Source organism: Amblyomma mixtum, chromosome 4 (genome assembly GCF_055824585.1).
Source record: "Amblyomma mixtum isolate Tamu chromosome 4, ASM5582458v1, whole genome shotgun sequence".
NCBI classification, from domain to species: Eukaryota; Metazoa; Arthropoda; class Arachnida; order Ixodida; family Ixodidae; genus Amblyomma; species Amblyomma mixtum.
The window spans coordinates 147,392,852-147,464,377 of record NC_143015.1 but is presented as its reverse complement, the minus strand read 5'-3'; the positions used below and the strand labels follow the sequence as shown (position 1 = coordinate 147,464,377).

Genomic DNA, 71,526 nt, shown 5'->3' with positions numbered 1-71,526 from the left:
GGCTCTAATCAGCGACAAATCTTCGACTAAACATTAATTAAATGTGCCATCTCGAGACCGCCTCAAATCGCTATAAAACTGCTCGAAGCGGAACTGGATAGTGCGTTGGTCATGTGCCGAAGCTGGGCCTGTAGTATCTGAGCGTTAATATTCGCAGAAAGAAAAAAAAAATACTGTTTGCCTCTTCAGGTTGGAAACTTCGAGCTGATAAGAACTATCGAACGCGTGTTTACGCAAGTTTTTATGCAAACAGGAATACAAAGCTCTAACCTCATGAGGAATGATTTACGAAAGCCGCGGCTGGTAAGCAGCTCAGATCGGACGAAAGAAGAGACAGATGAAGCTCAGGGAGTAATATGTGTCTTTAGGATGGCAAATTCTTTCCGATATTGGTATTCGTGGAGGAGTGATTCTGCGCGAAGGAAAGCCTTCGAAACCTAAGCACGAAGGCTCTTGTTCCGTTATTTTAAGCAGGGAATTTCGCGGTGGCAATGAACGATTTTTGTTTTTGTTTTTCGACTGTGCATCTTTACATGCGGCATATGAGATTCATTGATTAATATAAAAGAAAGTGTCCAAGGAAGAAGAGCTGTACTTTGCTCGCAATAGGCTATCTCCTGCCTGGGCAACACCGGGGGTAGTAGAGCGTTGCGCTTGTAGTCGGAGGGACTTGCAGTCCTGGCGGTTTTGGACACCTGCATTTTACGGAGAGAAAATCGAAAAGATAATAAAATTTTCTAGTTTTCTGAAGACGCTGTGCTCATATAAGGTGGCACCCACAGAAAGAAAGAAAGCCGAAGGCTTAAAAAAAGAAAGAGAAATGCTAGTACGACTCTGGGGTGTGTAACTGAGACGGTTATGCATGGGAACACAGCACCGAAAGGGGCCCATGTATGTTGAAAAGGGCCGAGTAGTGTTGGCGCTCGTCGAAAGAAAAACAGGTGTGTGATTTATTTCAGTAACAAAAACACAATTATGGGGATAAAAATATTGATTCTTTAAGCATTCAGAGGCACTGAAAGCGTAAATCTGAGCTCCGTAGAGTGGTAAATAGCATAAAATGGTGTCGGAGAGCGCTAAATCGCGACGCTGTCGAGCTGTAATATTTGTATTTCGCTGGTTTTCTATCTAGGTTGGGAAACAAAATACATATGAATGGTGTGATGTTGACAACACTTCAGTCATCTGTTTTCAAGGTGATGAACCACTTACTTACACGAACTCTGTACCTTAATTCTTGATTTAAAAAGGCAAGTAATTAGAGCTAATTTGTTTTTCATACCATGGCTAGAGAAAAACAGCGAAAGTACCTTACTTACTGTAATGACAGGCGTGACTTTCACCCCTAGCGTTATAACCGAATATTCGCTTTCAAATCGATTGCTACATGCAGATAAAGCACACTATGCCGTATTTACTGGCATATTGGTTGATATGTCGCATAGGTCGGCCCGAACATCGGGAAACGGGGAAAAAACAGAAACACGGAAGCTCCTAGTCACAAATATCGAAATGCACATTTCGGAGCAGCGACCGAGCAGTCAGAAACTCCTTGCCGGAGACGGCGAACATGCGTACTGGGAGCGGATTCGAAAGGAATTTGTTGAGATAGTTTTGCCCGTACAATTTACCTATCTTTCTGTATACTGGAGCATCGTTCCTCATGTTACATTCCTATTCTTTCCTTTTGTTTCGAAAGTAACACTACGCGAGTCGCCGAGCCATTTCGTGGACCTGAGGCAAGACCACACTGCGCATGCGCGAGGAGCACAGCTGGAGCGCCGCCGCCGTCGCTGTGCGAGTGACTCAGAAGTGTCGCCGCCGCGCTCGCCAGTTGCGCTTGCGCAGTAGCGGCGCATAGCTAGCGTGCCGGGGCCGCCGCCGCTGCCGTGCGCTCGCCATCGCCTCTCTCTCTCTCCTCGTTGCTGTCGCAATCCTCCAGGTTTAACCAGAGCTAAACCACTGCCAATTTTTCTCTTGAAGCGCGTACAAAGTCAACACTCATGTTTAAATCGTGTTTGTTTCGTCGTTCCATGGCCACAGATTAGACCGTCACGTTATAATCGTTCTTGGATTACATTCGGATAGTACAGTACACACGTACACGCACTCACGCAGGCATACAGACATTAGCTTACACTCACGCGCACACAATCGAACCCACATACACACACGCGCACAAGAGAGCCTCAGGGCACTAATTTGCACAGCTTGTCGACCTTGGATTTCTTTAAATATGGGCCAGAAACAACATTTCACAAGAAGCGTTTGGCTTATCGTAGTTGCATACTTCTCGTTTGCCTTCCCAAATGTAAATGAAAGTGGAATTTTGTTGGGACTACTTCCACCTTCTTTTAATTGCGAGCTGTCGAGAACGACTGGCGGAAACTGCTTGTATCGTTGATAAAGTTTTGGGGCAAGTGCTCTGTAGCAGCTGAGCTAATGATTTTTGGATTTCAATACCGCTCAGCTTTTACTTTAACTATACGTTGTTGTTTGAAATAACTTTGCTTATGTTAACTTCTCATCTTTTGTATATTTGCGAGACGACCGCACAAAGTTTACACACTAAGAGATGTAACTATATGACGCCTGAATGGCGGAAACCAACAGAAACCAACGAGCATACAGAATGTCGTTTTTAATTTTTGTATTTTTTATCAAAGGGAGATTAAAAAACAAAACAAAAAACAACCACATGTCACCGACTAGATCCGAACCCTATTGGCTTCCGTCATTTACGTCATAAAGCGCACCTCTTTCCTTTCCCTGCTCTTTTGAATATGACGCCCGGTAATAAAAATGTCACTACGTTTCTTCATTATGGAATGCTGTCTGGCGAGGAGGCTGTCGTTCACGTGAAGCAATGTGCAGCCGTGTACAGCTGTGGCGCCTCACTGCTACAGAAATAGGGGAGCAATAAAGGAGCTACAAGGGGAGCCAATCCTGGGGATTTATAAGTGACACAAAGAAACCGGTTTCTGAAGTAGTAGTTGCCGATACATTAGTAAATAACCAAAGGGCCATTCCTCACCATTTCAACGAATACTTCCACTGCGTGTTCACGGTGTCATAATCTTAAACACTTGATGCTGCACCTGCCTACCCCTCTGAAGCGAATTTTATTACACATGAAGGTGTGCTTTCAATGCTGCTCAACTTGAAAACTAAAACACCGTCCGGACCTGACAATATCCCCGCCATTTTTCTCCATAGATATGCGGAATCATTTGCCAAGTTTCTTGATATTATGTTTCGCACCTCTTTGTTATCAGCGAAAGTGCCACGTGAATCGAGGACAGCCCGAATTGTGCCCATTTTTCAACAGGGTGACCGACTCGTATTAAAAAAACTACCGCCCTATATCATTACTTTCCTTTTGTTGCAAGTTGATGGAGCACGTTATCGCCACTCGCATTAACGAATATTTGGAGTGTAACTCGGTTCTAACAAATTACCAGCACGGTTTCCGGAAAGGTTACTCTACCGTGACGCATCTCGTATCCGTATTTCATTCCTTCACCTCACTACTAAATATTAATGGTCAGATTGACGCAATCTTTCTAGATTTTAGCAAGACGTTCGACATAGTTCCCCACAGCAGCCTTACATTAGAAGGCTGCAGTGGGGAAAGCTTATATTTAAAGGCGTTCCATTCGCCTTGCACATATTATTTCTTGGATAAGTGATTATTTAAATATCCGAAAACAATAGGTCGCTCTTAGCGGACAACAATCCGGCTGTCTTCCTGTCACGTCTGGTGTGTCCTTAGGAATCGTCCTGAGGCCCTCACTGTTCTTACTGTACATTAACGATATTATCAATGAAGTTTTGCCTGGTGCTCAGATAAGATAATATGCCGATGACTCTGTGTTATTTCTGGAAATCTCGAGTGCTCAACATCAAATACGCCTGAATGATAGCCTCACTCACATATGGTGCTGGTGCAGTCGTTGGTGGTGGTGGTGGCGAAAAACATTTATCGTGTATTCAATTTTTACAGAGAGGTGATTGGGGTAGGCCATATTGGCCCTTTCCCCTAACAATACCAGGTGTAGCCCCTTATTCCGGGGCCCCATTGGCAAGCAACGCCACCCGCGTCCTGTGAACCAAGGCCTTTTGGGTCATTCGGTCCTGACAACCGAGCAGGGCCGACTCCCAGTCGTCTCTGGGAATGCCTTTAAATCAGAACAAGACTGTTTATCTCTGCATCACTCGTAAAAAGAATCCCATAAAACATGCATATTACCACGTTTCCACAAGCAGCCGCTGGGCGGCTGCTCTTCGCAAGTCGCGTGCACCGGCGAGTGAAAGAAGAAGATCGGTTCCGGCCTCCTCAGGGTGCTCCTGGTTTGTTTTCCGGTGCCGTCCAGGTCAACCCCCCATTAAAACCTTTCGGTTACGAGCCCCAACAGCTACTTAAAAATATACTCTTGGGTCATCCCCGCTTAAGAAAGTCACCTTGGTCAAGTACTCAGCTGTGGCAATGGCTCATGTTCTGTTACGGAACGCCCACATTGACAAAATCTGTTCATCTGCCTTCAGAAAACTGTTTCTTGAGACGCAAACTTCGGAATTCCACTCCCAGCGTAAAGCTTCTTAGTTATCTATCTTTGATCAGGAAAAAACTTGAATACGCGTGTGTAGTCTGGGATTCCCATATGCCATCTAACACAAAGAAGATCGAAAAATAGAAAGGAAAGCTGTTAGGTTTGTGTTCTCCAAATTATCCAAATCTGATTCACCCTCCGAAATAATGCGGTCTCATGGTATCCCCCTCCTTGAGTGTCGGCGAAAAAGTACCCGTTTAGATTTTCTTTCTCTGCGGCTCAGCCGTAAGTTGGGACTTGAACCGTCATGATATCAATTCCCTCAGCCCGCAAGAAGCACGCGACACTGTCACACCAGCCTTTTAGCAGCAAACTTTGCACGCAAAACTCTGTTCAAATTTTTTTGCTCCCCCCTCACAAAAGTGGATTGCAACTCTCTGTTCCCCACGCACCAACACTGACTTGTTTGACACATGCCACGCCTCGTAAGTGAATGCATGTTTTTTTCTTTTTTTGTAAACTTCAAGTTGCCATGTGATTTTTACGACTTTCTCATTCTGTTAGTGCCCTTCCTGCTTGGACCTAACCATGGTCTGCAGTATGTATGTAAATAAATAAATAAATAAATAAATAAATAAATAAATAAATAAATAAATAAATAAATAAATAAATAAATAAATAAATAAATAAATAAATAAATAAATAAATAAATAAATAATAAACAAATAAATAAATAAACTAGTTGATGGGGATGCGCTGTGAGGCAGTTTAATTTAATTATTCGACTGCGTTCCACCAGAAAGAAGCACTAAAATCTGCCGCTCGATTGAGACTTTACGTGCGTGACCATGACGCCGATGGTTGAAAAGTTCTCGTACCAAACCGGTTTTTATCCTGGGCACCAGGCTATGCTTCGCTGGACCAACTGTTCTCCACCTAGGAGAACAGTTGCACCCAGGATAATCTCTCTTTGCACCCAGGATAATCAGAATATATTGAATGCCGTGCGTTTTCTACGGCAGGCACATGGTTGCCGATTCCCTTATGCAGAAATCTGCGACAAGAGCCCCTCTAGTGTTTCGCGATTTTCCCTTATAAGAAACCTTGTGTAGTGAACTTGAGAGAAAAATATAAGTAGCCTTGGAAGTAATGCTCGGAAAAAAATACAAGGAACATAGGCCATAACACGACATTTTGATGCTATGAGGATCTATACGAAGCCGGTAAATATTATTTACAATTGGGAAATATGTAGAAAATACTTACGTGGTTATTATGAATTCTGACACATTTGCTCTGCACTCCCACTTTTCCCATGGTTGAACCATGAAGGAGACTTGGCCATCTACCAATGACTCGCCGCGGTACAAACATTTACCTGGGAAGAAGTTGGGAAACTTAATCCACCTTCTGAAGTTACTACTTGCGGGCATCGTCACTGAATAATTTCGTAGCCTTCTTTCTAGTCGCTTCGTGCCAGCATAAGCAGACATGAAGCCTTGACAACCAATGGTAGGCTTAGGAACTTAAATCACTCGGACGCCAGGGTTGAGTCCGCTTTGAATATCTTTAAAGAGCATGCTTCTTACAACCTATCAGATTACTAATTATGCGCCCACAAAAAAGTGAGGCATAATGGATTTTTTTTTTGGTTTGCCTTAGAGGTTCCCAAGTTGAAACGAACTAGACAGGAAGATGAAAGAGCGGAGGTGTTCTCCTCTGCGCAAAGTGCAAGGCTCTACAGCTATTTATTTCAAAACCATACGAGCACAGTAAACATCAATCGTTGGCGTACTAAATTATGACTCATGACTATCCTCAGATGGGCCCTATTGACAGCATCTTAAAATGGGCAACAGAAATCAGGTGGTAGTTAGGCCGGCAGGAGGCGAAAAATGTTCACTGTGAAACTTTAATAGTGATATTGGTTTGCATTCTTTATCTTGGCTGTGCGTGTTGAGAGCGATACATCAAAAGTATTCTCTGTCTTGTGCGTCCGTGTGGATGGCATAAATGAAGCACCCCAAGGAACACAAATTGAGCTATGCGGTGAGGGCCCAAGGGGGTCCCACGCGGGCAGCCCATGTGGGTTGCCACCTGCCCACCTGCAACCTTTTATAATAAGGCTTTACAGGAACACAGGCAAAATCGATGAGTTGGAGCCTTAGTACTAACGCACTAAAATCAGTTGTGTTAAACTTTTAAATAGGCACATGGCCCATGAGGGGAACTTTAGTGGAGGGCTCCGGTAAAATTCAGACCCCCTGGGGTTCATCAACATGCACTCACACCGCACAGCACGGGGTGTTTTTTTATTTCGCTGCCGTCAAAATACGACCGCTGCGGCCAGGTTCAAACTCGTGGCCTTGTGATCCGCAGCCGAAAGCCAAAGCCACTGAACCAACGCGGCATATTTAGACAGGGAAGTCATTCAGGTACATTTCTCAAACCAATAAAGCAGACATTGCACTGCCCCTATAGACACACATCTACCCTATTCACTGGAGTACGATACCCTTGAACCCTTCTCTCATCCTGAAAGACCTCCCCTTCCCCTACACATCTACGGCCGCCTACAACTAAAGCCTTTTCGTCTGAACATGATCGCGGAACACCAGAAAGGGCACAGCCAAAACCGGGCATTAGATCTCCACAATGGATACCCCCCCCCCCCCCCCCCCCCCCCCCCCCCCCGATACCGCTGTTCTGGCCGCACAGCCAGCCGACGAGCTACGGTAATTGAGCGCTTCATACAGCTGGAGCGGTCAAAAGGCTGCAGCACTGTGGGGCCTACCTGGAAAAGGCTGGATGATTTTCTTATAAATGAAGTGCTTCCTCAGAGATCCAGGAAGACTGTTTTTCTTCCTGGAGGAATGCTAAGAAGGGCGGGAAGCAAGGTGTTAAAATAATGTTGAAAGGAGGACTACATGAAAGGACTCGCCTAACCTAGCCGAAACAGAGCTTACCATTTTCGATGGTTACAGATGGTCCGTTCATCGCTGTCGATACAACAAGCTGGAGATGCGCAGCAATAATGAGCACCAGGGTGCACCTATTCACTATATTTTGCAGCATATTTCAGCTAAGCAATTCCTGAAAACCAAGCAAAGCTTAGAGGAAGTAAAAACTTTTAAGAGCAGGTTCTATGGCTTTGATAAATTGCTGAAGAAAAATAAATGCACACAAAACCAAACTATGCAAGTATTTTGATAAGGAATGGAATAGTTGCTCATGCAGCGTCCTTTGGAGAAAGGTATATGAAGAGCACAGTAAATTGTTCGGTGGGAGGCCAAAGAGAAAACCTCTAAAGAAGGTCCATAATAGGGACAGCTTTAGGCTATTGGTGTGATCAAGTTTCCACGTCGGAAAACTTTTTGTCTTTTCACCTCGGACGGAAAAACTAAAATTATATACAAAAGAACTACAGCGATTGCTTATAGCGCTTTGCAGCCACGTTTTCTTGAAAAGTCGGTACTACATAAGGCTTTGTTATCAACACGCACTTATACCTAGTAATGGTAGTTTTGTACTCTGCCAAGATATTCCGCGCAGATATTAAATTCTCAGTGGTTATAGCGGCTTGGATCTAAAATTCGCAACAGGTACGACCACAATTCTATTATGAATAAATGATGGAACACTATTCCAGTTCTGTCGTTTAGTAGTCACGAGTCGAGCTGTGCATGCACTCTTTGAGCTGCTGACAGCCATGGGGTTTTGTATAGCTGCTCGGATAGAGTGCGCAACTATCAGCAGAGGGAACACACAGGAGGCTCAGTGGAATTAACGCCAAGAAGGCGTGTATTATACGGTAAAGGTTTGTTCTCGTGGCGGAAAGCAGAGTTACCTTGAAGGGGGCCATGTATGTTTCAATGAAGGAGGATTGCCCTTCTTAGGCGCTAATAACTGTGGGTTGATACAAATATTAGAGCAGCAGGCAGCGATAGCATGTGGGCTAAGCAATTTCCTCTTCCTTTGCTCCCATCCAGTGAAGCCTGAAGTATGTCAAGTCGGCGCCGAAATGTCCGTTCTTTCATTAGCTTTTGGCCGTAGTCATCTTTTTCTCTATAGTGCCCTCTTCGCTGCCTCTCCCGCTCGTAAAGTTGTCACACAGAGTAACTTCCCTATTTGAATTTTTATCATCCACTGCCATTTTTATAAGTCTTGTTGGAAAGACTGGTGCTGCTGTCAGAACTGGAATTATATTAGAAACTTCTCGGTGTTTCTTTTTATAGACGGCCTTTTAATCCACAGCGTTGGAGAAAACCCATTCCTGCCGATATCAATATCTCGCTATTCGTGTACGGCCTCTTAAAGGCGGCATTCCTTAACTTGAAAACCAGCGGGCTTGGTGTGTGTTTACACGGTGTCTGTTGGTGTGTGTTCTCAGATTTTAATAAATGCAGATAGGTGTGCCTGGTTATTAACGTGGCACGCTACTCAAAAACAAGCAAGATGGATACATTTTTCCAAGAGAACAGTAGCGACGTTTTTTCTACGTGGAAAGGTAACTTCGTTGCTGAGGAGCCACCGCAAATGAAAGTTCCGGAATCCTGCCGCTATAGAACGGCTTCGAATAATGAACTGTCGTGTGGCGTCTTTGCAATCCGACCAATCAGAAGCGCCTCTTCAGAATATGCAGCTATCTCATTTAACAAACCGCCCTGTACAACGCGCTTGAGGAGGCCGTGCTACACTAGAAACATTTATATGGACCTCGTCGCACCTCCCACGAAACCCGATTTCTGAGAGCGGTGGGACCATCTACCCCTGTCAACGTATACTGCATGTACGTACCCCGCAACATGGACCCATAGAGGGATTCGTCACACCGAGAAGCAAGAGCATGCCACCGCAGGACCCCATCACATGACACCTACCACACAGGGGCAGCCTTCGCTGCCTCCAACACTACAACTTCGGCAGTAAGCCCCCGCCGTCAGCAAGTCTGTTATCACGCTGTTGTCCCTCGCAATAGCGTTCCTCGAGGAAGCTTATGAGTACATCCGCCATAGACGTTGCAAAAATCTTCAAGCGCCGGCGCCACATGTACGTCGTTTTTAGGCTATTTTCTGGCTTATAAAAGCGCTGTTTTAGGTAAAAAGCACGTATTTTCTATCCACTGATGCTAACCTATCAATCTAGTCTCATTAAGTGTTCCCCTTTAGTGGCCTTTTAAGCAAATGGAAAGCTAGAACGCAGGATGATGCCAACGCTCACACGTAGATAATAACCAGTTGCGTAATGCTATCGTGTTTGGAAAGACCTAAGGAACGCTCATTGCCTATTCGTAACGAAACGCTTCATTTATTATGATGGTACTATTCATTGTGTTGCGCGGTAGTGAATAAGATAATTACAGAAAGATTGATTAAGGCTCGCCAATTATCTTTGAAGAATGTGTGTGTAGTACCTCGTCTATCACCGCTCGGCTCTTGTACGCTTAATGAAAAAGCATCTGCAGAGTGTTGTTGATACGCTCACGGCGAATGTCATATAACCACTGAGGGTAATGGCACGGCCGCTCGCCTCCATTGAGCGGCCGTGGTAATGGCCACGAGGCAGAAATGTAAGCATGACATTACCAAATAGAATTACACTGCTAATAAAGTCTTGTTCTTGTCCCTGCCTCTATTTCAATATTTATTGATGTTCTAGCAAAATACGACAAGATACTTAAAATGCTCTTGATATAATCTATGGCGTCTGGAGTGTTAAGCTCGGCTCTTTTTCGGGTAGAAAGCAAAGTTCGGAGCATGAACCGATGCAATGTCATCTTAGCCCTCAAAGGGTGATCGTTCAGTACAAGATAGTATAAGCTTAATGGTGGTAACATATTTTTTCTTTAAACAAAAGAATAAAATTAATAAACGCATACAACGCGCATAGCTAGTACGAAACTTACCGCTTTAAGCAAGTCGCAGTGCTTGAACGCTTTCTGGCGGGCTCTATAGCTCCACGGTGGCTGAGTACTTAAATGTATTTTATCCTGGCTTGTACAGTGTCTTGTGTGTACCCTCAAACATTTTTACTGCGTTCGTGTTCAAATTTTTTATTGCTTTTATTCTTCTTTTAAAAGTCAGGAGGCAACATTTCTTGGGTTGATGGGTCGTTTGTGTGTTTGCTTTTTTTAGGCGTTCTTCGCAATGACTTCTTACGGCACAGCAGCATGAATCAAAGCGCCTTGGCGTATCACTTGACATGTTTCGCTGTATTGGGAGAGATGTTGCAATGTTCTGTAGGTCATGCCGAGAAGACATTAAGACAGTGTATGTATTCAGCTTCGTTGATCGCCTCCTATGTAACTTCAAGTGAGTTACCCGATAAAGAATATGGTGCGGCAGGACTAAATGCATTCCTGATAGTTTTTGCAACAATCCATGGTTTTGAAACTCAGTGTATTGAACCCGAAGTTTCAGATCGGGGATAAAAAAGCGTCTCTTGCAGTAGTAACCTTAAAAAACAGCTGTTTTAGCAACATAGGGTGCCGGGAATTGGATTCTAGTAGCTCCAGAAGACGATATCTACACGAGGAAGTGTTTTCACAGGGAGTGGAATCGACACCCAAATATCTAGTAAAGAAAAACTGCTTTGGATATGTGATTCAAGTTTCCCTTGGAGTGCGATAATTTAACGGTGTGCTCCAGCGCAAATAAAGCAGTCGCCATCCAGTGGCTTGAACGTCCGCTATCTGTCCAGAAGAGAAAGTGCCGCCGGATATGGACCAGTTAATAATCTCCTCAAGCTTTTCCGTGGCCAGGCGCTGCTGGTGTCTGGGGAGGAATGCTTGAACGCGTTTGCCATGGCACGTTCTTGCATAGCTACCCGTGCACCACTGAAATCAAGTAAGTACTTCGCTAGGCCTGTCTAGCATATGGTTTTTATTCGTTGTCTAGCTGTACGTGGCACGCTTAAGCTTTAGTCACATTACCAAAACCATTGTATACGTTATCTTACTCTGGTTCAGAAATGGTTTTTAAAAGCTATTGATGTCCAAACGCCGACGTCGCCTACACAGACATCTACGGTGTTCCGAAGGTGGTGTGTTGGTCTCCGCTGGGACGACTTGCATGGCTAGTGGACTACGTGGCCGCAGGCCCGCGAAGAGAAGGGCAGTTGAAGACTGCAAGTCAGGATTCTGCAGTAGTCGCCAGGCTAGCAGCAGCTAGAGGTGACTGCAGGTTGGTCTCGCCACAGCTGCCCAGAATGGATGCGCCGAGGAGAATTGAGGCAGCTCCATTGCAGCAGGCGGCAGCAAGACGATGTGCACTGGACAGTAATGCCGGGTGGCTCCGTTGGATCTGCACAATTTCCCAAATGCTCCTCGCATGCCTTTAAATTAGGCCACAGGAGAGGAAACAGCGTCCGCGAGGTCTTCGTGGGGCAATGTTTAACTCGCTGGCAAAACGTGTCGGGAGGCTGAGCAAACTGGAAGTTCGAGTAAACAAAGCCCTTTCTTGAATTGAAAAAGACTGCTGCGTTCGTGCGAGGTTGCAAAACGGGTGGACAGCAATTTGCGCCCGCTGTCAACCCCACGGTCCAGTGGTCGTCGCTCTTTCGACGTGGTGCAGACAGTTCCGAAAAGCCTAAGGCCTGACCCTCACTACGACTACAGTCCACAAAGCAAAGACCCGAGAAGGGTTACATGGGCACAGCCGCGAGGGGAAATCAGCTCTGCAGGGTGGTCCTACCCCGCTCACTGCACGAAGCATCTTCCGAGTGGCCGGCCCCCATCATATCGGACTGTGTCGGTGGTGATGGAAAACATTTATTTACAGGTAAACTTCGGGAGATGAGGTATGAGCTGACCCAAAGGGGGCCAGCCCTCACAAGTACTAGGTGGAGGTCCCTAGTTCGGGACCCCAGTGGCGTCGGCCGCTGCCCGGGCTCGCGCGACCAGGGCCCGTTGTGCCTGCAGGTAAGAGCAGCCGAGCAGGGTCGCCTCCCAGTCCTCCCGGGTTGGGATGGGGTGAGGGGGGATAGCAGGGTTGGAGGGGCAGGCCCACACCATGTGGTAGATGTCCGAAGACTTCTCCGCACAGTGCGGACAGCTGCCAGAGAAAGAAGGGTCAAAGTGTTTTAGAGCTGCCGGGCACAGCAAAGTATTTGTATATAGGCGAAGCAGAAGCCGCTCCTCCGCCTTTGAGAGACCTTTACACGGGCGGGGATAAAGACTATGGCCAGATTGATAAAGTAAAGAAACGTCTTTAAACGAGTAAGCTGGAGTGAATTCGAGTTCCTGATCGTCGGGGTCGGAGGGGAATGTCCGGTGAGAGAGCGCGCGGGCGGCGGCGTCAGCTGCCTCATTTCCCTCAAGGCCCATGTGAGCAGGAGCCTAAACGATACGCCGGTGAGCGGGGTCCCCGGTATAGACGCTGTTTTGGAGAATGCGGTAGGCTAGATACGGTACCCAGCCCTGGTCGACGTTCCGACATGCCCCTCGCGAGTCGGAAATAATTGTTTTTGAATTGGAATGAGATGCAGCCAAAGCAATGGCGACCTCCTCCGCGTGTGTTATGTCACGGGCTCGGAAAGTAAGGCCGTTCACTGTTTTGGATTCGTGGACGACTGCGGCCGTGAACCATCCCCCATGGTGGGGGCCGGAGGCATCCACGTAGAATCCACGTACTGGGAAAAAGTAAAAATGAACAAGCGCGGCTGGCTTTGGAAGCTTTCCACATAAAGGAAAACGCGGTAGATTGTATCAGTGACACGTCCGTGGCTCTGTACGTTGCCGAAATCAACTTTTTGCGTTCGCGTCTGCGTTAACAGCCGTTGGCATGACTATTGTGGTTAGAGATTGCTTTTGAGCATGCGTGGCCAGGTGTATAAGTAAGCGTTTCAAGGAAGAAATAAACAGTTGTTAGTGCGCTTGTGTTTGTCCCTGTGTCTTTCTTCGTGGTTCGTCCTTTGATTGCGCATCCTTTACCTTCACAACATCATGTACCAACTAGGCCCTACCCAAGTTTTGTTCACGTAGAATACGCCGGGTTTTGATCCATAGTGGCGGGCCAGGGCTTCCGCCCGCGCCAGGCGCCGGCCATTATGGTCCTCACGGTTCATGTTCGCGGGAAGAGGGCGCACGTGGAGGGCGCATCTCCACTGGGATGGAATACGTACGCGCTCTTCCATGAAAGTGGTGTGTTGGATGTGTAGTCGGGCAAGAAGGCGGCGACCCGACGATGTCTTCGAGAGACGTGTGTATTGGTTGGTCAAGTGAGCTTCCCGGAGCTCCCGAAATGTGTTCACCATGCCCAGCCCCAGGAGGCGCTTGTTGGAGGTGGTCACGGGGAGGTCCAGAGCCCGCTTAATAATTTTGCGGAGGATGACTTCGAGTGAATCCTCGTCTTGCTTCCGCAGGTGGAGGTATGGAGTCGAATGGAGGTGGAGGTATGGAGAATTCGACTGGTTACAAATGCATGCACCAGCCGCAAGGCGTCCTTACATCGTAACCCCCCGCGCTTGTTAGAAACCCGGCGGACTAAGCGGCCCACCTGGTCCCCCACCTGACGGAGTTTGGCCAATGTTGTTTCTGACCGTCTGTCTTGATGTATAAAGAGCCCCAGTACCCGGACTTCGATTTTTTCAGGGATTGGACCTGTCTCAAGAGACAATGAAATTTTGGCTGTTGTTAAGAGTGGACAACTAGACCTGGCGCCGGCGGCAGAAGCATAGACGACGACGGACGGGGGTTGTTGCTCTCCAAATCACCGAACCTCCGAACCGATCGAAGGACGCTGTCTCCCACGGGCCTGGGAGAAATTACTGTCAGACGAGTGTCGTCGTTAGGCAGAGATGCGGCGAGAACTTGTGACAGCAGCAGCAACGCTGTAAGCAGAGATGCACAAGAAGCACGGCGGAAGCAGCGGTATACGTTGGCCGAGTCGGCCTTCGGGTCACCGGACTGGATGATGCTACGCAAGGTCACGCTGAGCGAGGCTGCTAATTGAAAGACGCTGTGTCGAAGGGGTCTCGTGCTTCGGCCATCCGGCGGGGGAGTTCGAGAAGGTTCAACCACCTGCGAGAAGACTGCGGGATTCTGCTTTCCCACGGAGGCAACGCACAGAAAACTTGCGGCAGTGGTCAAGGTGACGCATCTGTGTTTGATGACTGTCTTCCCCTTCTCATCCGCCGAGCTGTGAGAGAGCGAGAGAGCTTCGGCACCGCCCCGTGCCGTGGGTGGTACCGCCAGCGTCATCAATGGCCCATCCGATTGGACAACGTTAATCGAACCAAGTTCCCCAGTCAGGGATCTGGGGAACGTGAACCGTATTTAACGGGATGTTGTGTGATCGGAGCATTGCATTGCATTCGATTCTCATCTGTAAATATGTAGAATAAACCCTTCTGTACAGTTTCCTCGATAGCGCAGTTCGTCAACGTCATTCGGAGCCGGTACCTGTGGGGCTAAACGAGTTAGTCATCTCCAGGACCCCTCCGTTCCTAACACTGGTTGGCAGCAGCTGGGATGGACCGTGCGACATCGTGCTTTCTCCACGGGTGAGCGTTTTGGTTTTTGCTATGGGATTCGCCAGGCTGTAGATTCAGAGAAAAATCTTGACTGGGAATCAAGGGTTTGTCATTTGAGAAGGGTTATTCTCAAGGCATTTTTTTTTGAGTTAGCAGAGCCAAAGCGGAGAAAGCGTCACAATGGACCTAATGAGATTGTTGAAGTCGGACTTGCTGTTGATATGCGAGGAACTGTCAGTGGAAGTTCAGAACAAAGTAACCAAAATTGAACTGGGCGAAATCATTCTTAAACATGTCAAGGATAACGATCACCTAGAAGTTACGTGGAATTTGGTACAGGGGGAAAAAGCCCGCAAAGAAAAACACGACCAAGAGGCTAAAGAGAAAGCCGAACAGGAGGAAAAAGCGCGCACAGAGGAAAAAGCGCGTAAAGAGGAAGCTGATCGGGAGTGGGAAAAAGAGAAAGAAAGAAAAAAATGGGAAGCTGAAAACGCTGAAAGGGATCTAAAGCGTATACAGCTTGAAAACGAAAAACAAAAAGAGGGCGTTGGTGCGAGAGCCGGAACTCCTGAAAGAGCAAGCGATGCAGAATCGTATCGAATGAACAGGTACATGCATTCGTATGAAATTGGTCGGGACATAGGACTGTACCTGGGCAATTTTGAGAGAACTTGTGAAAGAGAGAACTTTGCTCGCAGTACATGGCCACAACGGCTTCTGACCCTCTTGCCATGTGAAGTAGCTGAAGTCATAGCGAGACTTAGCACGAAAGACGCAGCAGATTATGACAAGGTAAAAGCCAGCCTGCTGAAAAGATACCGGCTTTCAGCCGAAGCTTTCCGACAGCGCTTCAGGAGCACAATCAAAAACGATAGCGAGGGCTATCCGGATTTCGCGTATGGCCTTAAGACTAACCTGCTAGAATGGCTAAAAGGAGCTGAGGTTTACGAAAGCCGAGACAAAATCATCGAGTGTTTTTGCCTTGAGCAATTTTACCGAAGCATTCCACAAGCAGTGAAACTGTGGGTTCAAGACAGGGAAAAGGTCGACACAGTTGAAAGAGCCGCTGAGCTGGCAGAGGAGTACGTTTCGCGCAGAAGGTTGAGCACTGAAGGGGGTGCGTCACACGCTCGAAACACAATGCGAGATCAAGGACCTAGCCGAAAGAAGCAGCTTGCTAGAAGTTCTGGACAGTCGGAGTCGTCAAAGAAAGCGCCAGAAAAGCAAGAAGAACAGTCAAAGAGAGAGGGAGCAGACAAAGCCGGGAAAAGAGAGTTCGAGGCTAGTAGGCCACAGCGTTGCTACAACTGCAATCGTGTCGGGCACTTTGCAGCCAAATGTCCAAAGCAGCGTGTTGTGTTCTCGTGCATCGATGATAGCGACGAGAATTTAGAGCTCCTTAGGCCGTACTTGCACGAAATGCAGGTTAACGGGAAACCTTGCAAAGTGCTTCGTGATAGCGCCGCGACGATGGACGTTGTCCATCCGTCCTATGTTACAGCGGACGATTTCACGGGGGAAGTGTCGTGGATAAAACAGGCGGTAGAAGAACACAGTGTATGCCTGCCGATGGCTAGAGTAAAGATTTGCGGGCCGTTTGGAGAGCTGTTAACTGAGGCCGCAGTTTCGAAGGTCGTGCCACTTCAATTCCCATACCTTTTCTCGAATCGATCCGACCAATTGCTACGCGAGAGAGGCCAGAAACTCGGAAGTGGGGTGATACAAGCTTTGACAAGGTCTAAAACTCTCCAGCTCGCTTCTCAATTGAGCCAGATTCCCGAACTTCAGGTAGCTAGAGATGCACCAGCCAACTTATCGTTGGAAGCCAATCAGGAGGGTGAAGAGCCACCAGGGCATAAAAGGCAGACGGATGACCGAGCAGATGAGCGACCAGACACTTCGATCACTGAGTCGGTAAATGAGGCAGAGAGGGCTGAAGGGTCCGTTTTATCTCCAGCTTCGCGTAACTTTGATCGCCTTCTGCAGGTGAACAGGGAGTCCCTAATAAAAGAACAAAAACAGGACCCTACATTGGAAAGATTAAGCCTTACAGCCGAAGAGGGAATCGCGAGACGCAACATAACGATGCATGAGAAAGGAGGCTTACTGTACCGACACTATCAGGACAGAAAAGGCAAAACACTTGATCAGTTGGTCGTGCCTGAAAGGTACCGAGCGGATATTCTGAGTCTCTGCCACGGTAATGGCTGGTCAGGACATCTCGGAATCAATAAAACAAAGGAGCGGCTGTTAATGGAATATTACTGGCCAGGATGTTTCAAAGATGCAGAACGCTACGTGAAATCGTGCGATGCCTGCCAGCGCGTGGGCAAGCCGGGAGAGACATGGAAGGCTCCACTAAAAATTGTACCATTGATCTCGGAACCTTTCCGCCGGCTTGTAATAGACACAGTAGGCCCGTTGCCTAAAACAAAGTCAGGCTATAAGTACCTGCTCACTATGCTTTGTCCCGCCACAAAATTTCCCGAAGCAGTTCCATTGAAGGATTTGAGCTCCGCAGAAATAGTTGACGCTCTTTTGTCGGTGTTCGCGCGCATAGGATTTCCGGCCGAAATCCAGGCCGATCAAGCGACAGTCTTTACAAGCGCTTTGACGACCACGTTCCTAGAAAGGTGCGGAGTAAAAATGCTACACAGCTCGGTGTATCATCAGCAGTCTAACAGTGTAGAAAAGTGGCATTCGGTGCTGAAGCGGGTGTTACGTGCTCTTTGTTACGAGCACAAAGCCGACTGGGAGGACTGTCTGCCGGCCACACTGTTCGCTTTACGAACAGTGCCCCACGAAGCCACGGGGTTCACCCCAGCAGAACTTGTATACGGAAGAACCCTCCGCTCTCCCCTCCGAATGCTGAGAGAAATGTGGGAAGGGACAGGAGAGAACCAGACAGTGGTTGAGTACGTGCTTCAGCTACTGGACCGCCTTAACGATAAAAGGGAGTTAGTAAACCAAAATATGAAAACTGCCCAGGAGGCCGCCAAGGTCTATTATGACAAAAACACCCGCCTTCGAGCTTTCACCGCGGGCGATCGCGTGATGATACTCCGGCCATCGAGAAAGAACAAGCTAGAAGTTCACTGGGATGGTCCAGTGGAAGTTTTGCAGAAACTTTCAGACACTAATTATGCGCTAAAGGTTCCAGGCAGAGGAAAGCAGGTGAAAATCTATCACTGCAATCTGATGAAGCCGTTCGTGGAACGTAGCGGGATCGTCAATCTGACGCTAAATGAACCGGAAGAGCCGGACGGCGAGAGTCCAGATTGGAAGGAAAGCGCTGACGCTAGTGGCCTCATGGAGAACATCTTGGCTCTTTCCGTAGGTGCAGAATTTCTAAGCTCGGCCCAGATCGACGCGCTAAAGCAGTTGTTGAGCAAATTCGCCGATCTATTTAGCAGCCGCCCAGGAAAGACACATCTCCTGACACATGAAATAGAGCTCACGTCTGATGAGCCGATTCGGTCGAAGCCCTACAGGGTATCACCACGGCAAAAAGAGGTAATGGAAGCTGAAATTCAGCGCATGTTAATGTTAGGGGTTATAGAGCCCGCGGAAAGTGACTATACCTCACCGCTGATCCTGGTTGAAACCCCAGGCAAGGATCCTCGCCCATGCGTGGATTACAGAAAGCTGAATGCGATTACCAAGGATCAGCTTTACCCGATTCCCAACATAGAGGAAAGGATAGAAAGGGTGAGCGGCGCAAAATTCATTTCCACCCTCGATCTCGTGCGCGGATATTGGCAGGTTCCCCTCTCGGAAAGCGCGAGCCGGTATGCTGCTTTCATATCGCCAGCAGGCACCTTTCGACCCTTAATGCTTAGTTTTGGGTTGAAGAATGCCCCCTTCAGCTTCTCGAAACTCATGGACATCGTACTAAAGGATATGCAGGGCTTTGCGCTCCCCTATTTAGACGATGTCGCTATTTTTTCGGACACCTGGGAAGAGCATCTAGAGCACCTATCGAGCGTGCTTTCTAGTTTGCGACAGGCCGGACTGACGTTGAAAAGGGAAAAGTGTAGGTTTGGTTGCGCTCATGTGTCCTACTTGGGCCACGTTGTAGGCCAGGGAACTAGGAGCCCATCCGAGTTAAAAATTGCCCCGATAGCGGCATTTCCGCAGCCACGGACGAAGACAGACATTCGCTCCTTTTTGGGATTGGTTGGATACTACCAGCGGTACATACCGAGCTACTCACAGCGGGCAAGTCCCTTAACTGACGCCTTACGAAAGGGAGCACCCAGTGACGTACACTGGGATGACCTAAAAGAAAACTCCTTCCGGAGCCTGAAGGAAGCGCTCGTGTCCCGATCTTTGCTTCGGACCCCTGACTATGGTAGGGAGTTTATAGTCCAGTGTGACGCCAGTGATAGAGGACTGGGTGCTGTTTTAAGCCAAGTGGGCGACGACCACGAAGAACACCCGATTCTGTACGTCAGCCGCAAGCTGACCTGTAGAGAAGAAGCGTACAGCGCTTCAGAAAAAGAGTGCGCGTGTTTGGTTTGGGCGGCACAGAAGTTGTCGTGTTACCTGTACGGCGCAAAGTTCATCTTTGAGACTGATCATTGCCCTCTAACCTGGCTGCGACAAATGTCTCCCAAAAATGGTCGATTGCTCAGATGGAGTCTAGCTCTCCAACAGTACAATTTCTCGGTGCGTTACAAGAAGGGAAAACTGCACGGAAATGCTGATGGCTTAAGCCGACTATTTTAAGCGGGAGAAATTAGGACAACCTACTGTGTGTGTGTTTTTTTTTTTCTTTAACCTTGGCCCAAGCGGTCCGTCTTGGGCGATTTCAAAGGGGATATTTTGCGCTTTCTTGGCACCAAAATTACGCCAAAATTCAGTAATGTTTTAGTAAACATTTATTGTCATTGTGGGAAGCCTGGTGGGTCTTTGGCAAATTCCGAGCGCTTGCTTGTGGGTCAGTGCCCTGTCTCGTGGAACAGTCCACTGATGCCATTCTTTGTTGAATGTTCGTGCTTGGATGCCATTTCTGGAAACCAGCCCTTCCACCCGACTCCGGCCTCATCTCTTCCTGCCCAGCGGTCGTGAACGCTGGCCATTCGAGATTTTTCGGGCCGCGGACGAGCTGTTAAGAGTGGACAACGAGACCTGGCGCCGGCGGCAGAAGCATAGACGACGACGGACGGGGGTTGTTGCTCTCCAAATCACCGAACCTCCGAACCGATCGAAGGACGCTGTCTCCCACGGGCCTGGGAGAAATTACTGTCAGACGAGTGTCGTCGTTAGGCAGAGATGCGGCGAGAACTTGTGACAGCAGCAGCAACGCTGTAAGCAGAGATGCACAAGAAGCACGGCGGAAGCAGCGGTATACGTTGGCCGAGTCGGCCTTCGGGTCACCGGACTGGATGATGCTACGCAAGGTCACGCTGAGCGAGGCTGCTAATTGAAAGACGCTGTGTCGAAGGGGTCTCGTGCTTCGGCCATCCGGCGGGGGAGTTCGAGAAGGTTCAACCACCTGCGAGAAGACTGCGGGATTCTGCTTTCCCACGGAGGCAACGCACAGAAAACTTGCGGCAGTGGTCAAGGTGACGCATCTGTGTTTGATGACTGTCTTCCCCTTCTCATCCGCCGAGCTGTGAGAGAGCGAGAGAGCTTCGGCACCGCCCCGTGCCGTGGGTGGTACCGCCAGCGTCATCAATGGCCCATCCGATTGGACAACGTTAATCGAACCAAGTTCCCCAGTCAGGGATCTGGGGAACGTGAACCGTATTTAACGGGATGTTGTGTGATCGGAGCATTGCATTGCATTCGATTCTCATCTGTAAAGATGTAGAATAAACCCTTCTGTACAGTTTCCTCGATAGCGCAGTTCGTCAACGTCATTCGGAGCCGGTACCTGTGGGGCTAAACGAGTTAGTCATCTCCAGGACCCCTCCGTTCCTAACACTGTGCACTTTGGTGAGGGGCGTATGTGCACAAATTCAGACTTTTGGGTGGAGCATTGGAGGCCGCAGCGGCGAGCATAACGGTCCACTACGGTCGCCGCCTCCTGCAGGTTGGCTTCAATGTCTCCAAGGCAACCCTGTGTGGCCCACAGGGTGATGTCATCGGCGTACAGCGCATGCTGTACACCGGTGACAGCGCCCAGCTGGGCCGGTAGGTGCATCATAGCCAGATTGAATAAAAGGGGAGAGAGCACCGCGCCCTGTGGTGTACCCCTGGTTCCTAAATGAAAAGGGCCATGTTCCTTATCCTGGATTCGAATGTAAGAATGTCTGTCTGTCAAAAATTGCCGAATGTATTGAAAGGCGTTTCTGCCGCAGTTAGTTTGAGAGAGGTGGGTGAGAATGATCTCGTGGGTAACGTTGTCGAATGCTCCCTTCAAACCCAAGGCGAGTACGACCTTGTCATTGTGAGCGCATTCGACGGGGTCGAGGACAGCCCGATTGAGTTGTAGCAGGACATCCTGTGCAGATCTCTGTGGGCGAAACCCGAACATGGTGTCTGCGAAAAGATGTTTGGATTCCATGAACTCGGACAGCCTGTCGCCTACCATCGTCTCCATGAGTTTGCCCACACAAGAAGTCAGAGAGATGGGGCGGAGGTTGTCCGTGTTGATGGCCTTTCCAGGTTTAGGAATGAAGGTGACCAGGGCGGTCTTCCAGTCGATGGGGAGTGGTACTTCCCCAAGCCAGATTGAGTTAATGTAATTCAGTAAAGACAAGTATGTCGGGTCGGGGAGGTTGGCTAACAATTTGACTGTAATTTTGTCCCGACCCTGAGCGGTGCCACGTTTCATTTTTGCCAGGGCCGCCCTCAGGTCATGGAGCTGGAATGGTTGATCCAGCTCAACGTTCTCAGAACCTGCATAAGAGTACGCCGGCCCGCGGGGGTCCTGTGTGGTGCACAAGTACTGGTCCCGGAGCTTGTGCGCCAACTGAGTTGTGTTGCCCTGAAAGCTGTGTATGGCTCTTTGGAGGTGTTTTTGAGTTTCCGTGCGTGTTTGCGTGGGGTCAATTAGGGCGCGAAAAAGTCGCCACGTGTTCCGGCTGGACATTTGCCGCGCGGCCGTGTTGCATCGTGCCACCCAGTTGGGGTCGGCGAGTTGGGCCGCATACTCAGCCGCTCGTTGAGTGAGCTCGGCGATGCGAGCTTTAAGTTTCCGGTTGTGCTTCTGCCGACGCCACCGACAGACGAGGCAATGCCGGGCCTCCCAGAGGTGGAGCAGGTGGTTGTCCACATCAAAAACCGCCTCTGAGAGCTGAATTTGAGTTTCGGAGGAGCGAACGCTAGAGACCAATTGTTCTGACCAAGACTGGTAGCCTTGTTCATGTATTGGTGTGGCAGTGTTATAATTTTGCCTGAACTTGGTCCAATCTGGGAGTCGGGCTTGTGTTGTTGGTCGCGCGAAAGGATAGGTCCTAATCGTAATGTTCAGGAGGCAGTGGTCGCTGCCGAGGGTTTCCTCGGTGTTGACCCAGTCTGCATACTGAATGTTGTGGGTGAAGGTCAAGTCCGGACACGTATCCCTTGTCACGGAGTTGCCTATACGAGTTGGATGGATGGGGTCAGCGTTGACGCAAGCTCCGCCAACTTGCGTCCCCGCTTCCCTTCACGGCAGTAACCCCACATCCGAGAGGGAGCGTTGAAATCGCCCACAATCAGGAGGGGGTCCCGACCCGCAACTCTCAGCGCGCGGCTAAAGAGGTCCGCGAATGATACATTCGGCAATTTCGGATTGCAGTATATATTGAGTATGTGTAACGGTGGGTCCTGCTTGCGGAGTGGGAGGAGGGTCACCATTACATAGGAGTATTCAAGTTGTATGTCTAAGTCGACCTGGTTGGCTGTATAATTTCTATGAACGCAGAGACAAGACGAGGGGTCCTGCTGGAACGTCGTATAATTTGTTAGTGTGGCGCCTTTCCCTGGCTCTTGGAGGGCAACCACCGCTGGCAAATGCTCAAAGGTTGATAGGAAAAGCCGGAGGTCGGCGCGCTTGGAACGGGACCGGAGCCCCCGACAGTTCCATTGAGTAATCGTAATGGGGGAAGCCGATTTGGAAAGGGGGGAGCGCCTACACCGAGGGTGTCCCGCCATGCTCAGATTTTGACGTGATAGGTTGTAGTGAGGCTGCCCCCGAGCCAGATACCAGGGGCTGAAGCTCAGCACCTGGAAGGGGGCAGCTGTCTTCTTCATCGTCGAGGTCATTGACTCGCCGGGATAATCTAGAGGGCCGACCAGATACGTCCTTAAGGGGACCGGCTCTGCGAGAAAGGCGGGGGTTACACGCGACGTGTTGAGCGATCATAGAGGGGATAGCCTCCATGACTCGAGCTATAAGGCGTTCCATCGCTGTCTCCAACAAGGTGTCAAATTTGGTATTGAGACGGGCTTCGAGTTCAGCAAGGGAAGGTTCCATAGCCGGTGTCGCCGCCGTCTCGCTCTCCATAGCCTCTGTGTCGGGGTTACTAGGGGGATGGGGAGTTGTTCTAGCCTCTAAGGCTTCAATTTTGGCAAGTAGCATCTCGTTTTGGGCCCGGAGAGAAGCTACAAGGTTGTGGAGCTCAGCGTCAGCCGCCGAGCGAGGGGCAGGGGAGAAGAGGTGGGAGGAGGAGGCAACCCTGCCTGAACCGCTCACCTGTTTGCCATTTTTGACAGCGTTGGCCCAGGAACCGGCCGCGCCATTCTTGTCTTGGGAGCGGGCTTGCTTCTCCTGGCCGCCGTGTGGGGGCGGTGGTGGCACTTGACAGCCCTTGACGTCCTTCCCGCTGGTAGGCGTCTGTTGTTTTGAAGCGTCGCTGCCGACGCTACCAGGGTGATGTGGCTGCCTGCCCGTCACGCTGGATTTCCCGCCCTTAGGGGCGGCTGGCTTGTTGGGACGGTATTTTGCAGTGCAGTCCGCGAGTTCGTGGCATGGCCACCACCACAAACTGCACACTTGGCCATACACTGGTGAGGGGCCCGCACCCCCTCTTTTATGGGTGCCTGCTGTCCACACAGGCCACACTTATCTTGTGCTGGGTTGGGGCAAGCGTCTGCCCGATGGCCGACAGTTCCACACAAGCTGCAGGCTGGAATAGTGCCCAAATACGGCTGCACTGAGACGATTTCAGAGTTGTAGTGGACGTATTTTGGCTTAACCGTGCCGGCAAAGGTGAGCCGGGCCTTGTTTGAGTTGCCGAACTTACGGATATCCAGTAGAGTGCCGCTCCTCCACTGCACGCTAGGTTGAAGAGATTCGGACGTCTCATGGTTGGCCACCGTAATGACTCCATAACAGGCGTCCTATTCATGTTCTTTGAGATGGCCGGCGAGAGGCACATCTCCTATGGTCGATTTGATGGAAAAATCTCCCAGCAGACGGTCTGCGACGTGGTAGTTCCGGATGCTGGCGAGGATCAAATTTTGGTCCTTGTATAAAAGGAGGCTCAACTCGGACGCCTTAGGCGCCCCGAGGAAAGCGCCGAACGCGGCACCGAGCTCGCCGTATTGAAAGACGTCCCGGATGGCCAATGACTTCCGGGGCTTTATGACGATGACAAAGTCGTCTGGGTGAAATTTTGGTGAAGGCTTGGGCCTCCACTTGGTAACAGGGTTGCGGCCCTTTGGGCCGGCGTCCTTCGCCTTTTGCGAGGCGGGAGCTTGGCGGGTAGCAGCAGCCTTGTCGGTGGTTTGCGTGGCGTTCGCCGCTATCTTGGCCTCGCGTGACCGGCGCTCAAGCAGACGTAGAAGATTTGCATTGCGGATCGAGTCCGCGGATGCCGATTTGGGTTCCACAGTGACGGGAACGGTCGACCAAGACATGGCGTCCGGGTCATAGCCGCGTTGCAGAAGTGTTTCTTCCATCTTGCCGAAAGAAGCGGCTCCCTCACAGCCGAACGCCGGCGCAGCCGTTAGGCTTAGCGTAGGCGCCGGAGGCGGCAAGGAAAAACCGCGTTAAAATTTGTAAAAGGGGGCCCACCTATACGAATTTGGTGTCCACGGGTGCCGATGAACTTGCCGAATCCAAAGGGGGCGAAATTGATGGGATCCAATGACTTGAGTCGTGGCTCCTGTCAAAAAATGACGGAGCCGAAGCGCCACACGTCTTGCAGACGCCCCGCCAGAGGGCGCGATCCGACTGTGTCGGCGCGCGCGGTGCCGAGCTTCAATACCAGCGTGCTCGAGGTGGCACCCGTGGCCTCAGGCCAACCGGCTCTCGGAGCCGTTAATACGAGAATTGAAACAGAGATAGCTGAGAAAAATATGTACAGAAAACTCGGCCGCCACCCACGCGGCTTCTGTACTCGCTCGCTTCAGGCTTGGAAACTCCTTGGGCTCTAGGCCTCGCGCTCCCTCGATGCGAACCAAATGGCTGGTTCTGGCATTGAAGCTTCTTGAAGAAAAAATGGGCTTATCATGTTGAAAAGGAAAAACATGTTGCAGCGCAATCAACCTCGCACTCAAGAAAGCATGCCGCATGTCCTAGCGATTCAAATTCACTCTAGGCCTAGCACTTGCCAAGTCAGGACAAAGAGCCTTCCTCAACCCGGACAGACAGTAGTCCAATCGTCCAATGTTCCAAGAGCAGGCCCCACGTTGGGCTGCCAGATGTGGCCTTGCAATAGGGGAATAAAAAATTCAGGGAGGCAGTTTGTTGACCTAAAGTGCGGTGAGGCGAAAGCCTTAAGCGCGGTGTTGCTGCTTGAGTCACTGATGTGTGGTTAAGATGTTAAGCTTCACCTCTGAGAATGGAACGCGACAGTGTCTTGCAACGCTGCCAGGAAGTCCACAGAACGCCATCGCCCGTTCGGCTCTTCGCCTTGCTCGTCGGTAAACTGGTTTTTGAGGAAAGGAAATGTATCTGTCTCGCATATCTCGGTGGACACCTAAACCTCGCCGTAAGGGAAGGGAGGAAGATGGGAGGGAACGAAGACACCGTATTCATTATAGGCGCTTTTGTTCATTCCAAACCATCGTGCTGGCATGGCGGAGTGGTTGCGTGCTCGTCTCGCACTCCGAGGACTGGTTCGATTCCCCAACTCGACCAATTTCCTACTCGGTTTTATTTATTTATCTGGTCTGAGTAAAAATTAGGCAAATTGGCTAATTAAATAATTACCTAAACTCAGTTCCACTTGGAGCATCACTATACCATCCCTTTCATTGGCTGCACGGTTACTAGCCAAAGTACAATCACCCTTGTTTGAAATTCGCGCACTGTGACGTCACGACTGATTCAACCAATTGAAAAGCGTGACATTTCTGTCGACAACTCCTGCTTACAATGATGAGGCATTAAAGGCTTCTGCCTTAATACGTTTTCCCCGCTTAATCACGGCCTACACAGCTCATAACCGTCTGGCCCCAACCCGTGATCGCTCACGCTACCGAGGGCACTCCGATCACGACGGGCCTTGCTCTGAGTGAGGGGAGCAAAGGACGGGCACTCTGGCTGACACAAACTTTAATTTATTACTAAACATCCATAAAGGCAGCTAGCAAAAAAAAAAAATGTGCGAAAGAATCGACGTCCGTGGGATCCGTGCTCGGGCCACTGTTGTTCTTATTATACATTAATGATTTGCCAGAAAATATTATTTCTAAAATTCGGTTGTATGCAGACGATTGTGTGATATACAGTTCAATTAACACCCCTGAGGATCACGCGCAACTAAATCAGTCATTCGTGTCATTCTGCTCATGGTGTGAAACATGGCAAATGCAAATAAACTTTCGTAAATCTGTATACATGTCATTCTGTAATCGCACAATACCATCTTCTTACACCTACTCATTCAAAGATAACTCTCTGAATCAAGTGTCCGAGTACAAATATTTAGGTCTTCTTTTTTCTTCTAACTTGTCCTGCTCAAAGCATATTAACACAATATCCAATAATGCAATGCGGATGCTCGGTTATCTAAAACGTACACTTAGTGTTGCCCCCCAAGAAACTAAACTGGTAACATACAAAGCTTTAATTCGTCCACTTTTGGAGTATGGGTCAATAATCTGGAATACTCATAAACAGTCCGATATCAGTAAGCTGGCATCCGTCCAAAGGAAAGCAGTACGGTTTATTTGCCGACGGTATGACAGAAATTTTTCACCTTCATCCACTCTTCCTGCCATAGGCCTTTCCCTCCTTTGTACCCGCTGCAACAATGAGTGTTTAAAATATTTTCATGGTATTGTTAATTCATCCCGCTTGGCTTCATTGTCTGAGTATTTGCATTTTTCAGCATCTTCATCTACAAGGAGCTACCACCCATTGAATGTAACACCCATTCACGCGCGCACTGATATGTTCAAATTTAGTTTTTTTTTCCTCGTGTTATCGAACGATGGGATTCTTTACCCGGTGATATACGCTCCCTGGAACCAAACCTATTTTTCAATGTTGTTGCAAAACTGTGATTAGTCTGTTGCATTTCTGTTCTGTATTTTAGTGATGTTCACTTCTGAATATGTTGTCCCTCTCTGCCTTTTTTTTTTTTCTTCCTCCCACTCCTGCAATAGCCCCATCGGGGCTGCAGTATATGTAAATAAATAAATAAATCCGACGAGGGAACGTTAACCCATGTTAGGGCAATGGAGAAACGCCGCATCATGACAGAAATTTTGAGATGCCAAAAAAGCGGCCTTCAGCGGCCTTCTTGAGACGCTGCCCCCTGCGTGACTTGCAACATTCATCACGAGTTTTTCAGCCATGCTATATGGTTAATCACTCGCTGGAGTGGCGCTCGGTTCCTCACTGTATACTACATATATCGCACTTTCTAACGCCCGAGGATTGAAATCTCTGCGAATAACTGAGATGTTTTCCGGTATGAGAAGTATAAAAGCTTTACGCATAAAGGACAAGAATGGGTTCAGTAAATTAGTCGCATGCCTAGCTATACCTGGCACTAAGTTTCCAGTGGGTGTTAAAAATATTTTTTAAAGGGGAGCTTTTACTGACTTTTTTTCGCATAAAACAGTGATGGCGTTACTTATAATTCGAGTGACACGCAAGCCATGCAGTATTTCGAAGAAAGGACATTGTATAATACTTAAGCGTTGACGACAGCAGGCTGTGCTTGAAAAGTGATTCGTTGATGGAAAAGGTCGGGATAATAAAGTGTCGCGGACGCTAATGTTTGCTGTAGAGGATAGATTCATTTATTTTCTTTTCAGGCTACAGGAGCCGCTATGTCGCATTTATAATGAGGGCTTACAGCTGCAAAAAAGTTCGTTGCTGTAGCAGCTCTCTATATATATTCTGGAGAAATGATCTTTATTTAGAGCTTCAAAAGCTTCTATTTCCTAACTGAACCAAGCGATGGCTGGACTCGCAACTTTCCAAATGTCAGGCCAAAGCTGCTCTCATTGCTTGAAGAGGTGCTGCACTTCACACCCCTACTGTCACGTAGAAATAGCCGCGATAGATTTAGCACATCCCTTACATCGCCGTTTAATTGTGCCCATTGCTGAGAGGCGCAGGGCCATATGGTCACTGATGGAAGATTCTGGACAACATCCAACGTTATTTTGTTCTCGGAGAGGAAAATTCCTGATTTTCCTACTAAGGGGCAAAGACGGCAATTCTTCTGAAAACGGATAACAGCATCATTAAAAGTGCAAAATGCATGCAGATCATTCAGAATGAAGTTGCGTGTGTGTGTTATCTTTGAGGTGAGCTTTTCAAACGCTTTTGTCCTAAAATGATCGTTTAAAACAACGCGAGAGGAGCTGCGAGGGCAAATGGAAGTTGGGGTAGTGTCCATTCTCCTTGAGAGAGCGAAATTACACCGCACCCTCTACCCAGTGCATACATCTGCCATGGTTACGAACAATCTGTCAATAGTTCCCTTGGGAATATGGAAGAGTAAGATTTTTCATGTCTAATAAACTTGTTTTGTTAACTGGGGACATTGTTCTTATCGCTGAACACCGATCATATATCATCACTTGAGTGCAGTGGAATGGCATGCTTTCCCTTATGTAAAAGAGGCTATGTTTGTAGCCACTGAGTGTGGACTGAAATTGGGCTTAAAGAGGGGGGGGGGGGGGGGGATTGCCGTCGTCGCCGGCGATGAGAGGAGGGTGAACAAGACTCTCCAGCTTGGAAAGAAGGAAAGAAGGGAAAAAAATGAGGAAAGCTGGCCAGTGGGGTGGCCAGCAAGGCTCGAGACGACGCTGCTAGCAGTCGCTCCTCCCGCACCCGAGGTACCCAAGCTGAGGCTCAACGAACGAACAAGGTGTTCCGCAGTCCCTGCATTTCTTCAGGCGTAGACTACAGCGCCAACGCAGCAGCATGTAAGTTTGGACACCCCAGCTTCTGCGTCATGTACTCGTTAACATGTAATTCTTGAATACATTCAATTTGTTCTAACCGCGTCTAGCGTTGTCTCTTCACCTCTCCGTCCCATATGGACCCACGCAGTATGAGGGTCTTCACATTTCCCTTGATCGGCTTTTGTGGGGTGAAATGTTTTGAAAATGGGTATTAGATCCCATTTTCTGTAGACCTAAACGTCTTGTGCAACCCCTATTTTGTGCCCAGGAGTAATTGTGCTATTAAAATTAATCATGATTTATTTCTTTTGCTCTAATGAAGCATCGCCCATATTTAATGAATAGCCAACGTAATCAGCTACTTGAAATATAGTTATCAAAGGTCAGTCTTTTGGAGGGTGACCACTGCACCCCAGTAGTTATTGCTGAGATGACAAAAAGGGGAGGGTGCGGGTACTATGATTACTGTGTTACTGTTTCTATCGTTGGACGGAAACCTTTTACATCGAGGATTGAGCACGCAAATTTTGAATGAAGGATCTAAAATTTTCAGATCGGGGCAACACTAAACTCCTTTAACAACAGAGTGTTTGGTATAAAAGGTAGCTGCTTTAAATTGGCTCATAAAAAAGCATTAATTTATTCGGAACGAGACGTCATCTCAAAAACTTTTGAAAAGTAAATCCCTCTGCGCTTAATTTACATGCAGAATACGGTCGTGGAGAATGCACTAAGTAGTCCCGTGGACTTACTATGTACTCCATAGTGTCTTTGACGCGTAAGGAATGTGACAAAGATGCCTGTCTGCATTTCTTAAAGGGTGGTAGAGAGCGCGGTAATCAGCCTAACAGAACCATAAAACATCAGGGAAACTGTGGAGAGATGGTATTTCGGCTCTACGTCCGAGAGCTGATCATTAGTTTTGAAGTACACCACAGCATAAGGCTTCATATTAACTTAGACCAATTGGAGACCACCATGTGAGCGGTGTTCATATAAAAGAGATTTTCTAACAAAAACTGCACTCTTTCGAAATAGATGAAAGTATCTTAAATGGCTGCCTGCATGAACGAATTGTAAGGCTTTTTATACACTTCTGCCCTTCGGGAGGCTCATTCATCATTTTGCCATCAGTTAATTAACTTAATTTTAGCACCCGAGCTACAGCTATATATCAGGCAGAATTGTTATGCTTCATCTTGAGCGAGGGAGCACTAGGTTGTCGATAATGTTGGCGCTGCTCTGACATTGACAGCAGTTTTGCGACACCAAAGTGTGCTGCTGTCGGGCGAGTTTTCCAGATGTGCTGCCAGCTATGTTACTTCCAACATGCACCGCTTCTTTTTTCTCTACGCAATACTGAATATACTCGCACGAGGAGCGATTAGTCTCTCGAAGATTAGAGCACATGTCGCGCATTCCATTGCCAGAGTGGCCAGATGTATGGGGAATAGCATAAAACGTTTATCGCTACGCCAAATACAGAACTGAAACGCATGAAGTGTTAGAACAAAACGTTGTAGATGCCCCGAAAACAAACAAATTCTAATGTAATTCATTTTATTTGTATGCTTTGCGAGAAGGTTTTGCGCCAATGCTCACTTCAAGGAGAGTCTTTTGTTTGCAAAAGAGCTCTCCGCCAAATGTCAGTGCTCAACCCACCAGCATGGCAGCATAATGACAAATTTGCAGAGCTCTTGTGCCTAAACACATTTAGCGCCATGTGAGTAACATTGCCGCTAAACGCATCGCAGCTAATTTAAAGTATAGTCGCTTCATAAAGAGCACGTATGCGAGCGCTGTGATGGGCCGCTTTGCTTCTGTACAAAATAAAACTTCTCTAGACAGCAGGCATTGCAATCATTAAAATGCAAGTCTCAAGAATTGCAGCTCAATTATGCGTGATAAATGTTGGCAGCTCCTTTTCCACTTTTTTAAACGAGATGAAACATTAACAGGCATAAAAAGAAAAAACTTTTTATGGAAAACGATGATCGCGGAGCGCAACCTGCGGCTTTGAATTTTTCTACAGGCCGAGAAGCCATTTGGGAGTGCTCCATTATTCTGATGACTTCTGGCCCCTGAGTCGAACTCCTCTCACGTTATATGTTTACTGAAACGGCTATAGACTGATTCGATTGAAATACGAACATTTTTTCGGCAATCTGGCTTCAATTCGGCTCTAAGTGCGCTATAGATCGAAGTCCATACCGTAGTGTAGGTAAGTGCATAGCGAAATGTGCAACGATAGCTGAGGCTATCGATAAATTTTAGCAGAGTCAGATGCAGTGGAGTCGTTTGTACTTCGAAAATGTTCGACGGCCCAGCTGACTATGGTAATGGTGCACTGGGCTCTTTATCCGGAACCAGTTAGCCCTCGCATCCGGGACCATTTTTTGTTTTCAGTTGGCGTCAGTTTGCTGTTCAGTTCTAAGGATTACGTGGAGGTTTTGACGAAATTTGTGAAGACACCATATTCACTGCTCAAGATATTGAACTCTGGAAACGACGCACAGAGACAACAACAAAAAAAAAAAACAGCAGTGGACTGGACACAGAAGCAGGAATACGGTTGTCGTTGTTAAATTGCATTCTGTGAATAACTACCAGTAGCTTGTCTGCAGCAAGCCAGCAGTCACAAAAACCACTGAAAGGTTATAGCATACATGATCTTCCGTTATCTACGTCATAACGAACACCTCTTTTCATAAAGACATCCCCTATGCTTCTTGGTTTCGATGACTGTTGGCTTCCGCCATGAACGTCATAATAAGCACATCTTCCCATTTCCTTGTCTCCTACTAGTAGCTTGTGTAAGCAGGAATGATGGTGCCAGATACTTCGCCGTCAAAGGATAAGAATTCTGAGCATTATTTTTTGACAGAATTCTGCCACTCTTTTCAACAATAGCACATAAATGCTTGAAGGACACCTCAAGGCGCTAGTTTTCGTGGATAGTCACTCTTATAGGCGAAGCTTAACATCTTAACAACACATCAGTGACACAAGCGGCAACACCGCGCTTAAGGCTTTCGCCTCACCGCAGTTTAGGTCAACAAAGTGCCCCCCTGAATTTTTCAGTTGTGACGTAAGTATGGAATAATAAAATGAACAATAGACGTTGCTTCAACAAAAATTCGTGCTGGGCTAGTTGCTTCTGTATGGTTGTGAACAGTAGAGAGCAAATAATTCATGTTTTAGCGAACAAAAAAGTTAATACCACAGAGGTTTCTCCGATGGCCCGCTTTTGTGTCACGGATACCAAATTGCGCGTAAAGCACTAACAAACATCCGAAAAGTCCTATTTATATCCGGCGAAAAATGCGGTCAGCTCAGCGACATGTCACATCGACAATGTGACTTTGTAGTGTACTCAAACCACGTGCTTTCGAACGCTTTCGGATGTCCTAATTTAAAGGAAGAACGTAAATCTTTATTCGACATTGTGTACGATGAAATTAAGGCACTTGCGAATAGGAAACGCCAACAAAAAATCTTGGCAGCCATGCCTGGAAAAAATGTTTTGCACTAAGACTGGAATCGGCGATCTTAAGCGTTTCAATCCAATGCATTCTCACGTAGTGGTGACGACACTACATCGGGGCAGAGCGATAGAGTTCTTAAAGAAACTGTTTACTGGATTTACTGATTAAAATTAAAAAAAAAAAACTAACTCGGTGGTTCCGTTAGCAACAAGTGTGCTCGGAGGTTGTCGAAGTAAGGAATCACAGCAGGTCTGGGCTGAACGTAATTCAAAGCCGACGAAGAACTTTTCAGATACTATGGGGAAGGCGCCAACTCCAACCTCGAACCATCTAGAAGTAGTGGCACTTTGCTGAGGTCGTTAGAGGTGCATCTGCTCTCATCCCGCGTCACAAAGAAAGAGGTAAAGCTGCGAGCCTGAGGCTTTCAAAATGAACAAACTAACAGTACAAAGCTATAAAGTCTTATATACTCAGCAGTCCTATATACTCAGCATACGACTCGTATGCGCCACTTTTCAGCAGTGAAAGTGGCGCATACGAGTCGAGGTCGAGTAAGACTTCACTGCGGCGCCATTTTGTCGGAGCGCCTGCTTTTGAGACAAGCCGAGTAATTTAATTGGTTTCAGCTAGGGGCGTGTCAGTTCGTTTAACTCAGTTGGCCTCCTACTGTGCGAAACCGCCGAAAGGCGTCGCAAGGGCAGTGGGCTATGCAAAACATTGTTGCTCCCGACGCTACCTTTAAAGACTAAATTTTAGAGGATGCTGTTGCACTGGGTAACAACAAAGACAATAATTATTTCGTAGCCACGCTTCAGTTCCTGGTGATATTCTGGTGGTGGGAGGTTGGCGAGGGGTACTATAAAAACATAGGTACGAAGACAGATTGCCCCCCCCCCCCTCCCTTTCGCCGATGTCACGATTGCAGCTAATTTGTGACCACAACCTTGGCGGTCACTGCAACGTTCATGCCCTCTCGTTTACACTTGGCTGTTGAGTCCACAGGATGTGCTGAACATCAACGCCAACTTCGCCTGTGGCGGGGCACAACTTCCGGTGTGGGTAATCTTCTCTAAAATGGCTTCTCGCTTTAAAAAAGGACTCCATTTTAGTTTCTTCAGTTTGTCCAATTATCTTTCTACGTCGTATGGGTACTGCTATGCCCTTCGTTTGTTGGTGACCATCCTCATTTCCTGTTCTTTTACCGTAACGTGATCGCACCGTTTCGTTACAAAGCATCTCGTGTGTTTCCGCGCCCCGTGCTCTAATACTGGCTTCCACAACTCCGTGACTTTCGTGAAACGGAAAACAAGAAAAAGTTATCTAGCGAGGCGGAGCAATGCTGCAGGCAGCAGACATATTAAGTACCTCATTCAAAAACGCAGGAGAAAAAGAAATTTTCATTTGCTAAGGCTATCGCCCTGAAGAGTGGTAGTACCTGACTAGAAGAGTTTACGGGAGAGACAACCTTGCAGCTATGATTCGGTTGAGAAGGCTGTAGCTCTGCGGTTCACTATCCTTAATTTTTTTTTTCGTGTGTGCATTTAAAATACGAGAGCATACAACCGTCTGAGAGAAAATTTTTGAGGGAAGGGTTGTCAAGGGCTCTTTAAGAAGAAGTGTGGAACGAGAAGCTACGCTGCAGCCATTCCCTTCTTCACTTATCTTCACAATAGTTCTTTATTGCTTTGGTGATGGCAAGCGTACAGAATGCTTAGCGTCCTATATATCAGCATTTTGACAGAAACTGGCGAAAAAAATTCAGGGGGGCACATTTTGACCTAAAGTGCGGTGAGGCGAAAGCCTTAAAGGGGCCCAGAAACAAAATTTTAGTTAACTGGTTTGCCTGTTGATTGCATACGGTGAGTTATAATGGTGCTATTAGCGTCGGTAATGCCGCGTATATTCCGTTTTTTAATATTTTAATGTCCTCCCAAAAACAACTTCATGGCTCTGATGGTGTCGCCACACAGTGGCGGATTTTTAGCAGCGGATATGACATCACCTGGCGCGAGCTTGATGATCGAACAAAAGTAAATATACTGCAAATTGTGTGAATAAATAGAGACACATTTTGTCACCTGTCTGCGTTTTATATTAGATCAACAAAAACAACTTGTTTGTCTTAGATAAAAGCCCTGCAAAGCAAGTAAAATAAAAATACACCACCAGGGGTGCTCTGGCATGGAAACGACGCTGCCCGTCTCAGCAAGAACGAGTTATAGCGAGCAGGCAACCATGGAGTACAAACTTCCGCGACGTGCTCTGGCTGGTTGTTTTGATTGGTTGCGCCAGGTGCCGTCATTGGGAGAGCGAAATAGGAGTGGGAAGCCCCGTCAAAATCGAGTTGAGGGCAGCGTTTTGTTTGCTTGTATTTTGACATTTCTTCACTGAATAACTCCCGTTCCTGTGCATCGATTCCTGTAATTCTTTTTAAGTCAGCATCTGTGTGACATAAAGAACCCACCTGAAGTATAGCCGGTATCCCCCCAAGCAGTGTTTCGCAGCCCCTTTAAGCGCGATGCTGCTGCTTGTGTCACTGATGTGTGGTTATGATGTCACTTAAGTACACAATTGTTTGTGAATCTTAAATGCTGGATGCACTGGAGGGCGTTTGGGAGGCATCCGTCTGATTCGACGCCTTTCTGCAAACACTCTCCAGCGTCCTAGACAAGGGGAACTACATATGCGCAGGCGGGAAGTCATATTACGAAAAGTCATATTGTCTTTATACCAAAGACCGAGGATAAGGAAAAACTTCTATTTGTACATGGATACAGACCAATCACGCTTTCTAATGTAGATTATAAGATTTTTGCTAAAGTACTGTCAAATCGGCTGCAGCTTGCAATGTCTACTTTGGGCCTCATCAAACATGTGCCTTGTGGGGACGATCAATAAAATGTAACCTACATGTAGCGCGTACGGTGTTGCAGTATTGCAGTGACGCTCAAGAACAATTAGCAATGCTGCAAATTGACCTGGCAAAGGCATTTGATCGAGTGTGCCATTCATTTCTTTTTGCACTTTTAAATCACGTCAATCTCGGTTCAATACTTTCAACTGGCATACGCCTTTGTTACAAATCCTGTACCACGCGCTTCATTGTTAATGGCTGTCTCTCCTAACCAGTCCCAATTCAGTCTTTGGTGAAACAAGGGTGCCCACTGTCTCCGCTCCTATTCGCATTATACTTGGAGCCACTTTGCATAAGTGTTATAAACAGTAGAGCTGTCAATGGTTTCCGAATAATGGGTCACGAACTGAAGGTATTGGCTTATGCAGATGACCTTGTGTTTTTTTGTACTGATAAGCCAAGCATCGATGAGGTTATTCGTTTAACGGAGGACTTTGGTTCGGTGTCAGGAAGTCGGATTAATCGCTCTAAGAGTTGCTGTCTTTGGTTTGGTAGCTGGGGTACGACATCTGCTGAATATGCTGGTATAACAGGGACATGCAGGCCACCAAAGTACCTTGGCGTCCCTTTGAGTGCCTATAAGCATAGCGCCCATTATTGGAAAGACCGCGTGTCAACTCTTCAGCGCTATGCTCAAACGTTTGTCCCCCATGGCCTCTCAATTTTTGGCAGGGCGACCGCCTGTAATCTGTTTCTCGCCACTAAAATATGATATGTACTGCAAATTATTCATTGCGCAAGACTTCCTATCCAGCGTTTTCACAGGATTTTCGCTACTTTTGTGTGGGATTCGTCTTTTGAATCCATGAGGCGTGATAACATTTTTCGACCTGTAAGCGCTGGTGGCTTTGGTCTAGTTCACCTGTATGACCGACAGGTAGCGTCACGTTTCATGTTTTTCTGTTACACTACACACCCAATAGTGCGTTCATTCCTGCAAACAAATTTAGTTCATGTTTTACCCAACCTCATTGTGTCTTCCAATGTTTGTGGCCGTCCGTGTTTGTGGGGCATAATGCAAGAGGTGTATTTGGCTGTCCGTTTCCTACTTGTTCGTTTTTCTCCTGAGTTACTTTTTTTAGTGTCGAGGAAAAAGTTGTATAAGGATTTGATTAGTATGCTCTTCCCTCCGCACATGTACCGCTCTCTGTATTTTGGTTTACCTAGGCATGACGTACTCAACAGAGTACGTAAGATGCCTGTCTCGCCGTGTACAAAGACCTTTTTCTTTAAGTTACACATCGGTACGTTGCCCGATAGAACATGGTTAGAGAAAAAGGGCATTTTTGTGTCTACCGTTAATTGCCGCCTTTGTGATGAACCAGAAACAATTGAGCATTGTTTCATCAGTTGCAAAGATGCAGTACTCTTCTGGGATATCCTGCAACGCACATTTAAAAAAAAGAATTCATCTGACTCCACATTCTGTTCGCTATCTCACTGCGCTGCCATTTGTTGATGAACCCCTGGACATGTTCTTTCTCATTGGACTGCACAGCCTCTGGAAAACGCGCATGATTGACAGACACTGTGAACCTGTTGTGTCTACAAAGGATCACTTCGGTCGAATGGTTGTTCATCTAAGAGACGTGTATGTCCAGGCTGAGTACGAACCGGAGTGGCACTCACTATTAGTGATGTGCTCTGCATTGCCCCTTTTCTAGTGCATGGTCTTTTAAATATGTATTGTTTAACACTGTTTTCATAATGGCTTGTATATAGTTCATGTACATAGAGCATTACATCACTGTAATAAATACCATGTTGAAGAAAAAGAAAGTAGCGTAGCCATTACCACGCTGGGCTGCGGATCTGAAGGATGGTGGCTCGAATCCCATCGTGCATGATTTTTTTTTGTTGTCTGACAAGAAAAAGCGTGAAACCTCTGCTGACAGCCTTCTGTCGACAACGATGAGGCATCAAAGGCTTTCGCCTTAATATTTTGCATGACTTCGCTTAGCCGTTGCAGATTTTATGCGAAGCATAAGGAGCTAGTTTGGCGGTGTCCGGTGTCACGCCATGGTCGATGTGAAGTGTGCGGTTATGCTGTCACACATAAGCGCCATTTTTGATGCCGTATATGATGCGTGGCCATGATGCATGGTGATTATAAGCATGTCACTCATCGTCACCGAACCATAAGTGACGTCATCAAGCCGCAGTGACGATCGCGAGTGAGGTCATCAAACAATAGGCGAGTACCGTGTAGTGATGTCAGTGACACAGAAGTGAGAACAAACACCTCGACGGGGTCCTTGCACTATTGCAACCCTGGCTGGACAGCATCCGCAAATTTTTTGTTTAACGCCGAAGCTAGAGTCGATGCAATCAATGAAAAGAAAGTACAATTCTGTATTTTTACTTCCTATGGCAGTGCCTTAGTGCTTTGGCGTTGTTCTTTAACAACACAAGGTGGCGGGTCCGATCCAGGTCGCGGCGGTCGTATTTGAATGGAAGCGAAACGCAAAATCGCCGGTATGCTCTACGATGTCACCGGTTATTAAAGAGCCCAGGTGATCTTAATTAATTCGGAGTTCTCCTCAACGGCGTCCCTCCTCAATTCTCCTCAGCTCTCCTCAATGGCGGGACGTTAAAGCCCGTACGGGATTCGGTATTGTTACGAAGGATGCTGAACGGTTTTCAATGTTGCTTATTTTTCTTTCGAGTGAGTTGCCCCTTCCCGTTCAGTGGCGCGGCGTTGCAGTTTGCTTGACAATGCCTTTAAACATTGATTTACTTATTTTTTGCGCTTTACATATCGCCGCCAACACATTGCTTTATTAATTTGTTCACTACTCGAGACTGAGCCACATTTATATATTGGTGTTCCCAATTGCATTGTCGTTTTGTTGCCGCTGCTACGACGGTATCAACACAACTTGAACCTTGTGATATCGAGGCTTTGGTTTGTTTCTCACTCTAATACTTTTATTGCAGAACGCAATATTTTTTATTGCAACGCGTATGCCACGTAATCCTGTATAATGATGTTGCAATAATATGCACGCGTTCATTAGTACTGTAAAATTTTGTTCAGCATCGTTCTTATGTATCACTTTGCAATCGATCACTCCCCTTTCTAATGTCTTCTGCATGGGCCATGAGGGAAATTGATATAGAAGAATAAAAATTGTCACAAGCACATGCGGCCTTTTCTACGATGTTCCAGATCACTTTTGGCCTTTAATCATCTAAAGAGTTCTTGCTTCATGGCTCTGACGTCATGCCAGCTGCGGCTAGGGTCTGCCTACTGAAGGCCGTCGCATAATAGCTCGCTATTATAGCTTTTAGATGTCAAAAACAATTCAATCTTGTTGTCACGGAATCCCGGAAACTTGAAATGCTTCGTGTCTAAAGTAAGAGCAGTGCATATTACAAGTGCCTTCCTTTGCCAAATGTCGCTATAGTGGCGCAATAAATGTTCTAAAAGGAAAAAAATTGACAACAATAAATCTAAACAGAGATTGCATAGCAACGACCTATGTCGGCGCTTGCATGATCTTTGTATTATAGACCAGCTTACTAAAGCAAAATATTTCGTGGATGGCCAAGAAGTGGACTTTCTCTTTAATCTGCCCCGTACGCTGGATGTAATTTAGGACTACGTTCACTCTTGCAGGCATGGGAAGTGCGTCACACTTAGTGACCTCACGCCTTGACCACGGGTGAAGAAAAAAATCTCTGCCTCTCCCGTAAACGAGAGTAGAGTAAGCATGAAATGTTTACGGGCCTAATGTCATCTCGGTGGACACCCGAACCGCAGCGTACAGGAAGGGAGGAACGCCACCACCCGTTCAGCGCAATGCCTTGCCATTTGAACGCAAGGTTTTTTGAGGAAAGGCAATGGCGCAGTAATTCTCTGCCATCTCGGTGGACACCCGAACCGCACCGTAAAGGAAGGGAGGAACGCCACCACCCGTTCGGCGCGATGCCTTGCCCTTTGAACGGAGCGCTTCTCCCCCGGATCACGTATGACAACGAAGTGTAACGTGGCATTTATGTGCTTTTTGCACGCGTTATTAGAAATCGGAAATTATAATTCCGTGCATTATCAAACCCACAGCTCCACTGATATCTTGATAAACATTGAGAAGGCACTGGCAGCAGTTATTTTTTGTCTCATTTGGAGACCAACCGGCGCTTGCATGCCGGTCGCGTAGGAGGGCTTAGAGAGTCTCGTTAAATCTCGTTTAGTCTCGTACGGTGCCCGGATGTTCTCGTTTCAGAGCCCGGATGACTGGAATTCAGTGCCCGAATGAGTGGATTTCAGTGCCCGGATGACTGGAATTCAGTGCCCGGATGAGTGGATTTCAGTGCCCGGATGACTGGAATTCAGTGCCCGGATGAGTGGATTTCAGTGCCCGGATGATGGCTCTCGGTCTCGGCGTGACGTCACCACACTGCCGACAACGGGAGCTAAAAGCATTTCATGCTTAAAAAAAGTCGAGAAACACACAGAGACTTTGTCTCGACTTTGTCCTGTCCCTGCGCACTGTTTTAAGTACAAAAATGAACCAACTGGCCCCGCTACTTCCCATGATGATAAAAAAAAATGGCTGAGGCTTAGCTAAGGTTAAGCCTAGTCAGATGCGAAGCATATTGATGGCTAGGCTTGGTAATACATGGCTTTCCTTGGTTGAATACTTGGTCATTTTAATACAACCACTAGAAGCCTTCGTCGTGGGGGAAGACAACGGCATGGCTACAGCGGAACGCCGACTAACCCCGAGACGCGCTTTGGGTGAGCGCCTGGATTGCCACGGAAGCCGCGTCCGCCTGCCCGGTGGAGCGAGCGTTTCACCTACACCGAATGTGAACGCGCGTTCGAAATGCGCCGGGAATGCCGCTCGAGGACATTCCGGCGTCTGTGCGATGGCATCGTTCTCCCTCTCCCAGCGCGTGACGGCGATCTGTCGTGACGTCATTGTGTCACGTGGTGTGACGTCACCATACCACGTGGTCTGCACGGCGTGCAACCACAGCGACGGCGCGAGGTGGACCCCCGTCTTCCTCTGTCGTGACGTCATGTGTCACGTGGTATGTCACGTGGTGTGACGTCACTGTACCACTTGGTGTGCACCAACGTTTTTAGATCCCTTTCTAAAAACGTTGGTGTGTACGGCGTGCAACCACAGCGACGGCGCGAGGTGGACCCCCGTCTTCCTCTGTCGTGACGTCATGTGTCACGTGGTATGTCACGTGGTGTGACGTCACTGTACCACGTGGTGTGCACGGCGCGTAACCACGGCGAAGGGCTGTAGTGTACCTCTAGTAATATGCTTCGCATAAAAAAGCCGTGGTGTCTCCTATTTTTCCTTTAGAGCGACAACTGTCAGGACAGGTTTCTCGTTCCAGCCGCGTCGGCGTTGGCGCTGGCAGCGTCGGCGTCACACCTTGCAACGCTGATTGTTCCCAACATATTCACATCACAAGCGAAAGCGTAGTGACCTCATGAGCACTCTACTAGAGAAGGAGAACCATTGTATATCGTCACTTGCCACATAGCGCTAAACAGACTGCGGTTGCTCTTTCCTTTGGCGCTTCATCGCTTGTACGAAGCAACAGGAGTGTGCGCTGTGCTGGTCAAAATTTTCTTCCAGAAACGCAGCGACTCCCATGCTAATTTTTTCTCCTTTTTTCTTTCTTTATTATTATTTCTATTCATTTTTATTTTTCTGACTTTCAAAAATTTACTTCATTATTCCTTTTTCGCTCTCTTTCAGTCAGTGCAAAATTGAACCATTACATGCATTGCATTCGAATTTGCACAAAAAGCCATCGTCCCGTCTTCGATCTCCCAGCTAACAGGTCCCCTGTCATTGCGTCGTCCATTCTGTCAGCCTATACCCTATTACTACTCCCTTTGCTCTATAAATGCTCCTCTCTTCATCAGTTCACCGCCTGTGTCTTGGCCACTCTTTCGAAGTGGGTACGTGCCATTTTATTTGAGGCCAACCAACCAACCAGACACGGCCACAGAGAGACACACAGGGCAGGCGCTATCGGTTACATCAAAAAAAGTTTTCGTTTAATCTTGGTGTATTCGCTGGTAACCGTTTCATGTGTCCTGTCTTTCACCGTGGCTTCTTGACTACAATTCCTTCCTGCAGTAGTTGTTTGAGAAGGTAGCTAGTAACGGTCGTTAAAAGAGCAAAGACAACGAGGAGGAAGAAGGGCTCATCCGGGTTCTGAACAAAGCGCGCTCACAACCGGTCTCTGTGGCAAACATGGAAGGTGCAGCTTCGCAGCAGCGGAGGCAACGGCGGCAGCAGGATGCGCGGTACTACGGTACCGACCCGTTCGAACAGCAGTGGGCGGCCTCCCCGTACTGGCCTGCGGCGCCCGTCGACTTCTGGGCGCAGTCGGGTACCGGGCAGGGGTTTCCGGACACGACCATCGGCGGCTCCGAGGTGGGTTCCCTTGCTGGGTGCTTGATCTGTCTCGTCGTGCTAGATTTTCTTCAAGCACCGTGTGTATTCGAGATAGCAGCCTTCGCGCTAACGGAAAGTCGCGGTGGTAAGCGCGATCGCGTTACGTGAAATTCACGGTAGGCTACTTCATTTTGTTCTTTATAATGTTTTACTGCTAATGTGGTGTTGCTGATTCGATGTCAGCCTCGCAGCCCTTTTATTTTTTGATGAATTACTTCTTACTGCGTTGCTTTGGCCATTTGGTTTTGGTTTTGATACTGTATGGCATTATTCCCGACCGTTTCATACGGCTGATATTACTCTGGCAAGGCAAGAAAGAGTTTAGTGTGGTTGGTGTAGATTCATGATAGTGGTAGCAAAGAGTAGAAATCCGGCAAATCAAGTCCAGCGAGAAACAGTAGTGCGTTATCGTCCTCCTCTCGTCTTTCGTTTAGTTCTCGCTGTTTTGTGCAGTTTGTTTTTACCTTCGCGCACCCGTGACTAACATTCTGATACAAGAAGCCATTTGGTTCTGTTTCATCATTTTTGTTCCCTTGTCTTTGTATTTTGATGTAACCCAATCTCCTTTGCAATGACCTTCTGCCCTGATGGTATGTAAGTTGTTGAAGTAGGCACAGGGCGAGCGGGAACAGCTGGCGATTTCGACATTTTATTCTTGAGATGAATAAAATATAAAAACTTTTTGAGACATAACGTCCATATACATGGTGATATGAGAGGCACCATTATAAGGGCGCCGAAATAATTTAAACCTCCTGGGCTCTTTAACGTGTGCTGACGTCGAACAGCACACTGGAGGTTTGTATTTTGCTTCCAACGAAAGGCGGCTAGAGTTTTCGGGATCGAAACCACGGCCACGGGGTCAGCAGCCGAAGAGGTGAAGAAAATGGGGAGAGCATTCGGGCTTGCTGGGCAGCTTTGACACCTCTTATGTTCATGGTTACAATATGTGAATTAATTTTTTAAGTACCACAGGAACCCTTTCATCCATGACACATACCATAGTAGAAAGCCCGGAAAGTCGAACTGAGTGCATTTGGATTTGACTGCTCGATGGTTATAAGAACGACCCCCTTTGGCAGCTTCCTAGAATAATATGAAGGCGATTAAAGAAGTTAATTCATGTATTTAATAATTGTGAAAGCAAAGAGAGCAGTTTTTGTTCGCAAAGAGATGGCTAATGCAGTGAGGAATGTCAAGATTATTTCAGACACAGCGCCAAATTACTTCTCCGCATGAAGTTGAAAGCAATGGTGTGACTGGCTGCGTTGTGTCGAGTGCGCATTTTGCTGCTAAGCTGTATCAGCGCGGGCTAGTGATTGTTACGTAGATTGTTAATGCCTTCAGTCAAAAACTATTCTCTACTTCGAGGAGAACATTCAGAATCTAAGACTTTTGCAGGCAACATGTCTAGTTGCAGGCTAGAAAAGAAAGTCCAACATCCTTGCTAAATGAGTATACATTTTCTGTACTTCCATCCTATTTACAGCTCACGAATGAGGCCTTCTATGAGGTACTAACAAATTTCTATTTGAAAAAATGGTGGCTCATATTAGACTACATTTCAATTCATGTTTATCGTCTCAGGGCGTAAACGAGGTACGCGATAATGAATGAATTAAAGAGACGGTTACAGGAATAAAAAAAGTTGGCTGATCTAATCAGGTCGACGTGTGAGCGCTGATGCGGTCCCTGCGTTCAACTAGTACATGACGAGACTGGTCCACGAGAGAGTCGCTGCAGTCATCAACCGTGCAAACTCAAAAAAGGTGACCGATTCCGGCCTCATTCTTCCAAGCCTTCCTGTCTGAATACCCATAGTATGAATACGTCGTCTAAAAATTCAGGCCACTTAAGGGTTATGGCAGGAGCGAGGGCACCATTAAAGCGCCCATGCTTTGAAAATAGGCAAACGAAAACACGTACATTCTGCGGGAGCCACGCTGAAGCTTACGTGAATCGTGGAGGCGTTACCTAAAAAAACTGCTTCCTGCATTCATTTAACATGATTTGATTTACATGGTATCTCGCCAGGTGTCGCAGCGGCTTCCAAATAGATCCTCCAGCTATTCGCTGCACAGTATGTCGAAGCAGTAACCGAAAGCTACAGTAAATGATCTAAATGCGCACATGGTGGCACAATGAAGCTAAAGGAAGTGATATAAATACACGCATGGTGGCACAATGAAGCTACACTAAATGAGCTAAAACCCACATGGTGGCGGAGCGAAGCTACAGTAAATGAGCTAAATACACACAAGCTGGCACAGTGAAGCTACAGTAAATAAGCTAAATACACACATGGTGACACAATGAAGCTACAGTAATGAGGTAAATACACACATGGTGGCACAATGAAGCTAAAGTAAAAGAGCTGAATACACACATGGTGGCGCAATGAAGCTAAAGCAAAAGAGCCAAGTACACACATGGTGGCACAATGAAGCTAAAGTAAATGAGCTAAATACACACATGGTGGCACAACGAAGCTAAAGTAAAAGAGCTGAATACACACATGGTGGCACAATGAAGCTACACTGAATGAGCTAAAAACACACATGGTGGCACAGCGACGCTACAGTAAATGAGTTAAATACGCACAAGCTGACACAGTGAAGCTACAGTAAATGAGCTAAATAAACACATGATGGCACTGTGAACCTATAGTAAATGAGCTAAAACACACATTGCGACACATTAAAGCTACAGTAAATGATCTGAATACACACATGGTGGCGGAATGAAGATACAATAAATGAGCTAAAACACACATTGCGACACATTAAAGCTACAGTAAATGATCTGAATACACACATGGTGGTACAATGAAGCTACTGTAAATCAGCTCAGTACGCACAAGGGGGCATAATAAAGCTACAGTGAATGAGCTCAATACACACATGGTGGCACAGTGATGCCACAGTAAATAAGCTAAAAATACGCATGGTGGCACAATGTAGCTAAGGTAAATGAGCTAAACACACAACACGGTGGCACACTCACAAATGGGGTTAAACGGAGCATTTGATGGCACTGCTGGTCAGGAGTTGGAGGCGACCGCGACGACCGGAGGCGGCGGCGGCGGTGATCCCACCTGGATGGGCAACCTGGCGCGGCTGCTCGTCTTCTCGGTGCTGCTGATCGCGCTGCTGGTGGCCTCCCTGCTGCTGGGCCGCACCAGCACGTGGATCGTCGAGAACGAGCTCACGCCGCCCGGGGACCAGCAGCAGCAGCAGCACCCGCTGGCGGCGCCACTGTCCCCGGGACGCGGCAGCGGCGGCGCCCGGTGGCCGATGAACGCGTCGCACCTGATGGCCAACAAGACGGACGCCGCACAAGGAGACAAAGCGAATTCACCGTACGTATACGGGCGTTAACGAAACGAGCTCTCTGGTGCTTGAAGCTGAGTCGTGGAGTGAGTGGGATTTGTGGGAGAAGAATGTTGTCGTTGTTGTTAGTGGCTATTTATTATTAATAAAAGTAAAAATGGAAGGAAAAGATGCTTCTAGCCGCGACATATGCCATCGAAACCTGAACAGCTGAGCTGCGGCTAGCGAGAATAAAATGACGGGGAGAGGACAGGGAGAGAGAAAGAAAGGGGAGCGATAGAAAAAAAGAATTGGGCAGGGCGGCAATATACACTGTGTAAGAACGCAGGATATAGGAATATTGGACCATAGACCTAATCTGATCCATAGTAGGAGGCTCCGAGACCTGATTATAACGTCTTTCTAGGCACTAGTTCTTAGAGTATCCTTAACTGGCAATAAAATACCTGTCACCCGTTCTCTACCTTTATCATCCTAAGAACCAGCAGAAGCAAAAGCAGCAGTCAAGCTATATCCAGTAATGCACGGACGCCTCGCCAGTTGATGTCCGATCAACCTTATCTGGCGCTAATTGCGGCCGCACTACCCCCCGCCCTCTTAGATTTGCGGATATCATCTACACTCGCGAGTGTCTGTCACTGTCTGTTACGTTATCTTTTACTCAAATCCACTTCGTTACCTTAAGGGGTCATATATTCTCTGACCGCCGTATTATATACGCTGTCCATGTTCACAATCTGTTGTCGATTGTATCTAAGATATCAATATTTAGAATGTGCTCCTTAACCCATCTCTTCTGCACCTTGTGGTTATGAAGCTTGTTCAAAAACTTCCCCTCCGGGAAGGCAAAGCTAAATAAAACATGCACATTGGAAACCCGCATACTTTTCCTTTTCATGGTATACCTAGAAGTAATCGCTTTGTGCTGAACATGGCGTCCTTTATATTTCAAACAGGGCGCTTTTTGTACTTAATAGCGCAGTAATAATTTTCTCAAAGGAGTGCGCTTGGTACCACGTCCTTTTCATTTTTTTATGAACTGTATTTGGCATATAATACTATCAATATAGCTTTCACAATTTCTAGTCTCGTCGCTTGCCTTTGCGGTGTTAACTTGAAATATTCTGGATTTTCAATGTTTGAACTGTCAACTATTGTAACACATTTCTTGTTTACAAAATTCATAATAAAGCTGCAAAAAAAATCAAACACTGGTTTTTCTTGCTCAAAAAACAATTTTTACTTGTTTTTTGAGGGTTTTATCACGGAATACGATAACCAGGAGCTCTGACCCGCTGATAAGAAGGGATACAATATGCTATAGCCTGGAAAGCTTGGTAGGGGATTAGCTGAGGTAAAGTGGTTAAGGTAACAGGATATGCCAAATTAAATCACAGAAACCAACGTGTAATTCATCTGCCGAAAAGAATATTCACTAAAAAAAAACTGAATGGATTTTTGAAATGAAGTCTAAAAAAAGTCCGCCGATATTTTATAAAACAAAAACCAAAAGTGCAACCCCTTGTTAAAAGCAAGAAAAAAATGGTCGAATGCACCCGCCGGACGCTCTGAAACACAGTAAGATAACAGATTTCAGGTACTCCCGCATTAAAAAAAAAAACAGATAATAATCTATGAAGCCTTCTGCGTATAGAATATTTGATGTGCAATGGGTTTTTCGGGCGCTTGAAGCACACAGAACAGAACGGTGTTCACTGGCAGTCAGCGGTTCCAGCAGCACCAACCCGATGCACGCGCTCGCCGAGAGCAGCCCCGCTGCCGCGCGGGCACTTCGTCATTAGAGATAGTACAAACAACCGAGGGAATACATAGCAGCATTGATGGGGGCTCTTCTTAACTCGTATCCCCGTTGCCCAGGGCATATGTCAATAATAAATAGGAAACATATCGCACATGCAACCTTTTGTGCAGAAAACTCCCTTGAGAATCCGAAACATGAATTTTTTTTTTAGTTTTCGATGTTTCGCTTTCATTTTCGTTGTTCGCAGCTTAGTAAATATCAGAGACCATTGGCGTCAGGTCGCGTAGGACTACTGTTTAGTATGCATTCAATGACCTACTGATATATTGAATTTTGAAGCTATGTAGCCACGAACATGGGAATGTTTGTTGAGATATGTTTCACTTGAGTACTTTTCCTTGTGACGTGACGCAAGGGTGAACTCTTCCGTTCTCCACAGATATCCGTATAGGACAACCGCGAAAATAACCAAAAGAACAATGAGCTCGAGTGAATCTACAGTGGACGATATCACCACTGTGGAAGAAATACCAATGGGCACGCGAAAAGTAAGTTGCTCCTCGTGACCGCCGCCTGGATATTGACCTTTCGAGGTCACATTTGCAAATGTCTGTGCACTCCCACGTTCGCTGAGAACCTTATGCTTTTCATAATCCAGAATTAGCTCTAATTTTCGTTGTCTTGATCTTAATATTACATCAAGGCTCCGTTGTGTTTGCTTCTTGTATTACCATGTTTATAGCCTGCACACATTGATCCTTATAAAACGCGCAACGGGAACGCCGCAGAACAAATGTGATCATGCTTAGCTATTACTTTGCAATTTCAGATGATTGTCAGGCTTTTATGGGCCTTTTTATGAAATGCATTTTATGCTATTAACGTTTTTGCAGTCGTCAAAACTGTTCCCCATTGGTTTTTATGGCCGCCCTAACTGCCCTAGGCGAACGATGGAAATGCAATAAAAGAAAAAAATTGCTACATATCGGAAGAACAAATAATTACCTTCAATATTTCTTTACCTAGAGGCCCGTGTACTGTGCGATGTCAGTGCACGTTAAAGAACACCAGGTGGTCGAAATTTCCGGAGCCCTCCACTACGGCGTCTCTCATAGCCTTAGTCGCTTTGGGACGTTAAACCCCATAAAACCAAACCAAACCAAACAGTTTTTCGATATTCCAAATTTTTATCCAAGATGTTGGACGTGTTTAAATTGATCGCAGTAGCCAGCGATAGGCATTCTTGTTTACATTTTCGTTTTGAGTGCACAAATTATCTTATTTATTAAGAGAATTTGTGCACTCAAAACGAAAACGCACCTACGAGTGCGCCTGTTGCCAGAGCCATCTGACATCTGACACCTGGCATGCTTTTCTCTGAGACATGACAAAAAACAAACGTGTAATTGTTCCGCGGCAGGCATTACAACCAAAGCAAATCTTAAGAGAAACGATGGAAGGAAATTGTACTAGATTCTTTCCAGTTTCATGATAAAATTTTCTTACGGGCTTTCGTAGCCTTGCCTATTGGTGGAAATTGAGAGTTTATTGTATTGGGAGTGCTTTAGGTGCATTCATAAATGTGCTCGTACAGGGGTCTCTCATGAAAGATAATAGCGGATGTCTGAAAATTAACTGAAGATTAACGCACTGCCGTCCACTCCCGTAGACTAGATTCTAAGTATGGCCATATTTGAAAGCTTAACAGTTCTCATGAAGGCTCTATAAAACATGGCACTGTAGACTTTGGTTCTATATCGCTTCTCTCACCAAGAAAATCTGTATCAGAGGACACGCTTGCCCCAGAACAAGAGCAACGCACGCCCGCTGTGGAAGAATTGTTTTCATCATTTTTCTTTCCTACTTTTTATTTTCAGACATATATAGTAAAACGTAGTTAGAGCAAAACACTTGAGTCACGTTCCTTACAAATTTATGGACTAGCAATTGCTCATTAGCACCGCTGTACCCTCGTTTCTTCTAGAAGAATTTTGTGACTTAAGTAGCGAAGGCTCTATAAATAGAAGTTTCCGATGAACCTAATCAATTTGATTTCAATTTTTAGAGTATCCAGGCAAAGACAAAGTGTTGTCATGGTGTAGATTTCATTTCGAAATCACCAACGCGAAAACAGACGTATACAACTGAAGAAACACAGACGACAGGACGGGCGCTGACTATCCTCTTCTTCACACAGTTGTCTCCGTCTGTTTTATCGCTGGTCATTTCAAATCAAGTCCCACCAACTCGCCCAGTCAGCAATTTTGATTGAACGTATTTCTTCTACATTGGTCTCTTTTCTATGTCGTCCACCTAAGCACAACTCTGCCATCACGCTGGTCAACCTTGTGGCTTCGACCACCTGCCAGTCGAGGGCGGTTTTCTACTGTTTGAAGAAGAAGAGGATAGTCAGCGCACGTCTTGTCGTCTGTGTTTCTTCAGTTGTCGCCGTCTGTTTTCGCGCTGGTCATTTCAAATCACGTCCCACCAACTCGCCCAATCAGCATTTTTGAGTGAACGTATTTCTTCTACATTGGGCTCTATTCTATGTCGTCCACCTAAGCACAACTCTGCCATCACGCTGGTCAACCTTGTGGCTTCGACCACCTGCCAGTCGAGGGCGGTTTCCTACTGTTTGAAGAAGAGGATAGTCAGCGCACGTCCTTTCGTCTGTGTTTCTTCAGTTGTCGCCGTCTGTTTTCGCGCTGGTCATTTCAAATCATGTCCCACCAACTCGCCAAATCAGCAATTTTGATTGAACGTATTTTTTCTACATTGGGCTCTTTTCTATGTCGTCCACCTAAGCACAACTCTGCCATCACGCTGGTCAACCTTGTGGCTTCGACCACCTGCCAGTCGAGGGCGGTTTTCTACTGTTTGAAGAAGAAGAGGATAGTCAGCGCACGTCTTGTCGTCTGTGTTTCTTCAGTTGTCGCCGTCTGTTTTCGCGCTGGTCATTTCAAATCACGTCCCACCAACTCGCCCAATCAGCATTTTTGAGTGAACGTATTTCTTCTACATTGGGCTCTATTCTATGTCGTCCACCTAAGCACAACTCTGCCATCACGCTGGTCAACCTTGTGGCTTCGACCACCTGCCAGTCGAGGGCGGTTTCCTACTGTTTGAAGAAGAGGATAGTCAGCGCACGTCCTTTCGTCTGTGTTTCTTCAGTTGTCGCCGTCTGTTTTCGCGCTGGTCATTTCAAATCATGTCCCACCAACTCGCCAAATCAGCAATTTTGATTGAACGTATTTTTTCTACATTGGGCTCTTTTCTATGTCGTCCACCTAAGCACAACTCTGCCATCACGCTGGTCAACCTTGTGGCTTCGACCACCTGCCAGTCGAGGGCGGTTTTCTACTGTTTGTAGAAGAAGAGAATAGTCAGCGCACGTCCTGTCGTCTGTGTTTCTGCAGTATCGCCGTCTGTTTTCGCGCTGGTCATTTCGAATCATGTCCCACCAATTCGCCCAATTAGCAGTTTTGATTGTAGATTTTATTGTAAGAATGCAGGTATGGGCCTGCAGCCCGTACCTATTAGAGCTTGAACTATTAGAGCTCTATTATTACCTATTAGACCCAATACCTATTATGACCTATTAGAGCTCTAGAGAGAGCGTACCTATTAGAGCTTTATTAGAGCTTAGAGTTTTCAGAATGTTTCACGCAAGGACTGCACATATAGACCAAGAAATGACTAGAGAAGAAGTATCTTCTTGCTGTTTTAAAACGAATAATTCTGCCCATAGAGGAGCCTTCATACTTATAGCTTTCGGCCGCCGCTTTCTCGTCAGACGCAGCCAAAAAAGAAGCAGATATGCGGGGCCCCTTTCTTCACCTTCTGCATGGCCGTGAAGCACGAGTTTTACTACAATGCCTCACAACGGGCGTGCGTCTCCCTTCCCGAACAAACGCCGGCGACAGTGGCCGTGTGCAACCGAGGAGCCAACAGGTTTGCATCACAGGACAGCTGCGCCAAGAGCTGCGTTACTGACCCTGGTTCCGAGGACCCCATCTGCCACGAAGAAGTCCTCTTCACGGAGTGCAGACAGTGAGAATGCATTATCTCACTCCGCTGTGGAAACATAATGAATCCTTGTACAGGATATGATCAGTATTTTTAGATCTTAACTGTAACCTCTATCGGGACTCCCGTTGTGATAAACAGAGCCAGGGCAGCAGTGAACTAAAAACGAAAATCCCAGATTATTCCTTAGAGCTTATATGATTGTTATGCGGGTGGGGCGATGTAGCAAGGAAAAATAACACGCAAAATGTATGGTACTTTCTCACGCACTTTTAAACATATTGTGCATAACTTACTCCCTCCATAACTGTTAGTCAGCGTAGAACTAAAAACGAAAATTCCAAATTATTCCTTCGAGCTTATAGGACTGTTATGCTGGTAGGGCGAGGTAACAAGGAAAAATAACATGCAAACTGTATGGTACTTTCCCACACACTTTTGAACATTGCGTGCACAACTCACTCCATAAGTGGTAGTCAGCGTAATATTTTGGCTTTAATAACTCTTGCTATAAACAAAATATTTTGTTCACCTTTACTTTGACGAGATCACACAGTCGCGGAGCGTATCAATAAAGCAAAGAATAATTCGCTACACTTAACTAGTGTGCATGTAATGTAATCAGGCATGACTTCACTTCGATACACAGTAACGTTGTGCTGGTTGTTCGTTTGTTAAAGAAAGGGATGGAGGTGATCGTAGCAACGCGATGCCCTAACCAATCGCAGCGAGGACGTGGTGGGGCCGCTGTGGTTCTTCAACGGCCAAAAATGCAAGCAGTGGAGCTTTCCGCGCGGCCGTTGTCCAGTCAGCAACACCAGCGCCCTCTTCGCCACATCCGAGGAATGCAGGCGGACGTGTCACAAGGCAGGCGCCAGCAACACCCTGTGCGCAGTACCGGACGAGGCAACCTGCAGCCCGAAGAGACTCAAACACCCTTATTTCGCAGACACGGGCCCTTCGGGAACCGGCTGTACAGCGGCCACCACCACCAACCTGCAGCGTCCTCTCTGCCTCGTCGGCAGAAACCGCTTCGGCACTCTGCAGGCATGCAAGAAAATGTGTATGCACAAGGTGGACGTGTGACGTCACTGCAGCAGCTTGCCGGCTTGTTGGCTTTATTAACTTTTTCGTGACCGCTGGCCACATCCCGCTTGTCAATAACAAAAAAGTGTTAGCGGGAAATGTCTCAAGGTGTTTTGTTTTCATGATGAAACAATGCGCACAACAAAACAGACTTCCATAGAGACACGCGCCTGTCTCTGTCCGTTTTTGTGTGCGCAGTGTTCAGTCTTCATACCACCAGCTTGGCTGTCTAGAAATCATTAAGGCTGGCCTAACAAAGCATGTAAGCTCAAAGTTCGACGTTTTTGAGGTCATTGTGAACGAAGATTTCTTGCAGACAATCGAACTGTCGCACGTCCTAGTCAGGCCTACATACTTGTAGGCCTGACTTGATCATCAACCTGACTGCGTCCACTGCAGGGCAAAGGACCTCTCCCATGTCTCTCTAAGTAACCCTCTCTTTTGCCAGTTGCGGCCACCATATCCCCGCAAACTTCTTAATCTTTACGGCCCACCTAACTTTCTGCCACCCCCTGCTACGCTTCCCTTCTCTTGAAATACTCTCCGTTATCCTTAAGGACGAGCGGTTGTCTTGCCTCCGCATTAGATGCCCTGTCCAAGCCCATTTCTTCCTCTTGATTTCAACTGGGATGTCTAAACCCGGGTTTGTTCTCTCGTCCTCTCTGCCCGCTTCCGGTGTATTAAACTTAAACCTATCATGTTTCCATAGCTCACTGAGTTGTCCTTAACTTAAGCGGAACCATTTCGTTAGCCTTTATGTTACTGCCTTTAGGTGAGTACCGGTATACAGGAAAAAAAATTGCACCCTTAAAGGTGTAGCGCTCAGGGCTGCACCCTTTTCACACCGCGCTGAGCACGCTAGCACCTTTAATGCACCCATGGACCACTCAAAGGTGCATGGGTGCAAGGGTGCTGTAGTTCCTTCGGGTGCAAGGGTGCCTGAGGGTGTACGGGTGTTGTTAGATTTGGGGAACATTCCAGTAGTTTAATCAAGCGTGCTTTTAAAATGATACGAGCTATTCGAGCTTTCCATTAAATGACAGCTGCAACCTTCATGCTAGAAGTTATGACTGCGATCTGTGTCCCTGTGACAACTATCGCCCGTCAACCGGCTGCCTGGTGCAAGCCGTTGAGGCACAGGGGCCGCTTTACGCTTCCCTGTGGCCTAAAAGCGAGCGTTGTACAACATTTATTTGTTGAGGTCGGTCAACCCGTGCGTGGTGCACGTGTGTCGTTGCGTCAGTCCTCCAAAGGAACTCAAGGGGTTGATGGGTTAAAACAAATATTTACTTACAGGCAGGGAAACACAAAAAAGGAAAAAACGAACAGCAGGAGTAGCAGAAACAACTATACAAAACACGAAACGCAACAAGCAGGAGACAGACAATACAAGACAAACAAACAATTATAAAGAACAACAATAAGGCGTACAGTGCATGAAAGGAAGTAATATACAAAAAGTTAGAGCTAGGAAAAGAAGAAAGTGATGGCTCCGGTTCGGGTGGCTGTCGATGCGGCGATGGCTCGAAGGCGGCGAGCCTTGAGCGATGGAATGCGCGTACCTCGGCGCAGTAAATCGGCCCTCCACGCCCGCAGACACACCACCCAACCTCTTCGGCTGCCTATTTCCTCCCGACTGTCTTCCCTACAACCCGGACGGGCCGGCAGAGAGCACACTTTTTCCGTTCCCCTCATCATCGGGGCGCTTTTTTTTCCAACGCGGTGACGACGGTGCAGAGGGGACGCATTAACCCGCGCAGCTCCCTCGGAGCGCCCCGCGGGAGAGCAGGAGGGGACGCAAAATTCTTAAGGTGACAGTCGTTACTGAGTCGGCCAGGCCGCACTCACCACTTAAAAAAAAGAACAGCGTACCCGTACCACCGCCCTTGGAACCTTTAACGCTTCCTGAAACGCCATTGTCGGCTTCGTTCGCCGATGGCCGAGCCCCGAGAGATACCTTGACGGGTCCCCAGCCGCAGCCGTGCTACGTGCCTGCTGCTGCGCTATTCGAATGCCGCCTCTGCCCTCTCCTGATAAGACACATTCCACTGGTCTGTGACAGTCCCCATGATGTGATAATTAACTGAATCATTTTAACTGAAGTGCTAAGCGTCACTGACTACAAATAGGGGCTCGCTGAAATGGCTATATAAACTTAGAGAAAATATGCCCGCTGCCCAAGTAAGTATTGCGCGCAGCAGTGGTCTGTGTTGTACTGTGTCCCCTCAGTAGCTTTGTATGGCTCATTCCAGTTAAGCTCGTATCTGTTGATGTTCCTTTGGCAAAAATATGTGGCACATTATAGCATCGTGTTAATGAGCGAGCCGGTTTGCTGAAAGTTTGCCTCCTTTGGAAAGATCTTTTTCTCTTTCTTTTTTTTAAAAAATATATTCAGCAAAATAAGCCGTGAACATAACGCAGACATCACAAATGTGACTCCTGAGCAAGGAGGTTCAGCAGCACCGTGAGAGACATCTGGGTATTATAATCATTTAGTCGTCGGCAGCTTTTCGTAGGAAGTGGTTAGCTTCCATTCAAGAGTGCACCCCCCCCCCCAAAAAAAAAAAAAGAATTGATCAGCGCCTTTTAAAGCAATCAAAACCTATGACACTGTAAAGCTGTCGAAAAAAGGGTACGGCAAGCATACTTCGCACCCTTTTAGGTAGTCAGAAAAAAGGGTGCAACTGTAAAGATTCCACCTTTACTATGGGTGTGACGAGCATACTTTGCATCCTTTGGGGGGTGCAAGTGTGTGTTATAGAAGGGTGCAAATTTTCTTACAGTGTAAGATGCAGCTGTTGTAGACTTTTCTCTTGAGGGATATTTGTAAACTGCCATTCATGACCTGAGAGAACCTGCCATATGCGCTCTCCCACTCAAGCTTCACTTATTCCCCATGTGCATTTTGAAGGCTCTCGAACTGGTGGTCTATGAACCCAAAGGCCATTGAGAGCTGCTACACGGGCTGTTTGAATGGCCATTCAGTCAACAGTCTACCGAGTCAACGGAGCTGCGTCGAACGCGATCGAGATTCCAATGGCCTTTGAGCGTAGGCTGCCCGCACTGTCGGACACGTAGTCCTCGCAGCAGCCCGCAGGGCAATAAAATCGTAGCAGTATCATTTTTCAGCAGAAAGGACAGCCTGAGCGACAAGACACTGCAGCGAGCGTGGTACCCATATTAGCAGCGATTCGAATACAACCAACACGGCTTCCTCAAAAGTACATGAATGCTACAACAGCTTGTCCGAGACAACGAAGTTCATTTGAAGAGTGATTAATATTATTCTAAGTAGAAAAGATTTGTTTTACCCTTTTCAGCTTAAACATGTAAGCTGATTGCTAGTCATTTCTAGCATGCCAGCAAAATTATTGGCAGTGACTGCGTTCCCACGCTACCTCGGTGTGATGTGATTGAGAGTCTCGACCGCCATAGTTAGCGTGTAGCAGCGGCAAAGCTCCTTCGAGTTCTAATAGTGAGTGAGAACCTCGCACGTTCTCGAATCGACAGCCTTTGAAAGTTTCCGTGTGACAGGGATACTACATTCATTATCTTTTTTGACGAGACGGCAAACATAACGGGGTACCTCTTCTGTGGACCCTGGATGTCTGGAGGTCTTTACTCTTCTAATTCGCGCACTCAGTGCTTGCATATGCAGCACCTTCTGGAGCGGCATCATTAAAGACACGTGTCTCGGTTCTGCAGCGTTGGCGTATAAAAACGAATCAGTGCGGCGAAAAGAGAGAAGGAAAGCGGCATTGCACCGCCGAGCGGGCACAGCGCCAATCCGGATACGTGGCGCCTTCTTTGCGCAGCTGTTCAGACTAGCGACTTGCGCGCCGAGCGACGCTCCTCGAAGTTATGGAATTCTTTGCGCACAGCAGCACGAAACGCGCGCGGACAAATTGAGCTGACATCGCTTGAGCGGTCCGGTAGCCCAGGCGCTTCGCAGAGCATGCTTCAAATTGGTGTCGCAGGATGTCCCGTTACAGAGAGAGGATAATCATGAATCAATTTTTTAACTGCCAGAAACAATCTGTCGTTGCGGCCAGTACAGGCCAGAAGTGAGATGAGACTCACTTTAATCACGAAATATGCTTAGTCCTATTCTCTACAAATTCAGGAGAAGATTGCAGAGAACTCGAGCCGAACCGTAAAGTTAAGAAAGCTGGACCAGGGGCTGATTATGATGCCGTGCATTTTCGGACCTTTCCGAAAGTTTCCGTCCGTATGGTATCTCCACCCAAAGCCACTTGAACCCCTTGCGGCATTTGAACCCGTGGCGAGGAAAGCAGGGCAGCTTAGCTTCTCGATCGCTTAATGCACTGAGCCAAAGTCGCATTTACTCGCAGTGTGTATTATAACTGTGGATAAATTGCAGATCTCTACCACATACTATGAACCTGCCACAAAAACAAGGCTGTAATCTTTCTCCCTAGCTACACTGAGACGGCACCCTGTTCAACGCAGGCCCTGAGGGAGAGAAATGGTCGTAAACAGGTCTGCAGTAGAAGTTTCGACGAATGGAATCTTTAAATAGAGACTCTAACCGCAAGGGTCATGCTAGATTTGGTAAATAAACATTTTCAACAACAATGACTGGTGGTTTTGCGCGCTACTGTTCAAAATCTGTCTTCCTCACCTTGCACGCGCTAACTAAAGTGGTTGTGTAAGCTTGTTGCTGAGGCACTTAGTTTTTGGATGGTATCGTCCGTTACCTCTGCGCTTCCTAATGTTCAGTGGCCGTCGTGATGACACCATGGCCATGCAATGGAGCTGGCTGAGTCAAAACGAAACTTTTTCATATAATGTAAGATTTCAAAAGAAAAATCAATACAGCCGCACATCACCAGACGACAGTCTTAAATTTTTATGCGAAGCATATTAACGTAGGTTTCGGGCCTTCGCGCGACGCCCGGCGGTGGCCACCATTGACCTTCAAGTGACCTTCAAGTAGGTCACGTGACATGACGTCACGTGATGGCGTCACACCGGCTGCAGATGGGGCCTCATATCGCGCCGTCGGTCGCCTCCCGGCGGTGGCCACCATTGACCTTGAAGTGAGATCACATGATGTGACGTCACGTGATGACGTCACACCGGCTGCAGATGGGGCCTCATATCGCGCCGTCGGACGTCGCCCGGCGGAGGCCTCCACGCTTCGGTTCGCGCCGTCGCTATAGACCAGAATTTTGAGCATGGAGGAAAAAAAACTAAGGAGGGAGCGTCCGGCGACAACCTTGAAGCCTAGTCTTAACAAGTAAAGATATAGCAAAAAAAAAGAGAGTGTCCCCCCCCCGTGATCGCACCACGTGATAGCGTGCGGTAAAGTCTAGCCCCGCTGCGCGCGCGCATGCGCCGATTAGCGCGGCAGACTAACTATAGATCAACTTCCTTGCTGTAGACGCCCGCGCCGCGGGTCGCGCATACGCGCGCACTAAAACATACCGGAATCAAAACATAAAGGACCGGCTCGGAGAGCGAAAAACTGAGGGAGAAAACGACTTCAAAACACTCGGCTTGCGAACGCTGGCCGCGTGACGTCATGCTCCCTCCTTAGTTTTTTTTCCTCCGTGATTTTGAGCCTCTCCCGGGCGCGGCCATTTTGCGCCGACTGGCGCGCCGCGGTGCGGGCGTTTCTTTGGGGACTGCGGGGCTGCGGCAGCTCCGCGGCCGCGCCTGCATATAGCCGCGCTTCGGGCGCTAAAAAAACATTGTCGAGCATACTTCCGCTGCGTGGCTGTGTTGCAGGAAGTATTTACGTTATCAAAGCGATAACATTGACGTATTTTAATGACATTTAGTTTGACATTCAGATTAATTGTGCCGGCGCTTAGAACGAACGCGCTCGTGCTTATATCGAATTCCGTCTTGGTGCTCCACCGCAAAGAAAATTTTTGTTCAATATCAAGCATTAGATGTGCGGCTAGCATGCAGTTCCAATTCCCATGCACTCTTATTCCTTCCTGCCGGCCGGCCATAAAGCCCCCCTCCACAAACAGGGCCTTCTTGTCGCCGCGCCAGTTATCAACAAATTACCCCTGTGAGCTCAACTGAGTCGCAGTGCCAACAGAAAACAAATTTTGTCATGGTTTATGCAACCTGGTGCATAAAAACGTACTTTCGCTTAATTTATCAAAACTTGAATAGATATGAGCAGCTAATCCAGCTTTCACTAACTCTGAGGTTCGAAGTCGCGTTATTTTATTCAGGAGCTCTCGCCGCGTGTGAGAGCGTTGCGTAGCCGTTTGGCTAAGTGTAGAAAATGTAATGAAATCGAGCATAGTATTTTCGTATGAATAAGGTAGATACCACACCGCTGCGGTGGCTCAGTGGTTACGGCTCTCGGCTCTGGCCCAAAAGACAATCAATCAATCAATCAATCAATCATTTTATTTCCTTAGAAAAGGAGGAGTACGGGACTAAAAGCTCGAACAGCTTGACGAGGTCCCGACCCCTTGTTAGTTGGCATGACAGCAGGATGACGGCCATTCTTACACAAAAAAATGAAAAAATATCACAAAGCAACGGGTAATACAGAATGAAACAAGACGGCAATCAATCGGAGAAGCAACAAAAGGTAATACAGATAAATCAACACACGCAATCAACAGTGGTGAACAAAATTAGGCGAATAGGAAGGCATGGTTTAGTTTTGCAAATGAAGAAGTTGACAAAAATGTTTAATGCGACAGTTTCGGTTTCTGGAGGGATCAAAATTTTGTCGGTCTAGTAAGTTTAACAGCGAAGGTAATGTATAAGATAGAGATTGTTCATCATAGGGGGTTCTCGGGGTGTGTACAAACCACATTTCTTTATGTCGGGTCTGACGAATATTTGTGTTTTTTTGGAGTTTTGCCAGATGAATTATGTAATCGATGCCAAACTTTACAAAACCTTTGTAGCACAACATCAACCTGTAATTATAAAAACAAAACACAGGAAGAATTTCATATTTTGGAAAAAGTTGTTTTGTGGAGTATGTATAATGGACATCAGCTATGTAACGTACAGCTCTTTTTTGTAGCAAATGTAGTTTCTGCAAGTTTGTCACGCCAGTTGTGCCCCACACCATGATGCAATACTGCATGACAGATACCACCAGTGCATTGTACAACATTAATTTTACCTTGGTCGGGAGAATGCGACGCAGACGAGCAATGACACCAATGGCAGATGACAATTTTGATTGTAGGTGATCAACATGCTCATTCCAGGTAAGGTGCTTTGAAAAATGCACCCCAAGGATGTTAACGGAGTCCACTATCTCTAACTGCTCACTGCCCAGACACAAATTCATATTAGTTGTCAACATCTTACCTCTAGGCGTGTACAAGATTACTTTTGTTTTCATCGGGTTGATTTTTAAGCAGTTTATCGCGGACCAGCGTTCTAAGTCAGACAGTGTCTTATTAGCCTTTATTTCTAAATCTGTTTCCACGTTGCCTGCAATAAAAATGGTTGTGTCATCGGCATACGAAACGAATGTAGCATTATCTGTGCAGTTTGCAATGTCATTTATGTAAATTAAGAATAAAAGTGGGCCCAAAATGCTTCCTTGCGGCACACCAGTGGTAACTGCCTTCCGTGAAGATATTGCGTTATTGGCATCTACAAACTGTGACCTGTGGGACAGATAAGATGACAAAAGCGAGTGGGCAATTCCACGCACACCATACATTTCTAATTTGTTAAGAAGGATGGAATGATTAATTAAATCAAAAGCCTTAGAGAAGTCTATATATATGCCTAATGACATATGCTTACACCTGAACGCGTCTAAAATTATTTCTTTTTGGCTCAGGAGGGCTGTTTCCGTAGAGCGATGCTTTCTAAAACCATGTTGAAAGTCTGCAATCAAATGGTGGCGGTTGAAGAATGAGAGTAATCGCTCATGCATTATCTTCTCAATGCCCTTAGAAAATACTGGAACTATTGATATAGGTCGATAATTATTCAGTGCAGTTTTATCACCGCGCTTGAAGACGGGAACAACGCGGGTGATTTGCATCCTCTTAGGAAAGGTACCTGTTGATAATATTATTTTATAAACATGGGCAAGAATAGGGCTAATAATATCGAGCACAAACTTTACAGGGCGAATCTGGATGCCATCGGCATCTAGTGACTTGCTATTGCTTGTAGCTCTGATACATGAAAAAACTTCAAGAGAGGTAGTGGGAGCAAGGAAAAGCGATGCTCCATTCCTGTTTACTGGAAGAAACTGAGCGTAGTTAGTGAGGCTGTGTTCTATGCCCTGTTGCGGTGCTTGAGTAAAAACTTCATTAAATGCGTCTGGTACTGCATCTCCAGAAATTTGCTGCCCATCATGTTTCAATATATCAGGAATAGCTGAGTAGGAGCTAGGTTGTAACAAAGCATTCAATTTGCGCCAAAGTACATCACTTCGCTGGTTAGCAGGGTCACTAAATATTGCTAAAAAATAACCATCTTTGGCAGCTCTAAGTTTTTTTGTTAAACTGTTTCTGTATTTCTTAAACTTCTTAAGTAAGGCTTCATCCCTAGATTTTACAAATTTGGCATATAAAAAATGTTTTTGTTTGATCATGTCAAGAAGCTCAGGGGTCAGCCAAGGTTTCCGCGCTTTCGATGGCCTTGTAATTTTTTTGCGTGGAAAGTGTGTGTCATATAATCGTTTAAAATATTAATAAAAGCGGAATATGCAGAGTCACTGTCTTGTGCGCAATAAAGGCTATCCCAGGTTTGCTGAGCAATGGCGTGGCGAAAAGCCTCCAGATTTGATGGCGTGATTGACTGAACATAAACTGGTTCCTTAGTTTTCTGAATCAAATGATTGATCTTACTTACTAGTAGAATGATGCCTAGATGGTCACTGATATCAGTGTACAGAACGTCGGCCTTTAACGAATGAATATTTATATTTGATATGAATACATCCAATAAGGAGGCACTGTCAACAGTCACGCGTGTTGCTGTAGAAATTGTATTCGAAAACCCGCAAGTTGTAATTAGAGTCTGGAAATCCTTTTGCAGCGGAGAAGATGACAGCATGTTTATATTGACGTCACCTCCTAAAACTAGATTCATTTTTTCTTCTGTTGCATAACTAAAAAGCTTTTCAATGAAAGCAAGAAAGCTGGTGGCATCACCTGATGGTGGTCTGTACACAACAGAGAACAAGTTTGTACGGTTTTGCAGTGTTAATACCTCATAATCAGAAGTTATAGCGGTGAAATCGTCGACTGGTTCAGCAGCAATATCATCTTTGAGCAAAAGCGTTACACCGCCCCCTCGCTTATCATGTCGACTACAGAAGAACGACTGATAACCAGAAAGCCGGAACAATTGTGATGTAGGCGTTAACCAAGTTTCGGTTAACATTATGACTGTAATCGGTATCCTAAAGCTATGTATTAACATGGTCAGTTCATCTGTCTTATGTGCAAGCGATCGAACATTCTGATGAAAAATTGTCATTGCTGGTTTTTTATCTGATATAAAATCTTTTACCTCGGACGGCAGATAACCCATATTTTAAATAAGGAGCCACCAGAAAAGATGAACACATTTGTTGTTCCTAAGTCATTTTCTGCAAATCATCAAGATGGCAAATGGGGACAATGAGACTGCCTTCTGATTTCCGGGCGAAAATCTTGCCGTTTCGATACCAGGCATACTTCCAGCCGAGTTCTTTCTTTTTGCTGTTGACCGCTCCAAACAAGCGTTTCATGGGAGGAGATAAGTGTTCATTGATGTAAATCGGAGTACTGGGCTGCAACTCTAACTGTATATCTTCTGTTGTCAGCCGTTTTTTTCTTGCTTTCTCTAGGAAACAGTCGCGCTTGGCTCTGTGTGTGAACTGCACCACAATATTAGGACTATCAGCGTTTCCACTTGTCCTAACCCGGTGGCAAATTTCAACATCAGAATCCTCGAAAGGTACATCAAGTGCATCTGCAAGTTTTCTGGTTATATCCAGGGTGTTTTCTGCTGGCTCCGTTGGTACACCTTTGATTTCTATGTTGAAACACCTGGCATGCTGTTCATTTTGCATCAGCCTTACTTCTTGATCCTTGAGTTTTGCGAGCAGGGCATCTCGGTCCTTTTCCAGACCCTGCAATGCGTTTCTTAGATCAGAGTTTTCGTTTTTCAGCTCACTAACAGATGTTTTCATTTCCTCATAGCTCTTGTTCGCAAATTCCAAAAATCCCTTCATTTCTCTGATTTCTTTCCTTAAGTCTCTTTCCAGGCATTCGCGCAGTTCTCTAAATTCATTCTTGAATTCACGTTTAAGGTCTTCGAAAAGTTTAGACAGCTCTTGCTTTCCTGTCATTGCTACACCAGAGCGTGGTGCAACACGGAGATAAGCGAAAACAAGATCGCGAGTGAAACAGTCCGCACGGGAACACACAAAAACAATGTATGGGCATGAACAGGAATATGGCAGCAGAAGCTACGGCCGAGTGTTTATCCGACTATTTAAGAGGGCATAGAAATCACCAACCTGTACAGGCGGAAAGAAACAGTTCAGAATGCGTGCTCCCGGCCGCAACCGCTGCTGCCAACTGATGCGAAGGTGCTTCTTGCAGGGCTTTTTAACCAAGGGGCTTGGTGTCCCGCGCAGGCGCGCTGTCGTAGACAGTAGGCAGTAGACACGGCCACCGCCACGATGCTTTTTCTTGGGGCGATAAGCGCTGCAGCCAGGGTAGATGAAGTTTTCTTGCCGGTAGTTCCTTGCAGCTGTGATCTGTACAGGCGGAAAGAAACAGTTCAGAATGCGTGCTCCCGGCCGCAACCGCTGCTGCCAAGACGCGGGCTCGATCACGGCCGCGGCGGCCGAATTTCGATGCAGGCGAAATTCTAGAGGCCCGTGTACTGTGCGATGTCAGTGCAAGTTAAAGAACCCCAGGTGGTCGAAATTTCCGGAGCCCTTCACTACGGCGTCCCTCATAGCCTGAGTCGCTTTGGGACGTAAAACCTTAATAAACCAAACCAAACTAGTATAGATACCAACCGCAGAAAGATACTATAGATAAACCTTTACCCCCCAGATCCCTCTGACATGCGTGCGGAAAAAGCAGCTGAAATCGGTAGCGGTCGTGCTTACAATCCTGTGCATGAAATGTGTTTAATGGGAACAAGAGCAAGCTCAGCGCAAGGATGCCGAACACGTACTCGTGATCGAAAACACGCGCTCCGTCGGGACAACCTTCAGTCTGCAGCTCGCCTATCCAGTTACTACTCCACTGAGTCAAATCAATAGATCTACATTCTGATGCATAAATATATCATAGATGATATCGCACGTAAAAGGCGACGACAAACGACACGACAGCGCAGAAATCTGCTTAGAAGTGCCGGTTTCCAGTCCGTACACTACCTGGTCGACTACCCTCGGATGTCACGTTAACGAGTAACTTCGCGCAAGATAACCGCAGTACTGTCTGGAAGAGGGAAAATGTGAGTAGTGACGCACAGCACACACCCTCATACGTTAGCTGATGAAGCACAACAACGGCAGAAGCGAACACGGAAACATGCGTTCTACGCGCGGCGCCGGCGCTACCCGCAGTCCCTCGGCGCGCGCGGCCCGAGGGACTGCGGGTCGCGCCGGCGCCGCGCGTAGAACGCATGTATACATGTTCGCTTCTGCCGTTGTTGTGCTCCATCAGCTAACGTATGAGGGTGTGTGATGTGCGTCACTACTCACATTTTCCCTCTTCCAGACAGTACTGCGGTTATCTTGTGCGCATTTACTCGTTAACGTGACATCGGAGGGTAGTCGACCAGGTAGTGTACGCACTGGAAACCGGCACTTCTAAGCAGATTTCTGCGCTGTCGTGTCGTTTGTTGTCGCCTTTTACGTGTGATATCATCTATGATAATTTTATGCATCAGAATGTAGATCTATTGATGTGACTCAGTGGAGTAGTAACTGGATAGGCGAGCTGCAGACTGAATGAAGGTTGTCTCGACGGAGCGCGTGTTTTCGATCACCAGTACGTGTTCGGCATCCTTGCGCTGAGCTTGCTCTTGTTCCCATTAAACACGTTTCATGCACAGGATTGTAAGCACGACCGCTACCGATTTCAGCTGCTTTTTCCGCACGCATGTCAGAAGGATGTGGGGGTAAAGGTTTATCTATAGTATCTTTCTGCTGTTGGTATCTACACTAGTTTGGTTTGGTTTATTAAGGTTTTACGTCCCAAAGCTACTCAGGCTATGAGGGACGCCGTAGTGAAGGGCTCCGGAAATTTCGACCACTTGGGGTTCTTTAACGTGCACTGACATCGCACAGTACACGGGCCTCTAGAATTACGCCTCCATCGAAATTCGGCCGCCGCGGCCGGGATCGAACCCGCGTCTTTTGGCCCAGAGTCGAGAGCCGTCAGCACTGAGCCACCGCAGCGGTGCGGTATCTACCTTATTCATATGAAAATACTATGCGCGATTTCATTACATTTTCCACACTTAGCCAAACGGCTACGCAACGCTCTCACACGCGGCGAGAGCTCCTGAATAAAGTAACGCGACTTCGGACCTCAGAATTAGTGAAAGCTGGATTAGCTGCTCATATCTATTCAAGCTTTGATAAATTAAGCTAAAGTACGTTTTTATGCACCAGGTTGCATAAACCATGACAAAATTTGTTTTCTGTTGGCGCTGCGACTCAGTTGAGCTCACAGCGGTAATGTGTTGATAAACTGGCGCGGCGACAAGAAAGCCCTGTTTGTGGAAGGGGGTGGGGGGGTGGGGCTTTATGGCTGGCCGGCAGGAAGGAATAAGAGCGCATGGGAATTGGAACTGCATGCTAGCCGCACACCTAATGCTTGATATTGAACAAAAAGTTTCTTTGCGGTGGAGCACCAAGACGGAATTCGATATAAGCACGAGCGCGTTCTATGCGCCGGCACAATTAACCTGAATGTCAAACTAAATGTCATTAAAACGCGTCAATGTTATCGCTTTGATAACGTTAATACTTCCTGCAACACAGCCACGCAGCGGAAGTATGGTCGACAATGTTTTTTTAAGCGCCCGAAGCGCAGCTATATGCAGGCGCGGCCGCGGAACTGCCGCAGCCCCGCAGTCCCCAAAGAAACGCCCGCACCGCGGCGCGCCAGTCGGCGCAAAATGGCCGCGCCCAGGACTCAGGAGAGGCTCAAAATTCTGGTCTATAGGGAACGTGCGCTGCCCAGGTGGCACTGCAGTTATTCCACTGTTCGTCTAAAAACTGCTGCCGTCAGTCGCTTGGGCCGCTACAAACGCGAGGGCACATTCTGAACGATTAGAAGCCCGCGTTTGGTTGATAGCACTATCTGGCTCGCTTCTGTAGACATAACCCCGATAACTGACACGCACCACGTGTGGCTTCGACAGCGTGCAGAAGCTCACGCCAATAAGCTCAGGAAGGTGGCGTGGAATAGCACCACAAGAGCGGCCCCAGAACTGCTTGCTCCTCTCGCTATGCTGTGTGTTAAGGCGCTGCAGTCGACACGGCAAACTTTAGCTGCGGTTCCCTATAGTGCCTAGAATATACTGGCTAGTGTGCGCAGCGCGCGCGTTTCGTACGGGAGGGCGAGGCCCCCGCCGCGATGCCTGCGCGGAGAGGCCGCAAGGGGCGCTGCCGGTCGGGAGGGTGCGCGAAAGCCGCCGAACTCCCGTCGTCTGCTGTCGCGCCGATACCGCAGCCTCGCGCGATTGCTCGTGTGAAATCAATGTTTGACAAGCATCAACTCTTGAATTGTGAAGCTGGAAGGCTCTAAACGTGAGCAAAAACATCCTGAAATGTTAAAGGCTAAGCGGCAATGCAAAGAGAGGACGTGTTTTGTTTCGTTGTGTCGAAGCGGTTATCGGTCTAACGAAGAAAAGGTGTCTTTGTTCACTGCACCGGCGGACCCAGCACGGCTTGCTGAATGGGAAAATAAGATCAAGAGGGCAGACAGAAGGCTGACACTGTCGTATGCGAAAAACATTTCGAGAACGAATGCATCGAAAGATCTTTTAAGATTAAGGTGAACGGCTTCGTGAACGAACTCGCCCGAGTGAAGCCACGCCTGAAGCCCGATGCTGTCTCTACAGTATTCAAAATTATCCACCTCATCTTGTGCCTAAAAAGACGGTAAAAAGGAAGTTGCGAAACATGGACATGGATGAAGTTGCCTGCTGCGTCAAATGGCGCTTTAACTTATGCCTGTTGCGAGACCGAAGCTGGTGACTTCTCGAAACTATTCATCGAAAGAATGGTGACTTTTGGAAAACCTTTGCGTGAGCACGGTTCTGTAATTGCCCCAATTTACTTCCGAGGAAGAGAAAAGGAAAAGCGCGTGCTTACAGCCCGCCATAAGGCAGAGACATTAATCAAAGAAATGGCTCTGCGTGGCGCCTGTAATGGATGTGGCACGATTCATGTTGCAGGCAAGCACACTTCATACAGAAGTATGTACTTTGCAGAGAAATGCTTCCTGACCACCGATGGAAAAGGAGAGTCATGCTTGCACTGCAAATATTTGCGGAAGCTCTTGCAGAACAACATGTACAGAAGAAAAAAGACGAAAGATCCTTGCAGTGACAAAAAAAATCAAGAATTTTTTTCGCGCTTTGAGAAAGACAAAGAAAAACGTGGCCAATGCTCAGGAGCATGTGACTCAAATGAAGGAGCAAAACAATGCACTGAGCGGAGAAGCACTCGAGGCAAAAATACAGTCACTCCCGAAGAAGCAGCAGTTAGCTGTGAGAGCTTGTTTCCTGGCCGCAAGACAAAAGTCTCTGAGAGGCATGCCTTATGATGATGCCTGGATTGTGGAATGTTTGCTAATGAGGATGCGGAGCCCAAAGCTCTACGAGCACCTTCGGAAGCAGAGTATTATGATTTTGCCTGAGCGAAAATGCTTGCAAAAATATCTGCAACGATTTAAGGGTGGCTTTGGTCTGAACACTAAGGTTTTTGAGGCTTTAAGCGAAAAGACCAAAAGCATGGACATGTTCAGCCGTAATCGTAACAAGTTCTCTTTACTTGGAACTTTTAAAATTTATATAAATTATAGGCTGCGATGGATTCATTATAGCGTAGTATTTTATCTTTTTCCGTACTAATATAATCAAAAGCTGTAAGTTCGATATCCTGCCGCTGTGGCAAACATAAAATGTGCTACTCTATCACACTCAGAGTTAATTTGTGCAGATGAAGCCTACACAGTTTCTATCTGTTGCTGGCTATCTGTGACAGTGTTTATCTGTTGTCACTACAATTGAATACGCGCTTTTTCGTACTTTTTGTTGGCCAAAAAGCATTACCCCCACTCGCACTTCCCCTTTGATTAAACATGCTGCATTCATTCTATTAAATCGAATTGTGTGTTTTGTGAAACGTGTTTTTTTTTAGTTTGAATTCTATCAACCGCTTATGCTTGCGTGTGCTTACATTTGGTTAGCGTTTGGATTGGTTATCCCTGTCCAACCCTCAGCGGCGCGACGCGTGCGAGAAACCGGCTCGCCCCGACGCGCGCGCTCACCCTACACCCTCTCGCTCCACAGCGCCGCTATGCGGCCGCCGCGGCAGGCATCACCTCGGGGGCCACCGCGCCGCCCGCGCTCAGCACACTAGCCAGTATACACCAGATTTTTGAGCCTCTCCTGGGCGCGCCCATTTTGCACCGACTGGCGCGCCGCGGTGCAGGCGTTTCGTTGGGGACTGCGGGGCTGCGGCAGTTCCGCGGCCGCGCCTGCATATAGCCGCGCTTCGGGCGCTAAAAAAACATTGTCGAGCATACTTCCGCTGCGTGGCTGTGTTGCAGGAAGTATTTACGTTATCAAAGCGATAACATTGACGCGTTTTAATGACATTTAGTTTGACATTCAAGTTAATTGTGCCGGCGCTTAGAACGCGCTCGTGCTTAATCGAATTCCGTCTTGGTGCTCCACCGCAAAGAAACTTTTTATTCAATATCAAGAATTAGGTGTGCGGCTAGTATGCAGTTCCAATTCCCATGCACTCTTATTCCTTCCTGCCGGCCATAAAGCCCCCCCCCCCTTCCACAAACGGCTTTCTTGTCGTTTATCAACAAATTACCGCTGTGAGCTCAACTGAGTCGCAGCGCCAACAGAAAACAAATTTTGTCATGGTTTATGCAACCTGGTGCATAAAAACGTGCTTCCGCTTAATTTATAAAAGCTTGAATAGATATGAGCAGCTAATCCAGCTTTCACTAATTCTGAGGTCCGAAGTCGCGTTATTTTATTCAGGAGCTCTCGCCGCGTGTGAGAGCGTTGCGTAGGCGTTTGGCTAAGTGTGGAAAATGTAATGAAATCGCGCATATTTTCCTATGACTAATGTAGATACCGCACCGCTGCGGTGGCTCAGTGGTTACGGCTCTCTGCTCTGGCCCAAAAGACGCGGGTTCGATCCCGGCCGCGGCGGCCGAATTTCGAAGGAGGCGAAATTCTAGAGGCCCGTGTACTGTGCGATGTCAGTGCGCGTTAAAGAACCCCAGGTGGTCGAAATTTCCGGAGCCCTTCACTACGGCGTCCCTCATAGCCTGAGTCGCTTTGGGACGTAAAGCCTTAATAAACCAAACCAAGCTAAGGTAGATACCAACAGCAGAAAGATACTATAGATAAACCTTTCCCCAGATACCTCTAACATGCGTGCGGAAAAAGCAGCTGAAATCGGTAGCGGTCGTGCTTACAATCCTCTGCATGAAATGTGTTTAATGGGAACAAGAGCAAGCTCAGCGCAAGGGTGCCGAACACGTACATGGTGATCGAAAACACGCGCTCCGTCGGGACAACCTTCAGTCTGCAGCTCGCCTATCCAGTTACTACTCCACTGAGTCAAATCAATAGATCTACATTCTGATGCATAAAATTATCATAGATGATATCGCACGTAAAAGGCGACGACAAACGACACGACAGCGCAGAAACCTGCTTAGAAGTGCCGGTTTCCAGTCCGTACACTACTTGGTCGACTACACTCGGATGTCACGTTAACGAGTAACTGCGCACAAGATAACCGCAGCACTGTCTGGAAGAGGGCAAATGTGAGTAGTGACGCACAGCACACACCCTCATACGTTAGCTGATGGAGCACAAAACGGCAGAAGCGAACACGTAAACATGCGTTCTACGCGCGGCGCCGGCGCGACCCGCAGTCCCTCTGGTCGCGCGCGCCGACAGATGGCGACTGGTGTCGAGAGTAGGAGCGCGCCCGCAGCCTGCGTGCGAGGGTAAAACAATTCCAAGCTGGGCGCTGCCATATTGTTTCCGGCGGCGGAACCGGTTTCTAGCAGTCCAGAGAGGAGGGTGTTTCGCCGCTTCCACCGTGCTAGCGGGAGGTGCCCACTGCAGTCCAGGGAACAATATGGCAGCGCCCAGGGAGCCCTTTTTGGAAAGGTCTATAGACCAGATTTTTGAGCCTCTCCTGGGCGCGGCCATTTTGCACCGACTGGCGCGCCGCGGTGCGGGCGTTTCTTTGGGGACTGCGGGGCTGCGGCAGTTCCGCGGCCGCGCCTGCATATAAGCGCGCTTCGGGCGCTAAAAAAACATTGTCGAGCATACTTCCGCTGCGTGGCTGTGTTGCAGGGAGTATTTACGTTATCAAAGCGATGACATTGACGCGTTTTAATGACATTTAGTTTGACATTCAGGTTAACTGTGCGGGCGCTTAGAACGCGCTCGTGCTTAACCCTTTCGGCCCTGGATTTTTTATTTCGGCCGTAGATTTTTTTGCGCCGCGTTTTTACAATGCGTAAGGCCCCATAACCACGCAGTAAAAATTTAAAGCTTGTGGTGCGAGTATCAATTTATTTACTGGTATGGTGTCAAAATCGGACATCAGGGCTTAATGGGTGCAAAATGCTAGTGGGACCGCTTCGGTAACCGCAACCGACAAGAAAGAAATTAACGAAAAAATTTCTTATTTTGCAGTATGGAGACATATAAAGAAGCTTTTTTTACTTTGTAAGGGATAGATAATCTCGCAGTTTCCACAAAAAAACTTCGCTCGCTCCGGTTTACCTTGCGTTTTGTATCATACCTCCGCGTTGTTGTTCCTGCCAGGTTTGTGTTCCAGCTTGTGTACGTCACGTCAACAGCTCACATGTTCAAAACTTGCGTAGCCTTCCTGGAAGGCGACTGTGGTCAAGATAAAGGCTTTCCTCGAATCTGTAACGACCTCCTCTATCGAGCTTCACGAAGCACTTCCGTAGCGCCCAGCGCGAAGGTCCGCAAATCTAAGTTCTAAGGTTGCGAGCGGCACACTCCATCTCGCTTGCGCTTGTTTTCGAATCAGCTGTTTGCTATAGAAGAATTCATAAAGTGGAACATAATCTCGTCGTGTCTGTGTCTTGACCGAATAATGTTCCTTACAGGTGACAGGAAATTCCCTCTCATCCATAGGCTTATGAGTTCGGGATATCTCTCGGCCGGGGAGAAAGCAGAAGCTGATTATCAGCACACCAAATACGCTTTCTCAAGAAAACACAGCCAAACACGCTGCATTGATCCGAGCGTCGAGGGCGCGCCACACGTGCTGCACGAGCGGCGGAGCGCGAGTTTTAGTGTAAATACCCCGGTCGCTTCTTGCAAGTCAGTGTCGAGGCTCACAGCTCACGGGAACAGGAGAGAGGTAAAAAAAGGAATAAAAGCGCAAGGTCAGGCGTGCATTTGTTCTCGCTATTCCTTTGGTCCGGTTGCTGTTCGCCGACATACGCATTGCTCAATCCCACGACATACGCCCAGGCTCAATCCGAATATTCACCATGTATAATAGCGAAAAATTTCCATTTTCCAATTCATCAAAAAGCAAATTTTAAGATTTTGTCCATTTTCTGCAATGAACATTCATGTCAGCAGTCCAAAAAGGCCGTTAGTATAGGTGCATCTGCTAAAATACTAGCAGATTCTATTCTACAAAGATGACCTATCATAACTCAATGGCCACCGTTGGCAACCGTTGAGCCCTGATGGTGTCAAAATCGCACATGTCAAAAATGTGTTCAAACGCAGCGTCTACGCATTCAGTAATATTTCCGAAGGGGATGTGAGCTTGGATAGGCGTTTCATACAACATATAAAAATCTGAGCGCAGAAGAAAGAATCGTTAGTGAGATAAAATGAAGAAATTTGCTACACCTCAACTTCTTCACTCCGTGCCCCCCACGCTGCTACTTCTTCTTCCTTAGACCGCACAGCTCAATGGAAGTCTGTGAACAGCAATGTCGGTAGCAGCAGGGATACCTAAGGAA

General features: G+C 47.3%; 2 protein-coding genes and 1 long non-coding RNA gene across 4 annotated transcripts; 2 read left to right on the top strand and 1 right to left on the bottom strand.

Annotated features, from left to right (window-relative positions):
• Positions 1 to 12,195: 12,195 nt before the first annotated feature.
• On the top strand, positions 12,196 to 18,372 carry LOC149348680 (uncharacterized). Its single transcript, XM_089541824.1, has 3 exons — positions 12,196 to 12,328; positions 15,436 to 17,432; positions 18,358 to 18,372. Exons 1-3 carry the CDS (start codon positions 12,196 to 12,198, stop codon positions 18,370 to 18,372), a joined length of 2,145 nt encoding a protein of 714 aa, XP_089397950.1.
• Positions 12,526 to 23,894, bottom strand: LOC149348679 (uncharacterized). Of its 2 annotated transcripts, none has more exons than XR_016292799.1 (2): positions 23,644 to 23,894; positions 12,526 to 12,601 (listed from the first exon to the last, which is right to left on the bottom strand). It is a non-coding gene; the product is annotated as an uncharacterized LOC149348679 (long non-coding RNA). The 2 variants fall into 2 exon arrangements; XR_016292798.1 differs by lacking the exon at positions 12,526 to 12,601 and adding an exon at positions 22,257 to 23,269.
• A 17,996-nt stretch (positions 23,895 to 41,890) lies between these two features.
• LOC149348678 (uncharacterized) lies at positions 41,891 to 52,297 on the top strand. Its single transcript, XM_089588257.1, has 5 exons — positions 41,891 to 42,073; positions 45,139 to 45,452; positions 47,625 to 47,733; positions 50,985 to 51,235; positions 51,940 to 52,297. Exons 1-5 carry the CDS (start codon positions 41,891 to 41,893, stop codon positions 52,295 to 52,297), a joined length of 1,215 nt encoding a protein of 404 aa, XP_089444383.1.
• The last annotated feature ends 19,229 nt before the right edge of the window (positions 52,298 to 71,526 follow it).

Bases quoted from the DNA above. Each gene is read 5' to 3' on its own strand.
- LOC149348678 (XM_089588257.1), top strand. From the start codon at position 41,891: ATGGAAGGTGCAGCTTCGCAGCAGCGGAGGCAACGGCGGCAGCAGGAT. The intron at 45,453-47,624 runs GTACGTATACGG...CGTTCTCCACAG, and splicing joins GGAGACAAAGCGAATTCACC to ATATCCGTATAGGACAACCG. The intron at 51,236-51,939 runs GTGAGAATGCAT...AACCAATCGCAG, and splicing joins CTCTTCACGGAGTGCAGACA to CGAGGACGTGGTGGGGCCGC.
- LOC149348680 (XM_089541824.1), top strand. From the start codon at position 12,196: ATGGGCACAGCCGCGAGGGGAAATCAGCTCTGCAGGGTGGTCCTACCC. The intron at 12,329-15,435 runs GTAAACTTCGGG...AAGCGCGCACAG, and splicing joins TGGAAAACATTTATTTACAG to AGGAAAAAGCGCGTAAAGAG.